Here is a 72,089-nt window from a genome sequence, read left to right as displayed (position 1 = left end):
CGGGTAAAGAACCCTGATCCAAGAAGTGCCATGACGGAGGTGAAGGCTGAATACAAGGCTTATACCCCACACACGAATTCAAATGCAGCCAATACAGGATTTAAGGTGGGATTCAGGTAATGTGAGTGCCTACTATAGGATGAAATGAATTATATGCTTATGTCACTGACTATATTGGCTATCATTCTAGTGAATACAAAAGGTTGCCTAAAGTTGTTTTTGCAGATATAGGCAGCTACACTGCAAATTGGTAAATCTACATTTCTTGAGGGGATTTCTAGTTATCTGACTCCGTGTACGAGAAAGATGCTAAGAAAGTCTGACACATTCTTGGACACCAATGTTAAGTGGGGATGAGACAAAAGACTGTAAAAAATCAGGCTGCATTAGTCCTAGCGCTTGCAAAATTATGATTGCTTTTTCAAGTGTTAATCTAACATTAACTTTGGGCATAGGCTGTTCAATACCTAATGGGAGTTAAGAAAATTATTTTATATCTGAATTATACTAAAAAAATAAGCATGAAAATGACGAAAAAATATCCCTGTGACCTTGTAGCCAGCCTTAATTAACTAGATCAGTTGTGCTGGTCTGTCATACCAGAGTATGTCCTTACTTTCCAGTTCTGTTTCTATTGAACTAAATGAGAGTTTGTCATTTACTTTAATGCTAGATAAAGTAGACTTCACTATAATACCTTTTTAAGCTGTTTTCTGATTAAATAGAACATACGATACTTTTTTATTACACTTTTAAGGACATGCTTCATTGAACAGTGGAAGCATAATTTTAGCTGTACTTTGGTTGACGTGGATGCATTATGGGAAGAAATGACAACATAGAAAACTTACCACGTTATTGTACTGTCCTTTTTTTGCTAAGGAAGCTTGCCATAACCAGGCATTCACATTCATACTCCTGTAAGTTTATTTTACGTTAAAGCATTCCTTAATATTACAGTAATCTGATTGGTTTGTATGGTTAAAGGAAGATAAAATTCTCATATTCATTAAGAGCTACTACTATAAATCTCCTTACTAAAATAAAAAGAAGCATTTATCCAATTCAAGAAGCATATGAACATTGTATTTGCCTTTCCTGATGATATCAGAATAGTGCTTCCAGCACTTCACATTGCCTTGAGAGTGTATATGGAGAAAAAAAAAAGCAAACCCAAAACACTTTGAGCCCAATTTTCTTCTCACTTACTGGAGTATAGTATAGCTGTGCTGTTTTAACTGATGAGTTAATTCATCCAAGACTGTTATGCAGTATTGTACAGTGAGGAGAGAATTGCCATCTAGGCTTGAGTCTCTGTGAGGAGAGTATTCACAATGCTTAATTTTTAGCTGTAATGTAGTGCTTAAGACACAAGGTTTGTTCCCCCATGCACAGCTAGAAATAGGGGCCAAGCCTCCAGGGGAACTAACCAGTAAGCTTGAGTTGGGCTCCTGTAAATCACAACCTGGAAGAATCTCCACGGATTATATAGGGAGCCTTGGGATCCTAGTCGCTTTATTATTTGCCATGAATCTATCAGATACATCATGAAGTCAGGCATTTTGCATTCTGTCATTTTATCTACGCTTACAAATGCTACTTATTATTACTAAAAGATTGATTTACCTTTCTTTAAGAAAATATTCCTATAATGTTTGACATGAAGGTTTTCTGAGGCAGGGAAATCCACTAAGTTAGGTATCACTGTTTTACCTTATTCAATACTAATTTCATATGTTGGCACTTCACTCTGCTGTTATAACTTCAAGACAAGAGCTTTAAAAAGTAGAGTGAATAAATAGTATCTTCTTGTCACACATCCTTCAATTATTCTGGAATTCTTCTTCAAAATATTTTCTAGGTTTCGCAGTTTGAAATTTCCATGTTTCCTTAAGTAGAATCCTTACTCTTCACTGTTAACCAGTCTATCTTACCATGGCTATGCAGGTAGACTCAGGTACAGCTGATGGGGATAAAGCAAGCTGGAATCAGTTATTCCAGTTGAAGGCAGCTATTCCCAACACTGTGCTGTGATATTTTCTATAAACTCTTCCTATCCCTTTTTTTGTTTTTACATCACCAAGAATCATATTTGCTTTTCCCGTGGCTGCCAAATAATGAACAGATATCTTAGTCAAACATTCCACAAGTTTCCAAATGTTTTAGATCCTCGGAGAATCCTGCAGCTTGAGAAACATATGAGAAGTTTAGAATACTTCTGTCTATGAGGATAACCTTACATTTATCCCAGTTGAATTCCATCTGTCATTAGGCAGCCATACCTCCACAAGATGCTTAAATCCACTGAAAAGTTCCACTGTCCTGCATCTTATTAATAATGCCATATAAAAGAAAACTATCATCATGCTAACTCTAGATGTTTGCTAAACCACAAGTATTTCCAATAACAAATACAGACTTTTTAGACTTCTTTATATACATGTGGAAAACACCATGTGAATGTTATACATAGGACAAAATATCTTTTGTCATGATTTAATGTAGTCTTTAAATATTAACCTGGGTTCATTCTGTTTTTTTTTTATAGTTTTTGATGAGCGCTTGTTTACAGAATAGAACTCTCTGGGAAATTTTTGTGGGAATTTTTTTTCCCCCCCAGAAAATACATTGTTCACAAAATTTTCTTTTTTCTCTGGTGAAAAGAAATAATGTGATTTTTTTGTCATTGAAAAAATGAAAATAAAAATAAATATGGGTTTGTTTAGCCTGAATATTTATTTTTTATCTAAAACAATTTTGTTTGTGTTTTGAAACAGTTCAGTAAAACATTAAACTGAATTTCAAGGGCAATATTAGAAAATGTTCAGCCATGTGTACTTCTCCTCCAATAGAATACTAATTTTTAGTGCCCTGAATATATGCTGTTGCTCTTCGGCAAGAAAACCCTATCATCAGAGAAGGACATTGCTACCAGCAGAAGGCACAAAGCGTACTAAACTCCCTTTTCACCCAGAAAAACATCTATTATTTTGTATTAGTTGGGCAAGATGATGTGAGATGCCAATAAGGAACCAAAAGTGCTCAGGGATCTCTTAGTAGCTCACAAAAATATCTGTTCTATCTAGAATTTCAATTAAATTTACATTTACATTTAATTGACTTTGTCTTATTCATTTCCCTCTCTGTTCACAGATGTATGTATAATTGCATTTATTCTAATTAATATTTACTGAATTTTAATCTACAATACTGTGCTGCCACTTAACATGTTTATTTTCCTGAATAGTTCGCAAAAAGGCTCTTATTAAAACTTTTTGAGGCTCCACATAGAGTGGGTTCCCTAAATCGTCTTGAGATCTTTCTTTTCTTTCTGTATTTTCAAAGAGTTTATGATTTAGGACTAACATTTCGCTTATGGAAATGTATGCGGTTTGATTCTATCAAGTTAGAGTTACCCAAGTCCCATGCTCTTTTTCTATCAGACTGTCTGCCCGGTTCCACAAGAACTGAGGTGATTACCATCGATTCGTTTTCCACTGGATATCCCCAAGTTGTCATTTCAGAAGAAACCCAAGATGGACACACTGATTAGTACTCAGGAATGTTGTTTTTTGTCCCTAAATTGACTCCGCTGGAATACATTGGTTATCTAGCTGTTGTCTGCACAAGGAGCTTTGACTGGTTATTTTCCTTAGGGAAACTGGTTTTACATAGCCTATCTTTATCTTTTCGTGCCCAAATATCTTCATAACTATAGTTCTTAGTTAGAGATCCTCAGAGGTTGTTAGGGATGAGATCTAATCATGGCTTAATTGGGTAACCACAGCAGCTGAGTTTCGGTAACTGTCTCTACATGCACTTGGCAAACAGGAGCAGTGTGATTTGTCTTAATCATCTTTGGTGATGCATTAAGCTATGTGAAATTACTTCATATTTTGCATAAAAGATTAAGCATTCAGCCATTTAGCCCAGATTACCTGTCACAGTGAATTCTTAACCCACAAACTTGTTCATATATCTGACCCAATGGACATTTATTTGCCTCTCCAAGAATCTACATCCAGCATGAAGAGCCATTACCATCCTGTAAGCAGTTTCCCAGTTAGCCATCAGACTCTTATAGATGCCTTTCTTTTTCTCTGGTGGCTTTGGACAAAACTGCTAATATGCTAGTGTTTGGCCAAAGATATTCTTCTAATTCTTAGACCTGATGGATTTGCAAACTATATGCTCCTATGTCTACCATGCCACCATGGATCCATCTCATTCTTAATCTGGATAGAGAAATGCAATCTGCTCAGCTGTTCACATTCAGGCCAGTATCAGCTGGGAACTTCTCTGTACTTGTAGGAAGGGGTTTCTTCATTCATGATATGAGTGAGGTTAGTCATTCTCCTGCACGGAGAACATTCCTATTCCAGATCACTGATGTCAGTTGTCAGTTTGCCAGTCTGGAAGATTGGAAGATGGCCTGTACTATAGGACTTCTGATTGGAAGGTAGCCTGTACTATAGGACTTTTGAATTAGGGTTGTTTTTTTTTTTTTTTTTGAGTCTGTGCATTAGTTAATACAGAGTAAAAAGAGGGTTTTCAGAATGTTACACATCTATATGTTATTGAATGTTATAGAATATATATGTTACAGACTGATTAGAATGTTATACAACTGTACCATGTTACAGGGGTGGCAGAATGACTTTTCCGCTTGAAAATTGTGGTTAATTATTACTTAAAAAAAAAAAAAGAGAAGAAAAGGCCTGAACCACAACCAAACAGTTTTAAGATCACTGAAACAAAATATGTTGATTGAGTCAATCTATATTCTTCGAGATTATCAGCACGAACATTTTCAGTATTTCAGTTTTGCTCCAAAAGCTGTTATGAGGTGGGAAAACTGCAGTGGTAACTTTCCAAGAACATATCACATCTATCCATCTTCTGGGCCTAAAAACCTCTGTGCTAGTTTTATGATATTTTAGGGTATGGTGAAATTACTTCATCTGAATTTGAAATAGTTCCCATACATGTGAGTTTATAAGCAGTGTTACTGGCAGGCTGAAAGCCTGAATATTTATAAATAGAGAACTGAAATGAGGATAAAAGTAGCCCTGTAATCATTACATGCTGCTTCCTTTGATTAAAGTAGCAAAGTAACTAATTTGTTATATTAAACAGTCCAAGACTGTTGAAAGTGAGCAAGGGTGACCCAAGTGCCAGAGTTGATAGCTATGTCCTGATAAGCAGACAGCTATTAGCAGATGAGAAGCTAATAGATAGCAACAGTGTTAGGTGTTAGAGATGGACACAAAGCAAACCCAAAGCTTTTGGTATAAATTACGGACATTACTGAGAGTCACATCTGGACTCTGCAGAGATGCCCGTTCCTTGGGACAGATCAGACTTCAGGACCTTGAGTCTGTTGTATCCTAACATGGAGGATGTCCCAATCTGCCTATCTCGTGTGATTACTTGTTAAAACCTCAACGTTATGCCTGGCTTCTATAAAACATAAATGATAAGAGAGCCCTGACCTGAAGAAGAGAAAATAAGTACCTGCACTTTACATTTTCTAGCTATTCTTTATAAAGCATACAAACACACAAGTACACACGTGTATAGTTGCTTGTCAGCCCTACTGCCAATGACATCTGGTTATCTACAATCTTCTTTACAAGAACCTTGCTCTCTGCAATGCACTGATGCCTCTGCTCTGTGCAAGATAAACATGGCAAACACAGATAGCAACACGAGAGTGGTATCACAAGCCCTGCTTGGCGGCAGCAGCRGCAGCGGCAGCAGGGGCTCAGCAAACCACCCCTACGTTTGTTTATGTGCTCTGACGATCTGGATAGGAAAGTTGCAGGAAACAAGAATTGGCATTGGGGGCTGGCTCCAAAGCTTCTCTCTCTCTCTCTTTATTTTAATGGCCATTTAAATTACTTCTGCAGACTTTGACAAAGCTTTCATTATCACACACAGGGATGATGCACAAATTCATACTGAATCTTTCATCTTAATAAATGTGAACCCAGATCCCCAATTGGATCATGGATGCTGCTTGTGGGCTCTCTCCAGATTTTCTGCCAAACACTGCCACCAAGTGTGAATCCTTGATTTTCTCTTGAACAGGACAGAAGGAAGGGACCCACCTGCAAGATTCTGCACCCAGTGATCTCAGCAGGGGGTTGTGAGTACCCAGAAATGCATTCATACAAAAATTTCTTTTTCCCATATTTGTAATAGAAATGTGAAAGCTGTCTGGTACTCAGCTAAAAATCTGTGTCCCCGTCCCATCTATCTAGCAACTTATCTGGTTGTTTGGTACAAATTATTACTTCCACCACAATAGTATCTAGAGACTCCCAAGACAAAATAAGAGATGTTGTAACAAACTTTGGTTCAAGCAAAAAAGTCTAAAGTCTAAAAGAATAAGAAGAAAAGGGGGGGCAGGGAGGGTGAGGGGAGGTGACTGATGCAACAAGAAAGTTTGCATAAGAATCCAGAGGGGGGAAAAAAAAAACAAAGGAAATTTGTAGCTGTAGCTGATATGAAGCCACAGTTCTCGAGTCCCACAATAATGCCTTAATAACATGATCATCTTTTGTCCTGTTAGTTTTGTACCAGAATAAGCAGTGTGGCATTCAACATTGATATGAGAAATAGTGTGTTATCCATTCTTGGAGAAGGAATATCTTTATTACCACCTAAAACAGGGCCACCGTAAGAGCTTGTCTACTGAAAGCATAGTAAGGTGCAAGTAAATATTTAAGTAATAATAAAAAAGTTGAAGTATTCCAAATTAGAGCTGATTAAAATTCCCAAAGACTGTGGTTCAGAAGTAAAGTGACATCAGATCAAACAGCCTAACGTTTTGGAGGATGAAATTTACTTCCAAATGAGAGTGTCCACACATCCATCTGATTAACTTTAAATTCTCATATTAACTTGAGATAATTCACTACACTTCTCAGCTGTTCCTCTCTACATGATCCCTAAGAAAGTCATCTAGGTGCCAAAGAATGTCAGTTGTCAAAAGTGATCTTGAAAGAGCACAGACAACTCTAGTTAAAAGCAAAGCGCTTGATTTACAGCCTGTTATTATTGCTTTTTAGATCGATGAGGCTGGTGGGTAGGGCTGTGGGATTCAGCAATGCTTCCTAGCTCTGGGTCCAGTAAGACTCAGGCAAGAACTGTTTCTATTAGCCTGATTTCAGAGAGAAGAAAAGGTCAGAGGAATGCCACTGTATATGACTTTTGTGCAGCCCAGGCATAAACGCAGTGTCCTCATTTAGGGCTCTGATCTTCAGCTGGTTTAAAGCAACAAGCATGTGAAGCACAGGGATGTCCTTCAAGTGGCTTATAAAATTGAGGATCCATAATCATGGCAGATGTGGAATTTAAAATGAGACTTGAAATAGCTGTAGACAGCTAAATCCCAGGCTGGCACTCTGAAACTCCACTCAGCTGGAGATACCCTCCTTAGCCCAGAAGATCTCGTTTTCTAAATCACTCCAAATTTTAAAAATTCTACTTGGTATGTTCAGATACTTCTGATTTCAGATGAACATGTGTGGTTTCTCTTCATTTAACAGATTCTGCCCATGCACATCAGAGAAGAGAACTCAGCCTTGGGCATTCACCAGCAGTTTTTGTAGCTGAACAACAAAGGATTAGTTAAATAATATACACTCTTCCTTAAGTAAATATGAGTACCTGTATAATTATTTCTCCTACAGGCCTTAACAGCACCAGAGGAGCTGTTATCCTTTATCAGGTAAATTAGACGCAGCTTTAAAATTGGTATGTGTGCCAGAGGAGTTCTTTGGATCTATTAAGTAAATAATCTCTCTCTCTTTTTTTTTTTTTTTTTTTTAGTCTAGGTGGTCTAGTCTGACATCATGATAGAGAGGATTTACACAGGCGACATGCATTAACATTATTTGGAAGCAGGTCCATAGATACCCATACTGATGAGAAATCAGACCCTTAAGTAGTAACTCTAATCCTAATAGAGAGCTGAATGTTTGCCTGTAATAAATCACAGTTTTCCGGAATGTAAAGAAGGTAAAACCTACATTAAAGGCACTTACAGGGTACTTCTTTCTGGGACACACTGCAAACTTTTCAGTTCTTCATCCAGTCTGGCTTTGAATGTTTCAAGCACCAGATCTTCTGTCAGTACCCTGAGGAAAATACTCCTACAGAGCTAGCACTGTTAATGGTTCTTTCTAGAGATTCAGCTCAATTATTCATTTATTCACTCCTAATTATGTTCACCTCAATAAAAAAAATGATCTCCTCAGAACTCCACTCAGTTGGAGATACCTCCTCATGCCCCCTGCTGTTATTTGGACAAACTTAGTGACTCCATTATCCATGTGCCTCAAGTGAAGCTTGTATGACTGCCTGTGTGGGATTTCTCTGTGTGCCAATTCCCCGGCCCTACAATAAGTCTCACTTTTTCATATCCTTTATATTTTCTACTAAAAGCTCTAGCTCAGAGTCAATCTTTATTTGTGCACGTAATCTACAAGCCATACCTGGGGAGTCGGAGCTCAGCTTCTAGAACACTCTGAGATATAAATGAAAAACTATATTAAAAAAAGGAAAACTTGCAGATTATTCTACTTAAGTATGACAGCAAATCACTACTAGAGAATGGTGAATGAAATTGGCATCCTTCTCTAAGTCTTTCTTGTCATCACTGGCCCAGAATAAATTTAATTCCAGAAATAGCTTAAGAAAATCTACCAAACAGAGGCATCATCCTGTGCATTGGAAAGTAGCTGAAGGAATGTCTACAATAATCCTATGAAAAAATCCATTGTGAAACAAATGTTGAAAAAAGGAGCCAGGTTGCAACTGAGGAAGGTGCAACTGAAGAAGGTTTTTTTAATTTTTTTTTATTTTTGATGACTTTTTTTCTTGAGTAACATGATTTGCCAGTGTACAAGCCAGACAACTTCAAATTTGAAATTGAGCAGTGTGAGGGGATCCAGAAAGAAATTATTTGGATAATTTCTCAAGGCTGGATATGAAAAACATCCATGGTCCCAAAATGGTTCGGATCTTATCCTTACCTAGATAGGGCTGCATATTTCTTGGCTCCAGCACATAACTAAAACATCCAGGGAACTGGAGAAGTAGTTAAGAGACCAAGACTGTGATTGCAGCTTGCCTGATCTGCTGTGTGGATTCAAGCAGGATATCTCACCTTCCTCTTTCTCCTCTCAGTTTCTGCTTGTGATGTTTATTTAACCAGTGGCAGAGAAGATGAATTTGTGGCAATACGCGTTTGCATGGTATCTTACAGTATGGAGCCCTGAACTCAGCTGGAGCCAGCAGACACGGTAGTGCAACCACAAGAACTACTTTCAGTTGAAAATGCACAAAAATTATTGTATATTTCTCCAGTTCTATGGCACTACAAAAGTATAGAGATCCAGATTCATTTCTTTAAGTGCTTAAATTGAAGCAACTAGGTTGCAGCCACATACCTTGGGATGCCTCTGTAGTCGATGGGAAGTAATCAGCACTTTCTGAGAGGCAGTCAGAGCACCTAAGTGATGAATTATCCTGGAGAGACCCTAGATCCCTCTATGATTAATAAGGAGATATAAGAACCTCTTGGCTCCTAATTCAGTCATCCTGCTTAATAATCCTAATATTAGATGGGATGAATCCAGGCTGAAAATTGCTAGACATTTTGTTTGAGGAGTTCAAAGTCTAATCAAGTTTTAACACAAAAATAAGACACACACCATATGGATAGCACAATAATCAAAGCTCATAGAATTGTATTTCTACAGTATATACAGCTTTGCATATACAAAGCAGGAAAGAAATCAACACAGGGAAGCTCTGCAGATGATGTGTTTCTTACAAATAGTTTTGGAGGAGGAAGAATTTGCATTGTGAGAGCATTGTGTTATCTCCATGACATGGAACCAGCACTCAAACATGCACACGTGTACTGCAGAGAAAAATCTGCCTTTAAATCGCTGAGCTGTTGTGAGAACACAGATTGCTCAAAGGACCTGTGGGAAGAACAGGAGTAATTTCCTTCACATTTCTGATCACCATCCATATGGGATTGTTGCAGAAGCGCTGTCAACCCCATGAGCTGAAATATCTTGAGCCATTGCCCATGTCGTATCCCTTGCTCCAATGCAATTTGTTAAAACCAGAAGCCTGAACAAAAAATAATCAAAGCTCATGGAACCTCATATACAAGGCAGGATTCTGCTTTGTAAAGGTTATAAAAGTACCCAAAGCTGGGTTATTTTATATGCAAATATGGGGTGGGGGCAGAGAGAAAGAAAAGAAATTGTCAGCACCAAACAAAACAGGTCTCTGCGTAAGAGTACGGCTCAAGAGGGTTTGTCTTCTCTTTCTGTTCTAGCACATATCTGTGCATGTATCTATTTATATCACCGACATTATGGAGAAAATCCTATGGGCGATGTGTGACTGTGCACTGTATTCTGAACAGTTACAGGATGAGGATCAGTGTGACCCTTACTGAGGACACATTCCTTAGCCAACAAAATCCCACTATCAAAGAGTGTTCTTGTAAACACTAATTACTGATACAGAGATTTAATCTCATGTTAGCACAGGACTTCCAACCATATGATGCTAAAGGCATTGAACAAAAGTCCTAGAACATTCCAAATTATTTCTCATCCTTTAAAAAAACAAGGCATTCCTCATTACTGTCATGTGAAATCTTGACCATATTTTACAGCATACTGAAGTAATAGGCTAGTGAGACAGCAATGAACATTGTTGCCTGGATTAGAACGTATCTGGGATGCTCTTTATGACCACTTTCAGTGTTTCCTCTGCCCTCACTAGTTTCTAACATTTAGTAAGTGTTCCTATAAAGACATTCATGTTAGGAATAGGATGTAAACATTTATAAAAGATAGAACCTGCCCAAAGAATTTATAATCCTACCAGATAAAATGAAGGAATGAAATATTATGATCTGGATGGGGAAGAACTTGTAGGATGCCATTAACTGCTGAAAAATCTTCATTYTTGTTGACTCACATGAAAATCATGGAACTTGTGCAATATTTGATTTCTAGTGGGGGAAGCATCCCATAGCAGTTTTCAGAGTCCATGAGAATTAGGTGTGAATCATACATATGCATTGAGAACATCATGAGCAACCACTGGTATTGCTACCAAGAGACAAGTGGACCATACCTTCATCAATCATCCTTTATAAGGATGATAGGGCAGTGTGTTTGGGTCTAGTGCAAAATAAATCTCCCTCACTTTCAAGGGAAATAGAGGTGCAATATTAATTTTCTATAATCCTATAAATAATCATGATATGAGAATACTTAGAATTGGGTGATATGTTTCCGTGTTAGCCGAGTGCCCATCTCAACTTTTCTCCTAAAATAGTTTTTCTTTGGCAGGAAGTAATTTGAAAACACGTTTGTGGTCCTAGTTGAAGTATCCAAAAACCAATAATTCAGTAACTTGTTTATTCTCAGAGTAAGAGCCTAGGTGCCTGAATTATCCCATACTGTCATCTGTTCCTGCTTCTTATTACTCATGCTCATCCTATTTTAAAGAATACATTTATACTCAGGGACGAAAAGGTTTTCATGAAGCTGTTCAGCTGAAACTTTGAGTTCTGGTTTGAACAATGACAATTATTTTCCAGCCTTATCTCCTGGTTGCAGATTCTGAACAGCTGATAAAAAGATAATAGAATTCTTCATATTGGTGGTACTTCATAGGTCCCAGTGTTTTCCAGGGTTCATGAAGAAAAAAATGGTTTGAAAAAGTGGAAGAAGACCTATTCCATATTCAGTCATTGGAACAGCTCCATTGTTTAGATTCTTGCTAGTGCCTCCTGATGCTTCACTTGAAATTAGCCTAGCAGGTGAGGGTTTGGGCACAGTGGTGGGTGGCATGCTGTGAAGAAAGGTTGGTTCCTTATATGCCATATATTAGATGATGTCTAGGACAATGAAGGACTATCAAACAAACATTTTTGTACCAACCTAAAACCTTTTCTGATGAGTTTTGGGTTTTTTGTTTTTTTTTAACCTTATGACAGAGTTACATTATATTTATGGTACCACAGTTATTTAGGACACAATACAAAAATGACAGCTTCAGACTGTGTGAACACAGACTACGGGTCCTTCATTTGATATTAGATCATATGTCAGGGTCCCCCTGGAAAACTTTATTTGCTGTTTCATAAACAACTGCTAGAGGATCAAAGATCTGTGTGTGATACACCATGGCAAAATCACCCTTGGACGGTTCAGAAAAAATGAATAAAGTCACATCAGGGATAATTTTGTTCTAATATGTTTACCCACAGATGATAACCACATACCATCATCATATCTATTATGGCTTGATACAAGAAATCACAGCTATTCATAATCTTCTTTATCAGCCACACACCCCATAGTTAATTTTGTATTAAATTGGAGAAAATAGCTACTAAATACCAGTACCATCTTTGGCATATTCAGCATGAGCCAGGGTCTGTCCTTGCACCTTAACCTAGTTTCATACATCCTAAGGTTGAGCCCTAAAAAAATAAACATGCAGAACATTTAAAATCTGATCTTAATAAATGTTGTATTTTTAGAAGTGGGGTCTGTTATTTTAAGCAGTGTTTGTCCTCATTTCCTAATAGTTTCTCCACACCATGATAGCATGATACAGTCTTAATTTTCTGAGAACTAGAATGCTCGAAGTGCAAGATATGCTCAGCATTGGGATACCAAGGGAATGGTTTCCCTGGCAACAGCAAGCACATAAAAAGTATTCAGAGCAGACCCTGTTTCTCCTCTGTTTTAAGCCTCCACTGATAGGGGAATCAAATCTAGTTCAGATTTTTTTTTATTATTATTTAAGGTGAATTGCAGGGCACAAATGCAGGGATGTGCTTTATTGCATTTTGCCACCTTGTGGAGCAAACCTGCAGCGACCGCTGCTGCTGGGCCCCCAGTTGTGCCCACGTGGAGAGGATGCATAATGAAAGCCGTAAAAAGAGAGAATAAACAATGATTAAGATAATGGTGCTTAATTTCAAATAATGAGTTTTCTAAGGTCAGTTTTAAAATGAGCCAGATGGATTGTGGGGTTCAGTCTAAGGCTCTGTGTGTGCTTGGCTCTGAATCAGCAAGACACTTAGACACGTGTCTACCTTTAATCTGGGAAGCAGACACTTTGATTTCAAATGCAGATCCCTTGTGTTTTAGGCATTTGGACTGTCCCGCAGAAATTGGATGCACGCAGCAATAGCTCACTGAATCACAGCTTATATGGTGTCACTTTAGGGTCATTCAGATATTGCTGCATTTCCTTCTTTCCTAAAAGAGGCTCGATTGGGCTCCCACTGCAAAGCTCCCTTTGATAGAGTGCAATAAAACTGAAATTTGTCTTCAATAWACCTTTGTTTTGCTTGTGCTGACATTTTCAAGTAAGGACATGTGTGTTTAATTTGCCTGCAGTTTGACATGTTGCTCTAGCAGTGGTCATAGTTGTGGTTTTGCACACACGGAAAGAGATTTAAACCCTAGACCGAAAGAGTTGGGGGTCCAACCTGTCTGTCATGAATGTTTGATACACCAATAGTCTTCAACAGAGGAGGAATCAGAGCTGAATTTTACTGATGATGTTAATGCCTAATTTTTCATGGACCAGCATAAAAATATGAGTATTCCCCTTCCCTTGAAGAATTTACTGTTTGACCCCTTTGATACAACAGACCCACCTCAGTTCGAGAGTGTTTGTAATTTCCTTACTCTCCTCCTTTGTATGTTTGCCCAATATTAATATTCCCCCACTGCATTAGCTTTCCTTTATCCTAACTGAATCTTTTCAAAATGTCCTTTTTTTTCCCACCATTTCTCAGCAATTCTTAGTACTGTCCTGTAATTTCTTACTCTTCTCCTCAACCTCCCTCCAGGCTCCTGTATTAGCTTTCTTCAGGTTTTGTAACAGGACTAAGACAGGGAAGGGTGACTTTTATCACTCAAGCAGTATAGAAATCACCCAGAAATGTTTGACCTGGAATATCCTTTGTGAACAAAATCAAATTTCCTTCCTCCCCAAAAACATAAAAATCGGATGCGTAGACAGCCAAAAAAAAAAAAAAAAAAGGTAATAACATGAAATCGTGTCCAGATTTTTCAAGTCTCTCCTATAACGTACTAACCAGCACCTGAGGTAAGCAACCCCATGAAGGAAGTCAGGGCATGTGTAGTGACACAAGCACTCATGAAGAAAACAAATACACTGACTCCAGCAAGTTGCAGGCTAAGTCAACTCTGTGAGACGAAAGCAGAGCGTAACTCAGCACAGCTCATGGCAGGAGGAGCACGATGCACTCTGTACAGTGGGCACCTGTTGCTGAGGAAGAGCACGAGCAGCAACAAGAAGACTTCCTGCAAATCAGCCAGAATAAGTGATCAAAAGGCTGTGTTTGCAACTTTTTGCTAGGCTTTGATTCTCGACAAGAATGGTCAGGTTTCACTGTTCCAGCTTCCAGGGAAGCTAGCTGCTCTCCATCTCCTGTAGAAACTCCCGGTTGGTGCTGTCGGGTCCCAGGGCTGTGTCACCTACCCTGCTGGGCAGCAAGGCTGTCGAGCTTCGGTCACTCACTGGCCTTGTGCTCTCAAAGCCGTTCATGCTTATCCTTCTGGCTTTAAATGCTGCTCCTGTGCTTCAGAAATTTATGCTTTTTAGCGTTAGGGGTAGCCAAATTGATGGACTTCAGCTATCATCTTTAACATCCAGGAAGATTAGCTGTAGTGTGCAAAACCACCTAAAATCTTTGCTGTCCAAATAAAATTCCTCAAGCAGAGCTACCTCCACTTTTTTTCCCCCTTGAAGACTTTTGCACCCCAAGACTACAAGCTACTGACTTAGGTTAGGGTTACCAGGCACCCCAGAGACTTTTAGACATTGGTAGTTATCCCCAGCTTTTTACCTCATTGAAGCTCTACTCCCGCTGTATTTTAGGATTCTGCTGATTGCTTTCTTTTAAAAGTATTGCCCCTAAAATATGATAAAAAGAACAAAGGTGAAGCGTCCCCAATTCAAGCCACCCCCTGGGTTCCTTCCTTTCAGCTCTTTTCCCTCGGCTAGATTCTGGGAGGGCGTCCGCCCATCTGGGTTACTTCTCGCCCTCTCTCCATCTCCCCAGGCACATCTGCTCTTAGCTTTTAGGCCTCAGCTGGCAGGCTCTATCTATTTGTTCTACAAAAGCAACAGAACTACGCCGCAATTTTATTTTATGCCTTCTAATAGCACCTAATCGATTGTCTATTTGCAGATTAGAGAATTAATCCACTGATGTTTTTTTGGTTTCAGCACTGCAAAAAAATTACTGTCTGCACAGCTCTTTGCAATGCAATCTGCCTCCTGCCCTACAGAGGCTTCTCCCGTCAACCGTTTCCACAGCTTTTGGTCCCCAAGCTTGATATCCTGCTTTTGGAACAAAAGCTAGGGAGGGTTTGGTATTTAAACAAAATTACTGCATCTACCACATCCACATGTATAGAATATGCTTACTCTGCCATCTGCTTCAGCTTATACACACACTCTTACTTCTGCCCTTGGGAAGACGAGCGAGCAAACACCTGACAGATGCTTAGTCACATTGCTTAATACTTCTGGAAAACATTCAGGTGCTGAGTTTGGAAAATAAGAGAAAGACGATGCAGAATTAAAGCAAATTCCCTACAAATCTGTTAGAATAGTCTATCTCAAATCTGTTAGAATAGTCTATCTGGAAATATTCTTGTAAAGATTAGATGTGAGAAGGAAACACTCTCTCTTTCCCCCTTTTTCCCACCACTCAGTTACAACAGCATCACTGACAGCCAGTCTAGGTTTTATTCAAGTCCAGAGTTATTGCATAATAAGGTCTAAACCTACTGTATTTATACATCCATTCCCATCTCTTTGGTATCTGAGCACCTTCTAGTATAACTCTAAGTGATATAATTAACATCTGTCAAGTGAGGCTCGCTCTGTCTCCACAGGAGGGAAAGATTGCCTGTGGATTTTATTTCCTTCAAGTATGCCCAGTGCTATGTGTCTGTATTAGCTAAGGCATTAAAAAAAAAGAAGAAAAAAAATGTACTTTGCATGTGGAACAAAGGAGAGAGGTGAGTGCTAAATCCATCGGCAGCTTGTCTGTGAAGCTGTACCTCTCCAGGTGCTATGTCTGCTCTCGACACGATGTGGCAGCTCCTCCACTTGGTATTCCGATAGTCCATCAAACTTGGGGAACCTTATGACCTTAAAATGATTTCATCTATCCTTGAGGGAGCTTTCACAGGTAGAGCTTTATGTGCTTGAGTCGGGAGTTTGAGGCTTCAGGACGCACAGTGGTACTCTTCAGCTCTTTATCTTTCCAGGCGCAACAATATTCCTTTCAGATACCAGACTGTCTTCCCACCCCTTTCCCAGAAAGCTGCCATCTCAGCTTGGCTCTGCTTTCTTTCCTCCTTCTCGTGTGTGAGGCCAGCTATGCCCACGATGTCCATTTACTTCTTTGGGATAGATACACAGCATAATTCTGAACTGGCTCCCGAAATACCTCAGGTTCATTCAGAGATCCTTTTTATCTTGACCTAAACAGTTCCCCTGTGACAGCTGAGTAYAGTCATTATTTACTGAGGAGTTCAGACAGTCATTCAGGTCTCCTGTGTCCTGATATATGAGCACTTTGAAAATAGCCACTGAAGTCTTGAATATTCAGCATGATGGAATTTGTTTAGTCTAGAGGAGSGAAGAGTGAGGAAAGACATAAGTATCTTCAGATATGTAAAAAATGACTGCAGAAAGGAAAGCAATAAAGTGTTTTTCACGTCCACTGGGACTAGGACAGGCAGTAATGAGTTTAGTTGCAGTAAAGGAGATTTAGGTGGAACATTAGGGAAAAATTCCTAACTCTAAGTATTGTTGAGAATGGGAACATATATTGCACAGAGACAGCGTAGGTTCCCTCATTACTGGAGGTTTTTAAAAATGACTTAGATGAATATCTGTCAGAAACTGTTTAGGAAGGTTGTGGTAAGAACAAGATCACATGACTTCTGAAGTCCCTTCTAGCCCTGCTAGCTGTGTTGTTATGGGAAGCCAGAGAAGTGAGCAAGGGCCCAACCTGACRTCACTGAGAATGTATTTGTCTGTATTTCATCCTGATGGTAGCTACCTGGGGATCTGATTCCATTCCCCATGTATTTTCCTTTAAAGAAATGTCATTGCTTTTTATATTCTTCCTCCAGATTATGGTTTTGATCAGCTTTTAAACAGGCCCACATGTGGGATATTTATTTTTTGACAGTTCATGGTCATTTCCTGTAAGGTCAGTGGAACTTCTTTCTCATTTTCTAAAAATTGTGATGACATTTCACTCCTAAAAATATTTCAAAGGGATCCTGTGGGCAAATAGTTTTGGCTTAAGACATTCTGCTTGCTGTCCTATCTACTCTGCAATGCATGTTTTAAAAACTCATCTTGCCCTCAGCAATGCTATTTGTTTTTCAAAACTATTCAAATTGCATTCAGAAAGGATTTGATTAGCAGAAAGGTGAGATGACTCTGCTCTCTGTTCTATGTAATAAGCAGTTGCTCTAACCTTGATTATCCCAGCAACAGAACATAACGTGCTGATCAAATGATTCTTGCATTGACATCCATTTCTGAGAAGTCAAAGTATATGAATTTCAAATGCTCCCACTCAGGAAGCTTAAGTAGGGGACAAAAATATCTTCTTTTATTTTTCCAGAATCCCATAAAGCTGCAGTTCCAAATGGAGAATAGATCCACAACATCTTGGGGTGAAGTTGCATTGGGTGGATTACAGGTGCCATTYCCCATCTCTCACCCTGGCTAGGTCTGCTGTGGAAATCTCCCATCCCACCATAAAGTGGGATGGACTTCATCATGAAGAATTATAGAAGTGAGTAAAGCTGATTTTCAGCTTTGGAGAGGTCTAGGTGGGTTTAGAGAAAGGAGCTTGATCCTAACTAAACACTAAAAATTAAAGAGGAGATGATACACTGAAAGGTTGAATTTTGTATTTTGGCAACACCAGCAGAGGTTGTAGTACATAATAATGAAGAAAAAGTGACAAGTTAACCACAGAACTTGAATTTTAGCAGAGCCTAGTCTGACACAAGAACCGCAGCAACKTAGAAAGTTGTAGAAGGCGTTTGTCCATTTTAGGTCTTATTTTTGCAGACCCAAGTAAAATTTTGTGGAGTAAAAGAGTGCATTAAAAGGTTGGCCAAACATTTTCCCCAAATATGCTCACTGTTTAGCTGTATTCCCTGCTGGGGAGGGAAGAGAGTGAATCCTAGGCTATGGCCCCAATGCCTCATGGGGGAACAATCTGGCCTAAAAAGCACAACCTTTTTTAAGTTTTCAGATAAAGTATTGTTCTGAGGAATTGACATTTTTATTCTTTATAGTATGATATATTTTCAAGTGAGATCCAGTTCTCTGCTCAGAATTGTTTTGTTTTTCCATAAGATCATATTCCTTCCTGTTACACATATGAGTCTTCTCTCTGTACTATATCATCTGGCTAAATGTCATTCGGATTGCTGGCTAACTTTAAAAAGCAGAGGTTGGGACAGTGATCAAGGAATTCACTGGATTTAAGGTCCCAGCTCTGCTACTAGTTTCCTGTCTCRCTTAAGAAAATCAGTTACTTCTTATGACCAGCTTTCCAAAAAAAAGAGACAAGCACTATGCTTTTTGTGTTATTCTGTCCATTCTTTGTCCATCTTGTCCATACAGCTATCTGGGCAAGGATTGTTTTTTTCCTATGGATGTGCATATTTAAAAACCTTCTTTGGCAGCAGTCACAAGAAGAGACCAAGGAAATGTCTTTCTCCTAAAGGAAGAATTCATGTAGGTTCATCTAAGAGACTGAGTGAAGAGATCACTCCTTCCTACCAGAGTGAGACAGAGTTTTAAGGTTTTTGCTGGCTTACACTTGTACATTAGTTTCACTTGTGTCTGAAAGTCAAAAAGCCAAAAATGTATCATCCTTTGATAAAGGAAAGCTCTCCCTTTAACATAGTCTTGCATCTTTAGGATAGGACTTCATCTGAAACCTTTAGCACTCAAGCTAAAATTTTTTGTGATTGCTCTTCTTGGCATGGTATCTCAGAGATTTTCCAACACATTACTAATGGTTCCTCACCTCTTTAAAATATCTCTTACCACCCTTTCTATGATGGTCCTATTGTCCAGGTGAAAGCACAAAGACCATAAAATTTATAAATGTCCATGTGCAATCTCTTTTCAGTGTGGCACTGTGAAATATCACACAACATATTGGTAAATGAATGGAAAAAGTAAGTGTGGATGACTGCACTATTGCTATTAGAAGACACGAAAAAGCAATAGCAACTGTATAGCTTTGTCAAAAATGAAATGGTGCCTGCTAAAGTGTGTTTCTCTAATGCTTGCCTTGCTAAGTAATAGAGGTGTAATCATCTGTCTGGGTGCTGGGGTAGGTAAGCAGGACATAGACTGCTCAACAATAATTTAGCAATGTTCTGCTTTTTAAAGAAAAAAAAACAAACTTTGAAGTCACTGTTTGCGATATCGCCTCACTTTTTGAGTGTGTGACATGACATCTGGGTGAGCAATAATCAAGTAATCTGAGGGCAATCACGTTAAAGGATCTGATGGAGAATGGCTTGATTGATGCATCTGTTGCATTCGGTCTTTTTCTTTTCCCTGCCAGTTCTCAGGAAATCCCTCCCCAATATCATTTGAGTTCTGACAAGAAAAAAAAGACTTGGAATAATTCTGTAGAGAAGTTTTCCGTTTACACTGTCTCTATGATCATGTTAGGAGTTTCCTAAAGACRATCAACATATGTAAGACTTGGAGACTGGAGTGTGACCAGAGGTTTTTCTTAGTTGTTATGTTTATGCATTTGCTTGAACATCTTTATCTGGGTTTCTATTTTTCCCTTAGTCCACAATCATAATTTAATTACAGAACATGCAGGAGGAAGCCTTGGTCTGCTTTCCCTGCCCACATCTATGGCAGATGGTGGTTTGGTCCTTCGTGTTACAGGAGCTGGATCAGCTGAGAGGTTTTCAGACTTCAACCACTGTGCATAGCTTCAGAGAAATAAACACAACTTCCTGTGTGATTTTTTCTTTTTCATTTTCGCGTGAAAGGCTTGAGGGGTAGGATTCTGCTCCAGATTAAATGACCTGAAATGAGTTGTGTGCACATGAGGTAGGTGTCTTAGCTCCCTCCATAGTCAGTGACTACAGTTATTGCAGGGTCTGATTCGTTGTTCAAATATAAGACATATTTGACATATATATAAGACACTTCAGCATATCCCCCAGTGCTTCCATCTGCCACTCCAGAAGGATATGGGTCATCTCTAAGCCCTGTGTCATATYTGTCAAACCTACATGGATGTCTTGGCTGCCCAGGGTCTCTCATATGGCACCAGCAGCTGAAATGACTCCCAGTTGACTGAWTATTATCTATATTAGGGTAAGCTGAAAATTTCAATAGAGTCCACTAACTGTATTTAATACAGGAGAGATTCAGATGCCTAAACAGAAGTGTCTTTTGCCACCTGAGATGGCTTGAGGCATCTGAGATCTACACTGGGCTGAAAAATATGACGCTGAATACACAGCTATGTCTTTTTGGTGAAAGAGCTAAACAGGATACCCCACAGAGCCTACACTGTCACTGCAAAACAACCTTAGGGCCACTGAATCACACCATAGCTGCCCTCAGGTGCAACAGAGGCTGAAACAGTTAATTYGACTGCTGGTAGTTACCTCCTTCACATGTGGACACCTAAATGTCAGTGTCTTAGTCCAGAGCTGCAACTCCTGTTGGCACTGCAAAGCAGGATCAAACTTTTATGTATCTCCATTATAGCTTTCCATGGTAAAGGGCAATAGTTATTTTTCTGCTGTCTCTATTAAAAAACAAAAAACAAAGCAAACTTTTGAATCACAATAATAAATTTTCTGTTAGATTTTTATCACAACTTCTTATTTCTTCCTATAATGTTCAGAATATGCATTTCTCCAGTGTGATATGTCTTCCTGTAAGTTACGTGCCCCTTTGGCCACAACCATAACTTTTGATGATCCCATACTTCTTATGCTGTGCTCCTGGCAGAAGAAAAACATACCAGTTTTGTCTCAGCATTTGAACTGTGCTGGAAACTGAGGGAAAAACCTGGTCCCAGCAGTTAACCCCAGTTTCTTTGCCAGGAAACCTTCAGAGTAAGATCAGTAAACACCAAATTTCAGCTGAGGTAGTCRATGGCTATGTCCTCTTCCCTGCTGTCTCCAGAGACACGTTAACTCTCCAACGTTAACAGTGCRTTAGACCACAGCATTAATTTTTATTAGATGAAGTTATGGTCAGACTCTGCAGTGATTTCTACACGAGCAGATACATGAGATGCAAGGATTGCCCTCATGTAGACAATTATAGCATCAATGACTTCCTGTTCATTAAAAAAAAAAAATCTGATTATTTTCTCCTCATCAGTATAATACTGAATGAATTTAAACACTACTACCTGAAGGCATGAAATATTTAACTTTCTAAAAAGCGAAGTATTTGTCTTATTTCTGTTCTTCATCCAGCTAATTAATTTTGCTTTCTAGTATAATCCTTCTTTTAATCACTGTCTTTCCAGTTTCTTCATTTCACTCAGATCTTCTTTTGACTTCTGCCCTGACGCTGTAATTCCTTACCATGGAGCTCAGTGACTATTTGACTTGCTAAATCTTTATAAGAATTTTTAACCCAAACCTATTAACCTCATACAAAGTGTTTGGGAGCTTTTCATTTGTATGCAGTGAGGATGCACTTGGGGCGGAGGGGAGAACAACTCCCAAAGAAATACAAATCAATATCTTAAATTACTCAAATGTTCAATATGGCATCACTAGCTGTTACAGATTTTTTTTTCTTCTTCTGAGATTCAAATACATATGCTCAGCAATTACTGTTACATTTGCATAATAGGACATTTTTGATTAGCATTTCTTGGACTTCTGTTTGCATTTTTTAAGTGTGGTTACTTTTAGTCTCTAATTTTTCCTTATTCTCTCCTTCACGTTCTTTAATACTTACCCATGTTTTCCTATGCTCTGTTTTGCTTTCCTGAGGGCTTGCTGTCTCCAAAGCTTGGTCRCATATTTGGTTTTGTCATTAACATCACAAGGTAAAAGGATATCAGGAAAGCAAGGCATATGACATATTAAAGTTTAATAAATAAATTGTGAAACCATGTGATACACACCATGCTTTCACAGGAGCCAGCCAGGCAATAGTGATACCACRCAAGAATCTATCATAGCTATAAACACTAAAATATACTTTATATCTACTCATCCTTTCATGCTATTTCAAGTTTGTGTACTCTGAGGGAAAGAACTTGTGTTTTCATGAATTTGCTCATTTTGTGGAATTTAAACACTCTAATTGCAACTATAGCCATCAAGAACTTCACCAGAACAGGTTGGACCAGATTCTTAACATAATGAGGTTAGATAGGCTGTTTTGACTGGACATTCTCTTTATATGTTTTCCAGGGTTTAGATGTAAGACAGTCCTTAGGTAGCTATGGAAATGTAAAAAAAAAAAAATCCTTTAATATGATCAATTAGACTTTCAGTTGTCTAGAAGTCTATAATACTTTTATACCAGAGCATCTAAGTGCACTTTATTTTCTTGCAATATTATTTCTAAAATATTGTAAATACTTTGATATCACAGTGAAAATCTGTATAATTTTGTTATCATTGTTTCATTTGTTCACACACTCAAAATTTAATAGGTTCCTGAGACAATCTTACTTGTAATATCTTGAGATCTCAGATGAAATGTTGGTCAGGTCGGGTTCATTTTYCTGTTCATGGCTTTGCTCTCTGAATTCATTGATTTCTGTAATTAAATGAGTTGGAAGTAAATCCCAACCCTTTGCTGCATGTTACTCATCAGAGCTGATGGCTGAATCTTAATAAGCTGTTTAGTGTGATCTTGTGCCAGAGCGGCTAGGTGTTAACAATTTCCCTAGTGCTACAATTCCATGTAGCAATCTGTGGTTATAATTGACTCTGCCAGGACAAAAGAAAGAGGAGGTGGAATGGCATTATATTAAAAAGAAACAGCATAGTGCAGGGTGCTTAGATCAATGAATACAAAATTCTCTCCTTTTTTTGTGTAAACTGAACTCAATGGCTACAGTTTTCTTCCTTCTTTCAGATAGATTGCAGTGATTCACACTCACATATAAGTCTGGAGAGAGAGATCTGATCCTTATTTGGGGGAGAAAAAGAAGAACAACCTTGAAATGCAAACATTAAGACATTTAATTATCAAGCATAATGGCAATGCCTGCACAGTGTTCTTTATAATCTTCACCGCGCTGGTGCCAACGTTGCGTCGTCAACATGCATTACAAGAATTCAAAAACAATGCTACTGTGGTAGTCCTTGAATTGCATAAAATCAAGACGGGATGTTTGCTGTAAAGAGAAGGCAGAATTTGATGAAAAGACACCGTATCACCCCATGTTATGGGAAACTATGACAATTTGTAGAATAATAAAGCAGGGGTCATATAAGGGAAAAAGCTGCAGAAGACAAGGAATAATGTACAGAGCTAAGAAGGATTTTGTGTCTGTCACATGTAGGTGGTCACTCTCTGATTTTATCTAATCTCTGCTCATGGATACAAATTTTTAAATCAATTTGGAGGAAAAAAAAATCTGAAAAAGTTTCAGCTGGCCGTGGTGAAAAATCTTCTTTTCCTTAGAATATAAAGGATTTTATGATGTATTTTCCCCGGCATCAAAGRAAGGGATATAGCATGCAAAATGCTTGCATGTCCTGAGGGAAGGGTTTCGGAAATGATGATTTTTCTCTCCCAGGGGAATACTGCAAACCTCTTCATAACAGGGCTGAGACAATTAACAGCCTTCTCCATTACTGCATCCAGGGGAAACAGACCTCTTTTCCAAAGGTACAAATGACACTGTGAGTTTACATAGTAATATTAGGCATGAATACCTGGGTGTAGCAGTTTGCTTGACCTGGGTATGGATTAGACCATCTCCTTATTTCCTGATATTCACACCAATTTCCATGAAATTAAACACTCAGGTTGCGAGAGGGGAATCCAAGCCAGGGAGTTTGGTTGGGTTTGTAATGCTGTTCAGCCGAGCGCCCTCTCCCCACACGCACCGCTCTCGCACTGTATCTCGACTCCCCTGTTGTCTGTGTGTACGTTAAAGCTAATCAGCTTTCAGTATGTTTCTCCACAGGCTCGTATCAAGAAACATAAGCTGTTTGTTGCTTCCAAATGGCAACTCTTTAAAAGCGACTATCAGCATGCAACTTTGCTCTTGCTTACGAAGTAACTGTATTGCACTAGCGGTAGACACAGAAACAATTTCCTTGACCCTCATGACTCTGTCCCACTTCGCGCTTACTTTTCTATATATATTTTTTAACCTACATCATGCATTCCTGGTGTTGGTCTTTTATGTGTGACAGACCCTAATCTCTAGCTCAAGAGGAGGCTTTTCCAACTGGTAGGTAGCTACCTGGGTTATTTTTCTCACTGCTGAGGAGATTGCCTGTGCCCACAGCCTGGTTAAAATATATGAAGGGAAGCTGCGAGTGCCCCATCCGTAAGTCACCCACTTTGGGGAAATTTTGGCATGGTTCAGTCTCAAGGTGTTTGTATACAAGTAAAAGAGCTCAAACACTATTTGTGGTTAGATAAGATAGTAAAACTGAGCAGCAAAATTTAGTTGCAAGTCCCTCGTTGACCCAACATACAACACAGGTGAATAGGAGCTATAAACRGGAAGTTTAAGAGACTGCTTCCTTCTGTTTTGTGCTGGACTTTGCAGCTGGCAGCCAGTGCAAACAGTGAGGGGAAAATTGCTGTGATCCACTGCAGATACATAATGTTTTCTTCTCTGCTGCAAGCCAGAGGAGATCTATAAGGCACAAAGCAAAAAATCTAGCAGTCACGCTGGGGAGAAATTRTGTGGCCTGGAAACACAAGTTGCAACACCATGAAGGTTCTGAGTAAAACAAGTCTCTTTGGAAAGTTACTTCAAGAAATCATTGCCAAAGATGCTTTGAACAGAAGGATCAAAGCGGATAAGAGAACAGCAGACAAGAAAATGTAACCGAAAACAACAATCTGAGAAGGGCAGATTGCTTTCAGTCTGACTCAAAGTTCTGCATTTTTCTTAACTACTTGGTCATCCTCTCTCGACGGGCAGAGCAAGAACCTGTGGGCCATGCTGGGACATCCTGAGACTAYGAAGCAATGAGTTACCAAGAGGTTTTTCATCCCTTATCATCTGCCAAGGAATCATAATTGTAATTGTGTGTTTTAATTGGAAATTAAAGAACTCCAGAAGGTAAAAAAGGTAGAAAGCCTGGGATACTTTTTCCCTGTAGTGGAAATACAACATGTAATTGGAAGACTGAATAATGTCTTTTTTGTTTGTTTTTTTTTTAATGGAATTTGGTAAATCCTCTGATGATGATACACACTGTAATCAATAATCTTGCACTGTGAATATCCACACATCACAGTAGGCTTGGGGGACATTGGAAGAGATGGGAAAATCCAACTAGCCTTCTAAGGATTGCTTAATCCTGTGGTAAGAGTAAGGACTGGGTAAGACAGAAAATATTACAGCTGAACTACTCCCTATGAGAAATGATGGTGAACATTTTGAACTTGACAACCACTCCAGCACAAATGGGATGAGTTGCATCCACAGCTTGTTTCCAGGCAGGCAGGTTGTTCTATCTATATGAAGACATAAGAAGGGTGCTAAACCAAGAATATGAAAGAAGAGTACCAGCAAAATGAAATTCAGTAGAACAACCAACARGCTGAGTAAATAAAAGTAAATAAGCACGAGCCACAAAGTGGTGCAAAGAGGATTCTCAGTAGCCTTTGTGTCAAAGCTCTGGGGTAGAAAGCTTATYGAAGAGACTATAATGACAAAATTGGCATTGCTGACCTGTTGGGACAGACTGTCTGAGTGAGATGTTGCACGCGGGGGTTGTAACCAGCTTAGAAGGGATAAAGCTGGTAAAAGGTGTGGGAATGACATCTTAAAGGAACCCGATGCTTGTCTGAGTTGTTTCTGAGAGATTTGGGGTATTAATTTCCCACAGATGAGTGATCTGATTAAACGTAAAAGAGGCTTTCAGTAAGGATCTGGGTTTAGGCCATAGTGTTAAACTGGAGAACAAGAGGAGATTCTGTTTAAAACACAGGTTAAATTGAGTTGCAGGTTACTCAGCATAAGAGATAAAGACTGAGGATTTCAGTTATCAATAAAGCAATTGTTTCCCAAAGTCTTCGACTATAATGTTCTAATACAAAGGCACTGCAGTAAATACACAAGCACTTTTCTTTTTCAGATAAAAATGAACGTGTAAGTTGGTTGTTTTCTAAGGACTTCAGGCAGGGACAAACAGATACAAACTAGTAACTTATACAAGTTCTTTCAAATAGGCAGATTCAGAGACAAATTATGAATATAATTGATAGGTAACGTTACTGGCTAAAAAATTTAATTTTCATTTTTCTCTCTTTTTTTCCCCCTCTTAATGAATTTCATATAAAATTGTGAATGAAACTAAGAGCTTTCAGAATTCTAGTTGTTTAAAAAAAAGCCAAATTTGACTAGCAAGGATAACAACAACTTTGCTAAAAACACTTCACACATCTGAGTTCTGTGGTGAAGAAAGCAACAAATAGAAGTAAAAGATAACAAATGGCAACAAAGAGRGAAAAAGGAAAACAGCCATAGCTTCTAAGTTATATTGATTTTTGAAGTGCAGAAAATGGATTAGGTAATTTAAAACACCACAGGAAAACCTTGGAGTGCATGCTGGTAAGGAAATGTAAAAAGAATATAAAGTGTATTTGGGAAATACCATCATAATGATGTATAACTCCTACAAAATACAGAAAGTGAAAGTGCTAATTGATGCAGAAGTGTTTAGTACCTGTGCCTATTCTGTAATTAAAAATAAGTAAAATTTTATTCTCTATCATATAAGGATGATAAAATGCATTAAATTTGTCTGTTAGTGAGAAGAGGATATTAATACCCTCTAAGAATATATATTTTAAAACCAAAAAAGATCAGAAAACTTGTCCTTAAGAATGCTGAAAGAGCTGGCTGAGCTCTTCGGCCTGTTGATGCAACTTCTTTATAACATTTGGAATACCAGGGACATTGCAGGTACCAAAATGCCAGGCCCTGTGATATACAGAACACAGATTGTCAGGCCTGATTTCATTCTTTGAGAATTCAAGTTAACTTGGGAAATTGATTACATAAATACACTAATTTCTATGGAACTTTACTAAATACCTTGCAAAATTCCAGTTGTGTAGCTTGACTATGTAACTGTAATTTATACAGTAACAATAGAAAATATGTCGGATAGATGAAGAACTAGCCAAATTGTAACTATTAAGTTAGTTGCAAACTGGTAACTAACACTAAAAGAAGGTATTTCTAATATAGATCTATGGGGACTGAAAGTAGGCCTCTATTAGTTACTTAAATCAATGGCAAAGAAAACCAATGACTGGTATTCTTCTAACCCAATTATAGAAATCCAAAATCAAACTTGCATTCCATGAAGTTWCATAGTCTGTCTTTACAGTCAATTGAGTTTATTCAGTGTGTGCTTGTATATTTTGGGTGTGMATATGTATATACACACAGAGTAGCRCAGAGGTAGAGTCATGGCACGAGCCTTTAAATTTCCTTATGGAATCAAACCTCCTGTGGAGTATTCATCACTTTATTGGGTCAATTTATTAGATAAAGCTCCTATCTGAAAATCTCCCAAGCCCCAAAGTACTTGATATTCAAGTAACTGAGCTCCAAGAATTTAAAAAACACTGAACCAAATTTCATTCAGGAATGTGCAAAGCTTTCAGGGATAGACCTTATGCTATGAAGGCATCTGGCTTTAATATAACCATTTTGGCCCAATTAGTGGCTGATGGGTTCTCCTTTCTGGACAAACACCACGCCCTTGGGAAAAAAAAGGCTCTTGGGGCAGTATGCAAGGCTCTCACAGACAACTTCTTATGCAACAAATAGGCTATACAAAACCAAAAGCAATCACTTTGGATGTGGAAGATGGACTAGCTAACACAGGTGGATCTGAGCACCAGACCTGGGGGATGGAGCTGCCACGATGATGAAGCTCAGAAAGGGAGGAGAGCTAGGGATGGGGTCAGAAAACCTGAAGTTGAGCTGTGCAGCTGCTGAGGTTGGACCACCATGTAAGCAGACACTTCACGAGGAGAGAGTCATCCTAGCCCAGGAGCTTCACTGGTTGCTGTTCATAAATTCATAGAGCTTATGGTCAGAAAAAGCCATTAGCTCATCTGGTCTCATCTTCAGGCTATTATATTTCATTGAGTTACCCCTATATTGAACTATGGCTACCCGTATAACTAACCTTTGACTAAAGCATAATTTATACTTATCGAAAACATCCTGATCTGAAGGTATCAAGGGACAAAACAGCCACAAGGGCCCTTGATCTAACAGCTATCACTTCAACGAGGTTTAAAAGGCCAGTATCCCAGATGCAGTTTTCAGAAGGACAAAGTGTCCTGTAGAGAACAAAGGCTCACCAAGACCTGCTGTTACTTCTCCACTGCAACAGTTTTATCTTTCCATGTGAGTCTAGACTGTTGCATTAATTTGTGGGAGGAGGAAGAAAGGAAGAGGGAAGAATGTAAAACTGTGAAATGCAAAAGTCAAACAAACAAAAGATTTTAAAAGAAAGATATGATTTCCTTTTTGACTTGGAAGACTTCTTCCCTATCTCTGAACTTGCACCTTTGCAACATCCCAAAAGGGTCATGAATATGTAATTGTTACCTGGAAAGCAAGCCAGGAAAGCAAAATAACAGAAAAAAAAAGTGATTTTATTWAACTGTATGAGAAACCCACTTATCTGATCTGGAAAATTAAATATGATTTATAATATAATGCATCAGAAAAATCAATAACAGAATATGTTAACATAAAAAAAATGTAGCAAGTTAATGTAGATTTTTAAGTAAAAGTATTGACTGAAGATTCTAATCAGCAAAATGCATGAAGGTTAATCCAGAACATGCTTAGGAATAAATGAATTCAATTTGAATGTATCACTAAAATTATTTTTTGATCTAATGGAGTGATAATTGAATTCTTTTTCTAATCTGAAGCAGGGGAGATAGTAGCACCACAACATAATTACTTGTCTGGTTAAATACATCGTCCTTTTTTGTGGAAATAATTTGCTTTCAGATTCATGCTGAGAAGCTACCAGCTCCTCTTTATCATAATATAATTTAACAAAATGTAGCATTCCTTCTTCATCAAATTAAACCAATTTGGAAAATTGAAGAGTCTTTGGGTCTCAGCTCTTCAATCATCCTCCATTGTTACACTCAGATGAAAAAACAGGGCATTAAAAATAAAAGCTTCAAAAAGGGACTGACTGTCTTTTCTTATAAGTAGGATTGGGGGGGGGAGAGGAGGGAGAGAGGGAGGATGTCCTTTAAGATGGAAATGACTCAAAAGATTCTGCGAGAGGTACGCAGACTACATCCTTGGATTGCTGGAGCTCTGCTAAGGCCAGCTCAGGGATGCCCACAGTCAGAGCAGCTTATCTCAGCAGGGCAAAGCCTCGGGCTGAGGAGCTATAAGGACTCAGGGATACTGACCACGTCCACCCCACCCCACTCCCCCATCATGAAAGGCAGTATTAGTGCAGGATAACTGGGACTTGTTCTGTTTTTGCTGTTCTCTGCAGCGAGTCCTGCRGTGACGAAGGGCAGGCGCTTTGCTCAACAGGTCCCTGGTTACAGGCAAAAGGAAACTCATAGGGCCTGGTCAAATGCTGGATTCTGTAGACAGCTGAAGCTGAAATAATCCTCTGTGAAGTGTCATGGTCTCTCAGATTTGTTAATGCTGGAAAACAATATGTCTCTCTGGTTTTTTAAAGGATTCCTGAAGTGTCTAGGCCTCATAATTGTCGGCCTTATAATAACATCTCAAAGTTTGTAACTTCTGGCATTAAACATTGCTTTAATCCCCCAGTATTTATGGTTGTCTCCCAGGCTTTGAATTGACAACCAACCCCTATTCAACACACCTCAATGAATAAATAGGTGCTGAGGCCCACATACAGCTAATGTTTTCTCTGGCATGTCCTTAATTAGATCTTCTCTTGTTTATAACAGCTCCCATAGAAATCAGTTGCACTTGATGTGATTTTAGGGGACCACAGTGACTAGATCCACATCAGCAAGTAGTGGAGATCTATAGAGCAAAGCACCTGGTGCTGCAGAGCTGACATCCATGCCAAGACACTTCAAGGGTTTTACTTGTGTGACCTGGTCCTGTGGCTTTTGCATCCATCAGAGCATTAGGGAATTGGTGTGCATTTTGGGTACTTCTGGAGCACRTTTTCTAAAATGCATCTTCTGGTTTGGTTTCACTTGAAAGAAACCCCATTTGTGCACTCCAAGATGGCTCTGTGAAGTGGTAACCAAATGAAAGGTGGCTATCTAAGCATGGTGAGTGGAAAGAACTGGGAGATTTCCTTCAAAAAAGGCACCTTTGATCTCAACTGAAAGTTTCTTTCATAAGTCATTCAAGTTCCATCTTTATAAGGATTTTTAAGGTGTTCCAAACAAACTGTGTTGTTTGAAATGCTGGTCTCTGGGACCTGTTATGGTTAAAGCAGTTGGGCACAGACTTTCAAAGTTTTTCAGTCTCTCACAGAGGCACAGGAGAGCTCATTACTCCTATGCCTTTAGAGCATGCCAGATTCTTGTTCATCGTCTCTGCTTTAAAGTCCTTACCTGTAAGTAGCATATTGGGGAAAGCATCCTACTTTTCTTTCCTCTCAAAGCTCTACTTTAACTTCTCTAGATGTACCATTTTTCTAGGGATGAGATGTTCGACAGTAAAACAGTGAAGAAATCCCCACTGACTTTCAAGGAGAGTCTCACTCCTGCAACCTGATGGTGTTTCCTAAAAATCAGCATCTAAATCTGGACTCCAACATTACCCAAGTTAATTTCCAAACTTGCAATATTTCAGCAGAGGTGCTGTTTGTTATATGATTATAGTTCGTGGTTATAGTCTCATTGAGATCTCTGGGACTGTCTGAGAGTGACCTTGATTGTGGCACTGGGTGCATCAGACAATGTTGGCCAGGTCTGAGYCACCTTCAAGAACAAGCACTTCTTTCCCTGTGCAGTTGGTTATGAGGAGAGTTCTCCAATCAGAATATGTGAATTTAACCTCAATTCTATGAAGTCCATGAACAAGTGGAAATAAATACTGTCCTAAGTAGCTGAGCCACAAGTAATTAACTTGTTAAAGATCTTAGTTTCTGTGATGGTCTGGGCACTACAATGTCATATTTTTAGGTGAACAAGAATCTTTCATCATCTCAAATTCATCTGAGTAGGCTGAACAGGAAAACAGGACTATCTCTGTAAAGATTCTATTTTCATTTTTCTGCCAAAAAATATTTACCTGTTCTCTCAYTGTTTAGCTCCAACTATAGTAGAGGAACAGTTTATATATATTTACTTGAGCTGAGAAGTCCTCTACTCCATGAGCAAAATCATTGTTCAGCTATTGAGTTTGCCGCTGCAAAGCCCAGCACGCATCTACCTTTTACCCTGTCTCCATGAGGTCTGGTCAGAGGGAAGAAAGTAGAAATATGGCAACTGGTTAATGTACCACTCAGACAACTGGTATATTCATCTAGCAAGGCAGTTAAAGGCAAATGAAAATTTATAAAATTAAAGTCAAGGATGGATATTCTAGCTACACACTTTATTGCTATAAGTAATTACCTTCCATCTCTGTTCCCCCCATTTCCCCCACTCTGTGCTCACTGTTTAAAATAGATTGATGGAATGCTAAAGAATCCTCTCTAAGCTCCAGTGAGATTATATCAATTATTTAGAAGTGCTAAAATTTTGGCAGGGACATAATCCACCTTCTCACTTTGAAGACAATCTGGAGATTAATACAAACATGCATTAAGGAAAGAAATTCAGGCAGGGTAAAGCTAGTGTAACAAAATGAACACTTGTACTCCACTATTGCAGCATGAGGAGAAGGGAATTAGCTGTCAGATAATAAACAGGATGAATTGCCTGCTTGTCATATCAAAAGCTTTTAGCTTTAATCTGAAGATAATGGATATATCGCAAGTTTTACAGTGATAAAGTTGAATTTTGGCTCATAGAGAGGAATTTAAAAATGAAGTGTCCTGCACTTTGATAGCAGAATTACCTAACAGTTACTAATATTTCATAAGTTGTTTATTCTCTATAAACYATGCAGACAGGCAGCGTATGCCAGTAATCTGGAAGTGGGAGGATATCATTTTGGCCATATTATGAGTCTTATAAAATGTTGTGTATAAACACACACATATATGTTAATTGATGTGATGTTTGTAATAGCAAATGATAGATGCTAAAGACAGAAATAAACCTATCCTGAGACACATTAAGAATGTATTCAACACCAGGAGATTAGGGCATAAAAACACAATCTCTGCAAAAACAACTGTTGGGGTTTAAGACTGCTGTTGACCACCATTAGTTCATTACCATCTTCCTAGCTGAGTCACAGTAACAGATCAGATGATTGCTTCTAATCGATTTCAGTGCAGTTAGTTGGCTTAATAGACCTTTAAATCAGAGAGGTTGGTGATTTAAACCAGTCTATCTGACTATTTGCACTATACGTTACCACGGTTCAACTCTGAGAACAGTAACTAACAGCTTTACGCAATAACGAACAAGTTGGACAGAAACTTCACAACCTGCTCCAGCTACATTTACAAAAGCAGGAGCTTCTATGTCCATCCTTRGATTGGTCATTAAAAATCAAATTAGAAAGGATATTTGTGAACGTAATTTGATTAAAGACAAACTATTGTGATTCTGAAAAGTAAATCTGGCCTCTCCAGTTTATCATATAWGAAATGATGCAGGTGAACCAAACATAAAGAATTAGTAATTGACTCAGGTAATTTTTCCCTAAGTRTAGTTCTGATTTTTTTTTTCTAGTATTTGTAGTATTGGAGAACCTCCTCTGCATTCATTCCCAGAGGAGACCTGTGGGGAAGGAGTACCAAGACAGACCAGCCTAGGACAGCATCAAGTCTTTTCTAACTTCCTAACATGCCTTGTGACCTTGCATCAATCTGTGATGGCCAGGAAGGGKGAACTCTTGTATGTATAAGGTAACACGCATTGGGGCAGACAAACACCTCGTTCGTATATGCTTATGCCATGCAGTCACAAAAAGAAAAGACAAGAGCTTTACTCCAAAACCTACTCAGTTCTTGGATCTCAGCTGGAAGTCAGTAGCTAAGAGCAGGGTGGTGGTAAGTAGCAGCAACTCAAACCTGTGATTATGGGATCAGTGAAGGTGGTTTCAGCTCCAAAGTGACAGAAGTCGGTGGTGCTCACCATCAGGGACACTGAACCATGTTGGAGACTTCTTCCTACAGCAACTCTGGTAACCAACTGACTCCCAACAGAGACYAGGAACTGCTACTGAGAACATACCCAACTCTTTTCAGGCCAAGGTCATGCAGATTAAACTATCTTCAGCTGCYCACAGGACCCATCTCTGCTGAAAGGAGACTTTAGGAAGCTGCAGCCTCTCTGGTGCTCACTATTACTCAGTACCATGCCTTCAGTAAGAAGCAGGAAACATGTGGCTAGTTTTAGCTAACATCAACATATCAGTTGTAAGAGGAAGCTGTAGAAGCAAATCACCYTTTTTTCTTCATTTAAATACAGTTTAAAACACTTTATTCAGCTTGTCTTAAAGTAAATCTTGTCGAASCTATTGTATACTCTTCAAAGACTTTCACATTTCCTTCCAATTCCATGTCATTTGCTGCTGAAACATCTGTGTACTTTTTTCTTTAGTAATACTTCTTTAATCCTTCACAAATGTATGCAAGTAGTAGAGCAAATGCTTCAATGATGCCTTTGTATTCATTTTTAGAGACTGTAGAATTAGAAGGCATATCACGCTCAGTTCATATTACTCTATAGTATAATCCTAGTCACACATCCCACGTTGGGACTTTGGAAATAGAGCTTGTTGCAAATCTTCCATCAGAACTCTGATGAAACATAGTTTTGCTGTGAATTATAAAGCTTCTGTAGGAAGGTTCAGCTTCCAGCAGAAAACTAGCGAAGTTCTGTTGGAAGCTGAATTTAACTGACAAAAGTCCCCACAATAAAAATTTTCTGGTTTGCAGGTAACCAAATAGTCTATTTAAGAAATTATGTACATGCCTTGTAGAGAAAAGGGAAAAATATATACRCCAGGTCTTCTGGTTTGTTTGTGGTGACAACTGAAGCCCTGTGCAGGGGAGATTAGCTACACATCAGTGGTGCTGGCTTTATAGATCTAGGGACAAAGGTTGCACCATTACGTTCCATAAGGGACTTGCAGATGTCCTCCTTCTGGCTTGTCAAGAGAAAAGACTTCCAAACTGTAATATTATTACTTATTATCAATCCTTTATTAGACTGACTGTTGTTCTCTCTTCCTTTCAAAGAAAGTACAATTTYGAAGGATTTTTTCAATAATTTGCCAATTAAGTTGAAAATCACATTGTATTTGTCAATATTCTTTTCAACTGAACAATAGCTATGTTGATTAGTTTTGAGAAAGCAATTTGTTTTGAGAACCTCTTAAAGACAATTTATATACTAGAAATGTCTTTTGGAAATGAATGATGTTTTATMTTTTCATTGAAACATTAAAAAAATTAGAGAGAAAACTATTAATTGYTTAATTTTTTTATTTGAATTTTCTTTCCACTTTTTTATTCAGCTGTTTGTTATTTTTTTTAGTTCAACTGGATAGCATTAATCCTTAGTAATATTTGTCTTCCTTTTATTCTAAAGATCCTGGAAATTCTTGTCATAAATATAGTCCTTTAATCATTTARGTGAGCAATAATGGTTTGGTTATCAAAATAAGATGCTAAAACTTTTTTTCCTAAATKAACCTATGTTGTATCTTCTTTTCAAACTAAATTGTGCAGTGTAGTATTATTTCTTCATATTTCTTAATAAGAAGAAACTAAATGMTATATTTTAATAACAAATAAAGAAACGTTTACATTCCTAGAAAAGTTTAGYGATCTTAGACTTCTATGGAAATAAACAGAGGGAAGTTCATTAAACTGATTACATATCTTGACCTCTTATATAAAATTTCTTTTAGCTATATTATAGGGAACTTTGAACTCCTTYGGTATCTGTGTGGTACTTGATTAATACTGTGCTTAAAACTCGGAATTTAAAACTAAAGGCCAACTTTTTCCACACTAGATTTAGTCTGCAGTTATGAGAGAATGAATTTTAATCCTCAAAGATTACAGTTTTTCATCTCTTTCCTTGATATTTTTTCCCTTATTCGCTTTTCGAAAAAAAAGTCATTTTTAAACTGTAGGAAGCAGATGGCACAATTGTTGTTATTTGTTTCTTGTTCTGAAATTACATAAACATTTAAAAACAAGTCTTTTTTTTGTTGTTGATTTTAGCATTCTAAACTTGTCAGTCAAGATGGTCGTATCAGGAATCAACCCCCCAACTCCCAAATCTAATTCATACACTCCTAAAGTTAGAATTAAGATTTGTTTGCCTAATAGGGAGCTGGCTATAAGTCTAACTCTCTGAGATAAGACTAGGGAGGGATCCGTAGCAGGGTGCAGCTAATCACACAGCGTATGGATTCCCCCATTGAGGAGTAAAGCAGTTGTATCAGTGAAAAGAACAACAGARATTTACAGAGACTAATTAATGTGACAGATTAACCACAAGAAATGCCAAAATATTGGTGAAAAAAGAAATGTAAGTAGAAATGCAATAACATGATTAGATTCCAGATTTCTGGTCTGACAGCTGTGATACATATACTTAAAATTTCCTCATATTTACCAACATCGCCAACCAGGTTATTTGCATGAATAAAAACTCATTTTAATGTAAATTTTATTACTGAATTTAAGCCATTAACTGATGGTTGTGCCACTGGATACAGATTATTACAACCACCTCATCTCCTTTAGCCATGTTACCTAGTGATCTGTTGCAACCAGAAGTTTGATGCAGCTCTGCTTCACTGAGCATCTGTCTTCTAAATCATAGATGGTGCATAAAAGGAAATTCCACAGCAAAATAGTAGCTGATTTTTACAGGCTAATGCTTAGACATGAAAAAGACATTAAAAAATATATATGGATTGTGAGGATACAGTTACTCACCATAGATTAGCTTACAGAAAGGTTTTCTGTCAAAACTTCCTCTTTACACATCACATAACTGTATAAAGTAATGGTTTTCTGATATAAAATGGTGCTTGTTTCTCTTTTATAGTAATTTTGATAGTTTGAATTTCATTCGATTGCTTTAAGGGAAAGGAAAAGGAAAGATTAAAAGAGAACCTCCAGGTTGCAAATGAGGTGTTTAATGGTGATTCTGCTTTAAACTTCTGGTTAAAAGAGTCCTTATTGTATGTGAATTTTAGAGCAACTCAGCAGGAAATCCCATAAATATTATTTAACAGTGAGAACTTAGAATCAAATCATAAGACCTGGATTGACAATGATTTCAAAGGACTCCCAAGTGTCTTTGTGAATCACACATGTCAAGAATTATCTCAGGGGAGCACAGAAATGCATGAGTAACTTCGCAAAATTGTCAGTATGGAATGGGATCTAGCTGATTTCCCCTTGGAAAATTCCAACCACAAAACAGTAAGGATGAAGCAATATTTCAGTGACGCATGTTTTGTTTACAACTAACATGATTGTTTTTTCTTTATTGAGGATCAAAGTAATAGATTAACACAGATATCAGCACCAATTTATGCATACTGTTAATCAAAACAGAAGTCCAGAGATGCCAACCCTACTTGTGATTCTTGTATTGTTTGTGATGTGAAGAAGTCTTCATATGTCCATTGTTTTTTTCTGATTTATTGAGACTGCAGACTGATTAAAAAGAGGGGCTCCCTTGCAGTGCATATGCCCAGTCAAACTGTGAGTTCAGTCGGCACCTACACTCACTCCCATTTTTCAGCCATAATATTAAAAAAATATACTGCTAAAGGTGTGCATATCCAAATCAAGAACCAATACTATAACTGTTTAGAAATGTCACCGAAAATTACCAGGGAAAGTTAAAAAAACCCGAACACCTACCCCAAATAGAAAAGAACTAATAATAACAATAGTTTTATTAATAATAATAAAAATGAGAATAAACATCTCCAAGTTTCAAGTATTACAAAGCAGGACATGTAGAAGAACATACGCCATAAAAAATGATAATTGCTTGTATCTCTTTAAGGCTGACATTAATCTGACAACTCCAATGTTATCCTCCATCAGGCGAGTAAAGTAATTAGATCTCATACCTGCCCCCTCAGACTCGATGCATATTACAGTGCATATTAGATTCACTAACACTGGAATGGATTGATGTAGATTTAAGTGGGGATGGTGGGAAGAGAAAAATACTTGAGGAGATTAGGCCATAAATCACATGTTATGGCATTCATTCAACTTGATATTCCCTTGTTAGGGTGCAGGTCAACTGTATCTTTTTAACTGTGTGTTATCTGATCTGTCAGTTAATTCAATTCCAAACTTCATTTGAATGAAAGAGTCTTTGGATGCTATTTTCCTTGTGTCCTGCCATCCATATTCACTCATCTCATTGTGACATGATTACAGTATCTGGGATGGTGCAGAGGAGGGGGGAGGTGGAATACATCATCTACCAGACCTAGTTTTGAATGAACGTAGACAGTTTGCCTTACCTAGCAGCTTTCTTCCAGGCATCTGGGGGCTTTGCAAATATTAGTAATTAAAGGCCGTGTTTGGGAGCTGGAGATAGGATGAGAAAAAATAACACATTTCCATGGAAATGTCTTTTCCTGTGTACATTTTTATGATCTGCTCAAAGAGGAGGAAAGAGAGGTGGCTCTCAGGTTAGTTGTTGGACCAGCAGTTTGGAAGAGTTCCAGTTTAGAAAATGTTTATAGGGCAGCTTCCCTCATGGGGTAGAGCTATGGGGTAGAGGAAAACCCACAGCCCCATTAGTTCTTATTTAAATCCTCACAGCTTTTTTTTAATGACCTTTTAGGTCATTATTGGATAAAAATAAATCATCAGAACAGCAAGCAGAACTTTTTTGAGGAAACTCTTGCAATCAGCTTGAGTTTAATGAGCTTCCTCGGATCAAAGAGCAAACATGGGAGGTTTTCCCTTTGCAATTCACAGAATCTTCTGAAATTCACTTTTCGGGGTTCATGGGACACAAAAACTGCTGCAAATGTCTATTGGCTAGTTAGGGAGCACATCATGATTCCTGGGAGTGACTGACAGAAGCTGCACACGTCCTTTAACCTTTTTTTTTTTTAATTGAAGATATCCAGTCTAATTGTTTTACAACTCATGAGCTCTGTGGGACAAGGAAAGTCCATTTGTTCTGTTGGTTCTTCACCTTCTGTAACAGTGCCTAAACTTACTGGCTGTAACAACACGTTAGGGATGTGGCAGAAATCATATTGTCCCATCAGATCATTACTTCTCTTTCTTGTGCAGGTGAGTGTGTGAGTATATATATCTACCGAGCCCAAGAAGCTTATGTCTTGAAATACCTTCCTCCCCTTTAAATTTCCAAACAGTTAAATTATATGGGTTATATTTAAGGCTCCAATTTCCTGGAAGGATAGATTTTCTCTTTTGATGGCTGCCTAATTAGTATGCTTTAAATTTAGATAGCTTGAATTAATTGCAGCAAGAATTTCTTGAGAGAACTGGTGCTAAAATAAAGTGCACTAAATAGTCAGGTTTTCATGCGAATGCTGGAGGTGTTCCGCCAAGCCCCTCACACATCTGTCTGACAGAAGGAGTGTAATGTATTATTTTCTTATTAATTTCCCATTTAAGAAAGTCTTATGAATAATAATACTATGGAACAAAAATGCCTAAATATAGCAAGAGATGAAGGGCAGGGGGGGGGAGGGTGTTGCTGCTTTTTGTGTGCTGCTAGCTACCAGATACAAAAGAAAACCTGTAGTATGTTTGTTTCCTGGGCAGTGCAATGAAAAATGAAGTTCTCTCGGCCAGCTCAGAAAGGTATTTTGGTCAATTCGGAGTGCTCAGAAATGAGCACTGGGAAGCAGATTCATCCCCTCTACATACGGGAGGAATTTGGTCATTCTGGACACCTCCTACTCTTCACAGACTGAAGAGGTGCTTCAAGAAGTGAATCAGATCTTTGATTGAATAAATTGTCCTGTGTATATCTTTCTTTATCCACTGAGGAGAGATGAAGCCTATGACAACCACATGCTTTAATTAATCCTGAAAGTGAAGTGAGATGAGTCCAGGGCTTGTATAGTTAACCCAAGTTACGTTTCTTTAAAAGATACAGCACATGTTAAAGAGCAGTTCAAGTCCTGGGAGATGGAGTCCAGGATTTGTTCCTTCAAAGGCAGATGTTTTTTGGGGAAAGAAGATCCATCCTCCTCTATTTCAGCGTTTAGCAAAACCATTATTATATTAAAAGACAAGCCAGCTCATTTTGAAAAAGAAGTCCCTTTCTCAAATTAGAATAGTTGGGAGGAAAAGAGCTGTAGGGATGCTGGAGAGGAAAATGAGTGATGGAGAGGCAGGGACTTTAGGTAAAAAAAATTGGGGGCAAGCAAAAGAAGATCGAAAACCTGCTGGAGTGAAAGAAGAAAAGATGAAGGGATTCTTCTACAGTGTCCAATATATCCAGGGTTATCCCTGTAGGTAGCTGCTCTATAAATAAAACATCACTATTAAAACGAGAATCTTGTGGTCTGTAAAGGCAGATGAGCCAAAAAGCCTTTGTCTTCTGTCTGACTCGCTCGGAGCCACACTGAGCTTATCTAAGACCTGGAGGTCACTCTTTACATAGTTTGCACACTGCAGAGTTATTGAAAAGCTTTCCTGGCCTTGTCAGCATTTTGGTCTTTTAAGAAAACATTAGGCATATTAGCAGAGTAGCCAGTGTCTAACTTGCTCAGAAAAGTACAGATCGGCCCTTTAGTAATTCATTACCTGATTTATAATGCATGGTAAAAGGATAGGAACTCCAGGAAGATGCTGGGGCTTCCCAGCATCGCGGCCTTCATCTACTGATGCTGGGAGTAATGAAAGATAATAAAGCAAATTATACTGTAAATAATAAATAACTTCATCATCATATATTTAAAAACAGAAAGCTTGAAAGGGAAAATTCCCAACAGCTGAAAAGCTTTAATAGCTCTTCTCAGTGCTTGTGGCACCAACTTGTTGCAAGGGGCTCCAGTTAGTATAGATTCATCTATTGAAAGAGGGAAAAAAAAAAAAGTTGTCAAAAGAAAAGACTAAGGAGTAAGCTAATAAAACCTGCATTTGATGGGGGACAATGATTCACAGCATGTGGGAACCTTAAGGGAATATGAGCCAAGAGCACAGAGGAAAGAAAATTGCAAGGAAACAGGCAAAATCAGAAGGAAAATAAAAGTATTTAATAATAGTTTGAAATGTTTTTCCAGCTGGAACACCAAGATAGGGTCTCAACTACTTGTCACTATGGACTATGTGTCCTTTTTCACAGGAAAGTATTTAATCTTTAGGAGGTTTTTTTTTTTTTTTTTTTTTTTTCAGGACTGGGTAGAGGTTTTTGAAGTGTACTGCCAAAGCTAAATTGCCCCAGAATTTTCCAAAGGGGACAATGACGCAATAATTCACTTCCTGCCCCTCCTTCACTTCCTATCGTTATGGCTGCAGTGTTAAGATATCTTCCATGCTTCATACCAGTGGAGCTTCCTTTCATTGGGTGGACGTATGATGTATTTTACAAAGAGACCGGGCAAATCTTGTGCCAAACAGGAGAGTTTGTAGCAGCAGAGATTCAAAATGCATAGCCCATACAACAATTTCTTAGCTGAAGCCTGTCCTCATCTCAGCTGGGTTTATTAATCTCAGTCTATTAAGCTGCCGTGATAAGGCACTGTTACTCCAGCAGAGTCAGCAGAGGAAGCAGGCAGAAGTCTCACCTGACGATGCTGCCTTAACCAAATAATCAGAAAAAGCCTGTTTGAAGTGTGGTGCAGGACTGGAGAACCAACAGGATGGGTTCATATTCTGTTCCACAGACCCTGCTGCATGGCATTAACTTTCTATAAGGATTATGAGTGTAATAGCAATTTAATTGGTATAAAAAGATTTTTCACAGGTTTTGTCTAGTTACCATGGTGCCTTCCTTTAAGGAAACTCCAGTCACCTTTTGCCACATTTAAGAGAAATGATTATTGGATAGATTTCTAGAGTTATTTTGAAATCCATCAGCCTTTTACTTCAAGTGAAATCCATATGAGTAATATGCCACACCTTTGAAAATGTGAGTTATTATGCCCAAACATAATTTCATTTGCCTTGGTTTCAAAATTCCCATATGGAATGAGCAAAACATCTTAACTGTATTTGCAACCTTCCCTCTTACCCCACCGATCTAAGTAACTCTAGGGACTAGTGAAGTGGTCATTACTTTTTCATGATACCTTCCTTATTGCCTAATTAGCTGTGCTAGTAAGAAGTGGTTCTGTATTTCACTGGAGGAAATAATATATCAGTTCTTGTCTAATTACAACTGAACTACTGCCACACACAGCATTATAAGATATAGCCTCCCTGAAATAAAAAAGGATCAGATGTAGGATTCTCTCTGGGCTCTATTTATTAGCCTTGGTTCAACATTGTCTCAAAGGGAAATGGGTTCATCGCTCAGCTGGCTTATCAACTCTGTACTGAAGTTTGCTAAAGGTTTAGTGTAAACTGCTGTATAGCAATGACAATTGTTATTTCAAAATAGTTATCAGCATCATACATGTTACCATGAGTCATTGCTTCCAGCTGGAATTGTTTCTTATATGAACAGTAGCTTCATATGGCTTTGGAGCTGACATAAGGAGCAGTGGGAAACTGTCTTGCACTGGTTGTGCAAAGATGCAAGTGTGTCTTTGACAAAAATATAAGCAGATAGCAGATCAGGATTGTCTTGAACCAAACCCATTTTCTGACCCTGAAGCGTCTGGTGTTCTTCCTTATTCCACTCATCTTTTTTTCATGATGGACTCTGTCCTGCGCCTCTCTAGCTGGTAAAAAGCTGGTCAGATATGGGTGCTCTGTGTTAGCAAAGTATCAGGGATAACTGGGCTGGACACCAGTGGTGGAATTCAGCTCCAGATTGTGCCCCCGTCATTGCCAGAGGAAAACTAAACAATACACTCAGTGGTGCCTTAAGAGCTAGTTGGTCCACTCAAGGGTAGACAGCTGTATGGACCCTCTCCATTGACTAGAGCCTGATCTTTCACACCACAATCAAATGTAGACATTTAGGTGTTAAAGCCTAAATTTAATTGTCTTACTTTGTGAATTAACCCACCCCTACTTTCTATTCATGTTGTCTCAATCTTATCAAAATTATTTGCCTTCCTGGTGCCCAGGGAATAGTTGGGGAGGCCCTCCAAAGAGGTATGCATATGCCAGATTAACTAGTTTTGCTCTTGGCCTTCAGCTTTTCAGAAGAGGTTAAATCTCTCTGATCACTGGATAAGTCTTGGATTATAAATCAGGCTGTGGAAGAAAGTATCTTATACCAAAGACCTTATGTAAAATACTTGGGAAAAAACAAACACTTAAAGAACTGTTAGCCTCTGTATTTTTCTTTTCGGTTTAAGGAATCCTTCTCTTCTCACTCCCTAAAATATATTTTCCCAAAAGAAAGTGTAGAGCTTGGTTCTGCTGAAACAATGGTAAATTATCTCCCATCTCTTATTTAAGTGCCCTCTTGGCCGTCAGCCCACAGGAGAAAATGGAACCCAGGGGTGAGGACATTAGTTTGATAGGAAGGTATATATACTTTTCCAACAGAAAAGTGAGTTTCAACATGAGATATTTCTCAAAATTTCTGTCATTAGGATTTGGACAGAAATGCAGTCACCTAAGGGGCCATCAGCGAGGATGAAGCCTTGGTTTTCTGATACAGAATGTATGGATTTTGAAAGTTGAGAAACAGGAAGAAATATTTCAGTTCTGCCAACAGTAGTGGATTTTTATCCTCTTATGTGGACCTGTCCAGGGAGAAAGAGAAAAACAACTAAAAACTCATGGGATTTAAAGGCCACACTTGAACTGCAAATTCTTCCGAAGCCTCGTTAATCTCAGTGCCAAAGTGGGATCCACCAAGTTGTTGGAGAGCCTCTATTCTCAGAACGAAAAGTGTATCCCTATACCATTTAATCTGCCAAGGGTCCGTATTAGTTACGATAACGGTATACAACATCAGTATTTGATGTTCTACTGTGATTATGAAAGTAACTAAATTTGTACCCAAATTTATCTGTATGTAACCGTATCAGCAGTTTTCTATTGTACTTTATTAACGTTGTGTTTTTTAATGGCTGGTTCTACTAATGAGATTTGAAAATTTTATATTAAGGGCACACAAAACAGGAATCATTAACTAGAAGGGTTTTTTTTTTCTGCCATATTCATAAAATTACATGCTAATAAAATAGGAATATGATTTTAGCAATTGCTAATACAAATTGATTTTCATATTAATGACTCCAGCATTTAAATCTGGGAACACAAGTTAAGAGCCACAGTATCCATACTGAGAAGACAGTACAAATTATTGGTATTCCTGCTCAAAGATAGGAATAAATAAGGGCAGCGGTCCATGATGGTGACCTTACCTTTCTACATGTTGGTCCGCTTTCCTACATTTTACACTTTGTTCAATAAATATCACCTCATGTGAGGAGGTAAAGCTGAAATTCTAACCATTTGTGGCTGTTGCCTTCACAAGATGCTTTACAGAAAGAGTGAAGGAGATGATAGTATTGATGTGCTGACCACTTCCTTAAAGAGGTGACAAATCTAGTATGCAATTTCATGATGTTTCAGTTGAATGACTTATTTCATCGTTTCTCTTTGGAAAGTAATCAGTGTTGGTACATGTTTCTGAAGAATTGCTGTAATCCAATACTGGCAAAAGTCCTTTCATATTAATGTAACAGGTACTTGAATAATTTCTGACAGGGGAATATTTCCACCAGAAATTGTTGATGCAATTAAATCAAAATGTTTTGAGGGAATATGTTGGACTTGTCAACATTTTTGATAGGGAGTTATTATCTAAATAGATCATTTTATAATGGTAGAGGCTAACTGGAATTTAATAGTTCAGAATGTATCAGATCACACAGGCCTGACATTTCTACTTTTTGTCTGTATTTAGAAATTCCAATTTTTAGTCAATATTAACTAAATAAGTGACCTTGAAGCACTCCAAAACATTTCAGCAAAATAATTCAAACCATTCCTAAAATATGCTTTGCTGTATTCTTTATAAATTTACCAATCAGGATTATATCCTTGCGGCCCAAGGCCATCATACTGATTATCTGAGGTGCCTAAGGTAGTTGTGCAGCTGTCTCTGTGAGCTAATGGAGAAAAACAGGCACCATAGGACAGTGTTTCAGATTTTAGGACAGCTCTGTTGGAAATTACTTTCCTTCTCTCCAATGACAATGGATAGAAGTTGATGTGACTAGTCTCCTGACCCAAAATTCAAAAGTAGGACAGATGAATCTATGTAAATACATTGAAAGCTATGGGATTCAACACTGTGGCTAGCCAAAACATCTATTTATCTTTAATGATGCATCGGTGCTTTAGACCAGTCTTTTCCTCAGTAGTAATAGAAACTATTTATAACCATATAGTTCCCCCAAGCTTCATTTGGACAAGACAGTAAGCATTATAGTCAAAGATATGTACCAGCGAATGTATTCACCTGAAAATATGACAAATGGTAGATTTTGCTATCTTCAGAAGCTTTTAACTCAAGATCACTTCCTTTTAGATCATTGTTAGATGACAAACCAGATGACCTTGATGGCTCTTCTATGCCTCATAAGCTATGAATGACCTTTTCTATCAGAGGTGTAGACTTCTGAGTTTTCTTCCTCCTAAACACTGGTTTATATGATGATTAGGGAATAGGTGATATCATGGCATATGGGACAGGATTCAGGAGGCTTAGGTAAAAAAAAATGATACAATTGATCATACATATGAGGTATCGTTCTGTTAATTGTGCTCCCTCTGCCTGATATCTGCCTTCCCCACATTTATGAAAATGATAAAACACTCTTTATTTTCTTCCCTTTTCCCCATCTTGCCTCTTTAGATTTGACTGCTCTTAGGAACAATGTCTGCTTTTTTACTATGTCCCAAAACTCGGTTGGGTCCTTACTGAAAATCTACTAAAAAACATTAATAACACATTTCAAAAAAAAAAAAAAAAGTCCCATATTGTGAACTATATATATATACAGGCTGTTAAGAATTTGGTAAGGAAATGTCTCCTTCACATCCTGAAGATATTATTTTATCATATTTCTGTGGTTCTGTGAAGCATGTCTTAGTGCCCTGGAAATTGTGCTAACACCAGAAGTTCAGAATTTCTTTGAATCTACTTCCATCTGTTGGCAAAAGTGTAAATAGCACTTGGGAAAACTGCTGAATTCTCCTAATATAAATATTTGGTTTGAGTTTCCTGAGAAAATAGACAAAGAGTAGAAATCCTGAACACCTGGCATGTTTCAGATTTTTCTCATAACCTGGTAAATGACTTTATGGTAAGCTCTTAAACCTTTTAAAATTCTTTATTTAACTATTAAAGCAAAACAAGCAAACTATCATACAGATTCCACGAGCATAAAGAAGGTCTTGTGCAATTAAATCTTGCCTTTTTTTTTTCCCCCTAAGTACATCAGCTGGTCTAATAAAAAGCTATTATCTTTTTCCAGAAGCCTTACATCCCTTTTTTCTTCAAGGTACCATGGCTACAGCAGCACGACTGCTGTATAGCTGTTACACAACAACATTCCTATCGGCTGGTTTCAGAGTTTTAGGCAAGCAACGTTCATATCTTAAAGCAGAGCATATCTTATGTGCAGCTCTCTAGGTTTTACAGTATCAAAATACGTTACATATTTTTCATATTTTGGTGCTCGTCCAACGAAGAATAAACCCCACTGCACATTAAACAGTCCGCAACGGTAAAAACGGTCTGATGAAACAAGCTAAATACTAGTGGGGAGCAACAGCAGTGTCTGAGGCTTGAATGAGACTCGAGGCTTTTAACTGCCATGCTATTTATGGTTGCAGAGAGCATAGCTGCACTCCCTCCAGGAGCCCAGGTCAGACTTCAGGCTCTTCATTCCATCTTTATCTGTTTCAGTGCTGCTTTTGATGTTGGCAGTTATATTCCATCTGATTTCTGCATCCCTTGCCTTATTGTGACGCCTGCTTTGCCTGGTTAGTCTCTAAACTATTTTTTCCCTTGACATTCCTCCTCTCATTCTCTGTAAATCTCCCCCAGATGTCTATAGAAATCTGTCTCCTTTTTTTACTTTTGCACCTTCCTGTGCAGGTGATATCATCTCCTCACATGATTTTCGTTAGCTTTATGACAATAACTGCTCCCACAAAATGTAATTTTCCCATTCTGACTCTCAGTACACCTAGGATGCCAAGTCTCCTGTTCAATTTCAGGATATATATCCTAAATATAATACATGAAATATTGACTTTCTTCATTTTCCTCCCAACCTATCTGAATTCTCGGTAACCATTGACAACAGCAAGGGATGCCATTAAGGGCACTCAAGACCTGTGGGGTCTTGGGCAAACGCCAAATGCTCTCTTCACCTGTCACAGGGCAGTAGGTACAATTACACGTAATTTATTTTAGCAGGGGCTTCTGCTTCCTGCAGTCTCATTTATTACCTAGATTGTTCAACCTTAAACATATCTACAGTGACACACAGTCTGTTTCTGGTCCTTTACTCTCATAGATATAACCAAAACACTTTCAAAATCCTGCTGTTTCTGTCTGCAATATTTTAGGGCTAGACCTTTTCCTCTTACTCTCAATATTGCTAAAACTCTCTCGCCCAAGTATCTTCCGTGCAAATGTCTTCCTTTCCTGCTGCTTTCAGTATTTATTTGTCTTCTGATAGTGCTTGGCTGCTCACTGACATTGGCCCTAAGTGCTTGAATAGTAAGGTCCTCCATGCTTTAAACGGATTATGACTTAAGCAGTGAAAGAGAAGGAAAGAGAAAAACAGATGAGGTGACTAGAATAAGATCACCAACAGAGTGACAGAAAGACACATTACTCACTAATGATTTTGATAAGCGGTTTGGGTTTGTTTTTTTTTTGAATCCTTGTTCTGCCATATTGAGTTTCAAACATTTCAAAATCTACTTAATGTCTACTGTTTAAACGTAATGCTTACCCTGCCATGGCTAGGTTGAACAAGGCAGAGTTTTTCCAGGGGAGCTAATAACCTGCAGCTAGATGTCTATCCTAGTCTATGGACTCTGATACTTTATCCTTCCACTAATGTGATACCAAGGAAGAAAAATATTCTCTTCTGCTTTTTTAAATCAGTTTTCCTTTGAACACAAGGAAGAAGACAGCCTTGGAACTGTATATATGCCCTTGTCTAGTGGCATGAAATTTTCTTCAAACTTCATCAAGTCCTAAGTCATTTCATATTTCCTACAAAAAAAAATCAAAATTATTTTCTGTGCAATTTAAGAAACATAAGATGTGATCATTCTGAAGCACAGTACACAGCATCTTCTGTCATCAGACTTGTAAATACTCTGTCATTTAAAAAGCAAACAAACCTGCTGACAAAGACTCAGTGTATTTACAAATTGTATTGGAAAAATTAGAGAGCATTGATCTATGGGTCACATTTCAAAGCATCTTTCTTACTAGATTTGTATGTGATTATTTCTTAGAGAACTGGCTGTTGTCTGGTGGTGACAGTTATTTTACTTTTTTTGAAGAGAATAAAATAATAAAAGCTGAGAGATGCTTTTTGTTTTTTTTTCCCCTGAAATTAAGGCACACCTTAAAAAAATCTTTTTGTAGGATTCTGAGCTCACACCTGCTCTAACTGAGGTTTAACCATCACTGATAACTGCCAGCTGTCCAATGTGGAATAAAACTATTCAGCAAGTCTGCCATAAGAAAGAAAAGTTCTGTTTTGTGAGATGATGACATGAAAATTTGCAGAATTTGCTTTTGCTCTTCACTGAAGAGAATTTTCATATTCTACAGTTCTTCACTGGACAGCTGAGGAGGGGAATAGAAACATCTCAGGCCTCACTAAAAAGGTTCTGTTCTTTCTGATTTGAAACAGTGACTTGAATCTCAGTCTTCTTCCTTTCAGATGAATGCTCTAAGGAATTTTGTTGCAAAGATAACTTTTGGTTTTGACAGAACAGAGTTTTCCACTGATGGACGTTTTGGGATTTGTATTGATATTTCATGAATGAATACATCTGAAATTAACTGGCATCTCCAACATTCATCCCCTCAGAGGACTAGCCACAGAAAGACTGCTGTATTCTGACGTTTGAGAAGATTTCTGCAGGTCAGGGTTCATTCCCAGGATAAGATATAGTGGGAGAAGACTGCAGCTGTGATAAAACTGTTATTTTCAAAGAGGATTTCAATCTCCTCAATTTGAACTCTTAGTCAGTTCAGATTAAATGGTCTATAAATGCCCAGTGGCAAAGTGGTCCTAACCTTAATCCATCTTTTGTATCCACATGTAGCGACTATGGCTGATAGCTAGCACACAGGAGACAACCTTTCTAAAACACATTTGTTTTTTATCTTGGACTCTTTTTATTCCCCAGAGTTCTATGTTCTCAATATGTTTTACCCTATGTATGTAAGCTTTACAGACAAAATATAACCTCCCTTTGCTATCTGCTTACATTCCTGGTCCAAATTATTAGCAGACCTTACAACCAGAGAAGCAATGTTGCTAAACAGACCCAGATGGAGTCTTCTTAGAGTCAAAAGTTTATAGGTATGGAGAGCTGTTATTTATCATAACTGAGCAATGGTTTAAAGAAGGCAAGGGAATGTAGGTAATCAAAAGATAAGAGGGCTAAAGAGCTCAAGTTGACCTCTGTGCGTCTTACTATTGAAGATGCATTATGAGAAAAAATGATAGGCCATGAATTACAAAGACAGGTTGGTGCTACTGGTGTACAATGAATGGAAAGAGTGAACACCTGATTCTAGTTTATGCACGAGTGCAAAAAAATCCCCAAACCCTATCTCAGCCCTTTGTCCAATCTCTAAATCAAAGCCATCCTTCATATCCAAGAACCCCTCTCTCTCAACACAACAGTAATTTGAAGATAATCTTTTCTTTGTGTACCTTCTACCAGGCTGATACTTATAGTCATTTTGATAAGGTGGCCCCTAAACGCAATATCATTTCAACGTTTTGAACATTTTTGCATAGTGAAGACAAGGACAGCTCCTTCACTGTGATGGATGCAGACTCTAGCTTCAAGGTCAGCCTTTGGTTCATGGATTGCAGCAGTCCTTTTCCACTTTCCACTTTTTCACTCCCATGTGAGGAAGTGAAATCCAGCCTTTATTCATCACCATTATGAATGCTGATTTAACTCTTTCACCAATTTCTTGAGGAGGGTCTGAGATAACCTATTGCCTGAACACTGAGCTAGAGATAGGCCACGCTGCTAAGTTTCTCATGTGTTTCCCTGCACTATAGATTTCCATTAGGACCCCAACCTCCTTGGTTACCTGTCATGACAAAACCTCAATAAAAATAGAATCAAAACGTGTGGAGATCTTCTCAGTTTATTTATACTTGGAGGTTATTGGTGCATCACAGTTTTTATCAAAGACAAACGCATTTCAGTTTCCCCTCCAGCAACTTGACTCAGAGGATAATGACTTCACCTAACATCTATGTCCTTGTTCAGCTCCCCAGTACGCTTCACTAGTGTTTGTTATCATCACTTATTCCTTCACTCTTTCTTTCTACAAGACAGTCCTGTCTTTCCCTTCCCCTTGCTCTCTTTCCCTCACTGAGAGATCCCTAAGGTGTGCTGGTGACAGCTCCTGTTCTTCATGACAAGGAAATTCTACTGCAAAGATAGTCATCTTCCCACTCCCACTCCCCAGAAATGGTTCTAAATTAAAAATTAAAAACTAAAGCAAAAAAAACCCCACAGAAATTCCCTCCTAAATGAATTGCTTTCCAATCAAAATATGTCTACGCATAACATACATTTCACCAAGCAGCAGCCCTTTCGCCCACTTCTTCTGTTTTTGACATCTTCTGAATTTTCCTTTCTTCTTTTCTCATTGAGGAAAAAAAATGCCCTGAAATCCTCAAAAAGAGCAAAAAATGAAATCACATTTGGGGTTCAAACTTACTTATCTTGTTTCAAGACCACAGTTGTTTCAATTAAGTGTTTGAAACAGTGGTAGAAAGAGTTCAAAGTAAGGGAAAATACCCTTCCATGTCTCATTAAATCACTTTTATTTATTTGAGTTTTAAATTACTAAGTTACTTTTTCTTAGCTCTCATGGGTAGTTATTGGTGGTCTGTTAAAATGAAAACTGATTTTAAGCATTTTAAAGAATTAAGATCACAATTCCACTACTAAAGCAGAAACAGGGAGACACAATAAGTGTAGGAAGTGCCAGAGATACTTGTATTTCAGATGGGATTCGCCTTCTCATTCCCACCACTCTTCCCTGCATAACCATTACTTGCTTTGGGTGAACCCCACACCACACTTTATGTCACTCCATAGATTCAAAAGGTCTGTGCAAAGCTGGTTGCCTCCTGGTTCAGAGGACAAGGAGAAAGAAAAACAAAAAAAAGAGACAGGATTGCAAGTCCCTGTTAGTCCTCTAGTCCCTATTAGTACTCTTGGCAGAAACTTTAAGCAGGTCATAAAATATATGAGTAAGTTCTCATGAAAAGAGAAAACAGCAGGCCAAACCAGACTATTCTCAGCTGAGCTAGTCATGGCCAACCCTCTGCCTAGAACAGAGGTGTCTCTTGGGACCACCTTGGAGGATTTCACCTGCAACTCCAGTACAGACAGTGTACTGAAGCTCTGAAAAGTCAGAGCTCGGTTTTTGCTGGGGGTGAGGACAGGGTATCTGCATGGAAACTGATGCTGAAGGGAGCGTTCTGCTCATGTTAGTGCCATTCTCTTGTGCCACACAGAGCCTGGCTCCATTCAGCCCACAGGTGGAACCACCACAAGGAATTGACAGCTGTACATCTAGTATTGGCTCATTTCTGAAAGTTTAAAGTTGCCACCAACATATTTCAATTACTGTATTATCTTCACATACAGTAGATACATATATTAAAAAGTGCTCTTCTAAGACCATGCTCCAGAGTTGGAGAAGTAAAAGCTAAGACCTCCTTTGACTTCAGGCCCCAAAGGAAGAAACATAATTGAAGGCAGCAGCTGCTACAGAAGCTTTCTATATCATGTGCTATCATGGAGATTTTTGAAGCATATGCGATGGATTTATTTTTATGAAAACGCACAGTATCAGAAGCCCTGATAAGTATGGCACAGTTAGAACAGGATTGAATGTTCCTAGAAAATGCCTGAATGTTATTTTTTCAAACTTGCAGGATGAAAAGATCTTCTGTGCCTAGGAGGTTGTGTGGGTGGCAGGACAGAACCAGATGTTTGCCAAACCCTCATTGATGTTTTTCCTCTAAATTTTTATTAAAATGGAGACTGAAACTGCAAACAGTCTAAAAGGTTGAATGTGGAGCTTCTACTGTATGTTTTGTGGATAGGTTGGGCAGCAGTTGTCTGACATATTATATTGTGAAGGTATGTAAAGCTTTAATTCATTGTAATAAATGGATTCTCTGAGGGCTGCTGATGCTTCAGAAGAAAACAAGTTAATAGTGCTCTTGGAGCTCATTCTTCTCTTATCTTGTAAACCTTTCTACCCACTGACAAAAAATAAAAATCATTTACAATGAGATTTGTATATGTGGGGATTTATTCCTTCTCTGTCTTTCAAAGATGATCTTTGAGAGCTTGGTCTATCTTCTAAACCTCATCCTCTATGATCTTCCCAAAAGCATTATTCTGTATCACATTGATACATACATAATAAAGTGTTCAAGATGTTAGAAATGTATCCTGTTCATTTTGCTGATTAGCTAATAGCTCAGCAGCTCTAAAGCTTCTCATTTTACTGTCCATCTTGTACATGCACAAGCCACTGCCTACCACCATTAGAATCAAATTCTCATCTATTTTTTTCCCAAGCACTACACTGTTAGAAACCACAAGCAAGCCTTTTAGCAGAGTTTTATATTTACTTTCTTCACAATATTGAAACCACCATCTTAATCTGCTGCAAGAAAAGGTTTACTGTGATCTAGAGGTAACCATAGGCTCTGCTGCTGTCACAGAATCATTGAGGTTGGTCAGGACCTCTGGAGGTCATTTGGTTCAGCCCTCTTTCTCAGGCAGGGTCACCTTGAGCAGATTTCCCAGGATCATGTCCAGTTGGGTTTGAATTTCTCCAGGGATGGAGACTCCACAACTTCTCTGGGCAACTTTCTCCAGTGTTTGACCACCCTCACCATGAAAAAGTGTTCTTATGTTCAGATGAAATTTCCTGACTTTCAGTTTGTGCCCATTGACTCTCATCCTGTCACTGGACACCACTGAGGAGAGTCCAGCTCTGTCTTCTTTACACCCTCCCATCAGATATTTATAAACATAAATCCCCCCAAGCCATCTCTTCTCCCAGCTAAACAGTCCCAGGTCTCTCAGGCTGTGTGAAGAAGGATGTCTGAACAGCATGAACTACAAGCTAATGAGCTCAATGCAATAAGCCTATGGGTGGGAAAATTATTCTCTTTGTTGTAGGAATCACAAGGAGAAAGTCTATGGCCTAAATTACATGTGAATTCAGATACAGTATACATGTGGCCTCTGCACTTAAATGTTTGGGGCTTACTATGCATCTCATAGCTAAGTCTGAAAGCGAAAAGTGGTGTTTTTTTTTTTCCCTGAGAGTGTAAAGATGTGCATTAAGATAGTACACAGCAAGTTATATACTCAGTAAGAGATGATACCAAAGGCAAAGCAGAATTTTGATTAATTCATTATTTTTGGTTAAAAAAAAAATCAATTACTATAGATGACCTGATTTTTTTTTATGTTTTAGGCTGAACTAAAAACTTAAATTCACTTGGGGCTGTTGTGTCTTGTTTCTTTTTCAACTTTTTTGGAAATAAAATCTACCAATAAAATATAATTTAAATTTGTATAGCCACAATTTGAACAGAGAATTAGAATTTTTCACTTAGATAAACATGTCAAAGCAAAATTTTTTTCTTTAAATACCTTTTGTCTGAAATAATTCAGCAGAACAAATTTTTATTTCCTAAATATTTCAATCAAATTCAGTATGCATTTCTATGTTTTGCTTTGTTGGTCATAATGTTTTGGATCAAAAAAAAAAAAAAAAGTGTCTGCCTTCAGTAATAAAACTTTTGTCTTCCTTTGTGGACAGATAGCAGATTTCATGCATGCTTAATACCTCTCTATAACTCTCTTTTGTAGGAATTGTCTTAAGTTTTCTTCTCCTACAGAGTTCAGTAAGTAACAGTATTCATCTTAGATTTTCCTTCTGCTCTGATTAGGGTATAACCCCTTAGGAAAGACTGCAGGTGTCTGAGTTCTGAGGAAAACACCTGCAGACTTCGGTGAGGCATGCAGCCACCTGCAGACAAAGTTGACACATGCATGGAAGGCTTTTTCCTTTCCTTTTTAATCACAGCATCATTTGCAATGTCTTCTGCCGCGTTGGCTGTCCTTGTCTTTCATGTGCACCTTCCTTTATTTATAAGATCAGAGATGAAAGCACCTGCCTTAGCGGTAGCCCTCACCATTGTCGTCAATGTGAACAGGAGTGAATTTTCTCTTTGCACTTTGGTTCTTTTCATAGGCTAGCCAGGGATGCCGTCCTGAAAATGTCACAGGATCCTAGACAGCTGCAGATTTGTGAAGAGAGCTACTATGTAATGCTTTATTATAAAGTATACAGGACAATGACGAACGGTTATAATTCTCACACATCGCATTATTACACTGAAAACTATGCACCCTGCTCGGACCAGGCGGTCATTCAGCACCTCTGATAGGCGCCATACAGGCAAGCGTGGGACTCAGGATGGTGCAGCCCATAGAAGAGGGCTTTGCTCTGGGGTGCTCCCCAAGAGTTAAGGGACCCTGGATGTACCATAGCCAGAGTCACCACACTGTGGGGTTGCTGTAGCCCAATGACCCCATGAGGGCTGAGCAAACCTAGTCATCAAAGGAGAAGTGACACTGCCGACTCGCACCGTGAGAACAATCTGGGGAAAACTACGCTGGAGGGGTGGCCCATAAGGACAAGGAAAGGGCGAGAACAGTCATTGTACCGTGCATCCATGGCTTAACCATAGAGCTCCGATATATGTATACTTTTTAGCTTTGTTATCGTTGTAGATTGTCTGGTGTTAATTGTTTAGTGTTGTCCAGTGTCCGTCATATATGTAGAACTGCTTAGCTCTAATAAATTCTGATACTTGACAAATGACAATTTCTCAGGGTCAGTGCAACTAATCCTGGAATCCGAAAGAATCCCGGATGCCCCTCTAGTGGCGCGTCACAACCTCCAAATGCAACTAAACTTTCAAAGGATACATCAGGCTTTCAGAAATCTTTCCTGATATCTGTGGAGCTATTTTCAAAGGAAATCAGCTTTCAAACTGTTGAATCTACTCTGAAAATCAGACAAGAAATTTCCTGAAAAGTGACACTCAGCAGAGCCTTTTTATAAAATTTCTAGTCCAGAATACCCTTTTCAAAACACTTACAAAAATAACATAACTTTCTAAAGATTCTTAAGATCTATCTGTATTATAGACATACCACTGCCCTCTTAAACCACCCAAACATTTCCAAAAAACTATACCCGTGCTAAACAACTATTTAATAATGTTACTTTCTTACACTTGTTCTGGTTTGCTTTATCTATTTCATCTGCATGCTGTCTAAAAGCTCTGAAAGTCCTACATTTAGTGACATTTAAATTCATCCAGGTTCACCATTTCAGCCTCAATGAGAGTCCTCTCATATATTACTCCAAGAAAGTCTGGTTGAATGCATCTCCCCTTCTGGAAAGAGGATGAGGGAAAAACTTCTAGGAACTGCCATATTGGCCTGTATTTTGAAAACCTGCTCTCAGTTTGGTGTATCTTATAGACCTTGAGCTTTTTGAAAATCTTGCCTCCAGGGTCAAATTATATGATGTTTAAGGAGGACTTACGGCCAAGATTCACAGAGATTTAGAGGCTTAAGTTTTGCTTGAGGCAGAGCTGACATTCCTCACTTTAACCAGGTCATTCACAAAGCTTTGCCTCTTCCCTACCTCCCTCCTTCCCAAAGGTGTCTTTGAACATCTTTTGTTTTCACTGCAGAATTTGCACAGGCTCCTCAAGCTTTGCTACTGCAGGTGCCCAAGGGGTACTGCTGTGTTGGCCAAGGTGAGCAGAGCAGCTAGTCCTTCACCTGGGATTTGTGAAGCTGGCAACTCTCTTTGTCCTATAACTCTCTGTGTCTCTCTGCCCTATAGTTATCATCAGAGTATGGCGAATACAGAGTGGATGGGGAGGTATAACAAAACACTGCTATTTTTTCAGAGCATTTTAGTGCATTTGGCTGGAAACAAGTGTTAAAATCTGTATTCAAATCGAGGGTCAGACCTGCAGGTTCCACTGCCTAAGATTATGTCTTACCCATCAACCAACAGGTTGTTGAAGCTCTCCATCTTCTGCTTAAGTGAAACAAATGCCTTATGGTCAAAGAATGAGCAAAACGGAGTACAATCCTGATTCTCACTGACTTATCAAGGAAAGGAATCCCTGGCTTTTATATTCACTTACTGATTAAAAAGTCCTCAAAGGAAATATATAAGCATGACAGGCTGAAGGAACTGGAATTCAGATCTCTCTCTTCCTATCCCAAGGCTCACACTGCTATTCTGGAGAAGATTCATGCAGTCCTTCCTGATCCTTCTGTTGAGATAAACCCCTTAATTTCTGATACACCAAGAAGGTGAGATACATAACAACAAAATTGATGATGCACAGGCAGCTGAGCAGAGAGGCCTATGTCAGTCAGCAGGAGCTGTCAAAGGGAGACCTGGCACCTAGGTCAGAGGTATCTCAGTCAGAATGGGTCACTACACCCACGTTTGACCATCTAAGCTACTCATTTGAGTACAAACAGATAGTTGTTTTTTTCTTAAAAAAATCAGCTGCTGCCCTTAAATACTTAGCTTTACTCTAAGCCCTGGAATAGTTCCATTTGTTTTGGCAGGTGACTGCATTTTTGAAGTGCCTTTGGCTAACTTTCAGTTCCTTGCACATCTTTTTTTTTTTTGAGAGAGAGAGCCATCCCTTCTGAGGAATGAACAAACCTTTTAGATTTCTAAGGCACATAAAGAAACACAATAGGCTACTTGCAGAAACTCAGCGAGTATTGTCAGAGGTTTTATACCAACTCTGTTGACATGGTTSCACTTTTTTGAAATGCTAATGGAAAAAACAAACATCTTGGCATGGCTTTTTGAGCATCTTGGCCAATACAACAGGTTGCCCCTAATTTTCAGTCTATCTGGTATGTTTTTGCTGAATTAGTTTTCTGCCCAATTAGTGAGCTGAATTGGCTCAGAAATGGGGTCCCAACAGAGCAAGCAGTGAATAAGAGGGATATAGTGGAAGGAAGCAGGACATATGCCTTTTAGGGTCAGCTCATGCTACCGGGAACAAGTATGATGAATAGAAATGAATTGCATTTAGGAATGCAGATACACTTTTCTCTTACTAGAAAAGTTATAGTAACCTTATTATTGATTTAAGAAGGAAAAGAAAGGCAAAATATTTGATAAAGTGCAACAGCTTAGCTTGTTTCTAGCATTGTCTTTAGTTCATAAGGAAATGCAAGGTGAAGTTGTAATCCTAATATAACCATGGCTCATGTAAGTTTGGTGAAAATAAGTTATTCTAAAACTTACTAAAAATATTATAATGAGACACTTAGAAAAACAGTGCATAAAATTCATAACAGGTGGTGCGAGAAGAATGTTTTAAAAAGTGTTTTGCTATTGTTTTCCCTAAGGTGACATTTCTGGAGTTGACACTTGTTCTGTTTCTACCGGGTGAGGTTCAGATAAATGTGGTAAAAACCTGCTTTGATTTTAGAAAGAAGACATGTTAACTCTGCCTCTTTTGCTTAATTAAATCTGTGACTTTCTATAATAACTTCAGCAACCAGTCAGAAGGGGCCACAGATAGCACCAGGCTGACCTGATGGCCAGCAGAATATGGAGGAGATGTGTTCAGTCTTCCACGGGTCTTTAACAACTATATCAGCTCACAGTGTTCCTGGTTTCCTCTAGGTTTAATCTGTCACCAGCTAAAATGCTGCAAAGATTAGAGCCACTGCTTCTTCAGTGCTTTATGTGTGAGCAAACTACAGTAGCTGAGCTCATTAGAGAGAAAATTAGGAGGGGAAGAGGCCTGGGCTTGTTAATTACTAGTCAGACACCAAGTAATGTTTTTCTCTCCTGGCAATTACAGGCTACGAAGTCTGTTGCAACTACTTTTAGCTGCAAGAACAGTTTCATTCTCTTTTATTCTTTCTTTTTTAATCTTAGCTCCCAGAAAATAGGAAAGACATAACAGACAGAAAGCCTTGCTGCTCGCCAATCCTCCCCGTTGCAGAAACAGATACGTTGGAGCTGGAGCTACACGATGAGGCGCTGGATGTGCTCCGTGAGAAAAACAGCTCTGCCAGCGCTATCCTTTCCTGAGCTGATGTGCATGTTATGAGTATGCATTTATGCATCCAGGAGCATGGCTCTGCTCCCTGCAGAACAGTGTAAGTCACAGGGTGCGGAGGTCCATGAAATAGCCCCTGTGATTAGGCACTTTTTGCAAAGCTCTCGCTGGCGCCCTGGTGCACTCGATGCCTTTCCCCACTAGATGGCACCGAGCATCTGCTACATCGCACAGCGATGGGCTCCAGCATGTTTCTGCCGCACCGGTCTGGCGTGTTCTTCACCCCTTGAGGGCTGTGTAGGAACACACACGACCCTAGCCTGCAAATTCACCCTGCATAAGTGAAAGCCATCCCACCTCACTCCATTCCCCCCCCTCTTCCCATGCGCAGGACCCAGCTCAATGCATGGGCTGAGCAGAGCAGACCCACAAGCAATAGAACTGCATTATTACGGTGCTCAAAATAACGTTTACTTTCCGATTTTTTACGTGGGCACAGTATCTCGCGGAGCAGGTGGTGTTGCTGGTCCTGAGCTAACTCACGTGCAGTGTCAGGGCCAAAAAATTGCTGTGGCTTCCCAATAGCTTTCAGTGGCTCTCATAGAGCCATCCGATAGCTTTTACACACAGATGCCCAGAGGATGCGCTGAATGTATATCCCTGTCCAAATCTCTTCCAGAACCTACATGACCAGATTTTCAAACACACTTCATTTCTCACCTGCAAAGGAAAGGCTTTTGCTCTTCTCATCAATAGACTGCAAATCTGCCCCTCTGCCTCTGCAGCGATGTGAGGATGGTGGTTCTTTGAAGTCCTGCTCCCTGGGTAGAGAGCACATCTGTTTTGCAGAGACTTTGTAAGACCGAGATTGCTCCAGCAGGGTATTTCCATTACAAGTCCCCTAAGGGATAAGGGATGCTACTGATCCTGCCCAAGTGAAGGGAATGGGAGTTTTGCCACTGTTTGTGGACAGGTATAATCATTGCCGATGAGACCGCCGAAAAGGAAAAGAGGTTAAAGCAAGGCAGAACGGTGCAGATTCTTTGCCATCCAGATTTGCAAATACGGCATTTAAAAACAGAAGGCATATGCACTCTGTGTGCACATTAAAGCTGTCGGTGTTCCCTTCGAGAGGAATCCTAGTACAGAGCTAAAGAGGAAGAAAAATGCTGTAGATGGAAAAAGAGGCAGAAACATTCTGGGCCAGGGTAGATTTTTCCTCAGTTCAAAGTTTTGTACTACATGGTCACAGCTTCCCTTTTTCTCAGAGATTATGCTATGAAAACACCAGCTGCCAATGTTGCACCTGCAAAATAGGCTGAAAACACTTTACTGCAAAATGTGAATGGTCAGTGATACTAAAGATAGATAGCATCAGGTGTCCTAAGAGGTTCAGTGAATAAAATACATAAATAACATCTTGCTTTCACAGGAAGGTTGGACTCCATTTTTAAACACTAGCTTATAGCACAAAGTTACATTTGTTGCTGAGAATCCAGTTTTGTTTCCCCCACAACCCCCCAGCTAAAACAACTGCAGACTGCTAATTACCAGAGAAAACCCTAATTGGGACCAATTTCTGTCAAGAAGTATGCTAGGGCTAATTTTGCAGTGGATGAGTCTATTTATCCTACAAAAAAAACCCCACTCCTTCATTATATCTGCTAGGTCATGTGAATCAGTATTTTAGAAGTTCCTTTATGCAAAATATTTAATGAGAATGTGTTGATTTCACCAAAAAAAACAAAAAACACAAAAACCTTATTTCACATGCCCTTTTCCCTCATTTTTGGAGCTGAACACCCTAGTTTGTTCCTCAAAGGTTTTTATACTAATCTGCTCATGACAGCAGCTGAGTTCCTTCCAATAGTGCATTTACACTGTCACATATTGCTTCCCTTTCATCCTCTCCCCAGAGGCAATAACATATGCAATAGAGAGTCTCATTTTGCTCCAGTATTCTGTACTAATTGGCTTTTCCTAAACAGCGAAGGCATCATGCCCAGGAAAATCACATTGCTGTAGACCAGCTGAGAAGTGACATGAAATACCTGAGGCCAGATCATTGTTCGTCAGGAGGAAGCAGAGTCTCCAGGCATTTTCAGTTTTTCTCCTTCATCTCGTGGTGTAATTTTCTATTATTATAGTCAAAAACAAGCACAATATTTTGATTACTTTTAAATTGTTCTTTTTCCTTTATGGATTTTTTTGTTTTGAATGCTCAAAGCCAGATTCAGAAGTCCTTTCTGAAATGCAATTTCCATGCAACTGAATTTGTTACACAGCACTTTAGTTCTACTATGCTTGGCAGATGATCTTTTGCTCACTTTTATCTGTAAATTCCTCAGGAGTTTTATAGACAGTGCTTGAAATGGTAATTCAGAAGCTCTGAAATGAAGCCGGTAGACAAATTTAAAGAACTAGAATGTTGCATCGTTGTATACGGACCATTTCAACAACAATTCATGAGAATAAAAGCACAAAAGTGTCGTGTCAACAAAGTGGTATTGAAAAACAGCCAACGTATGCCAGACAAACAGAATGATCTTGATGCAGTTCAGTATTATGTTGTATTACTTTTGGCAATCCGCTCTGGTTAAACAATTCTGCGTAGGTTCCAGTGATACTGTACCCTGATCTGTTACTTAGATTTTACCTCCTAAATTAGAGAAACTCAATTCTGTTTTCTCTGCCCCCTTCTTTGAAATTTGCCATCAACTCCCTGTGAATTTTCTGGATTATTTGACTCTGATGTTGCTCTGAAGAGTAAATGATGCCTATTCTTTCTTTCCTCCTATTCAGATCAAGAAACTAACTCCTTGTCAACTCTGCAAGACGATGGACCATTCCCCCATAATAGTTTGAAATGGCAGCAGAGGAATTAAATATTTAATGCCAACAGAGTGGACTCAAGGCCTCTCAATAACATAAGCAAATTGAATTTCACTTGTCCAGTCGGGGGTCTGCCAAACTCTTCCTGCTGCAGGAAAGGAAACAAAAATTGCAAAATAATGGGGATATAAAGCCAGGGAAAGAACCTGGAGTATCAGCAGCGCAGCAGCAAGCTTGATTTTTCCAAAGCTCTGGCACATATAAGGCAGCTCAGCGGTCAGTTTGCTGCCCTGCAGTCTGTTGTCCTAAGCCTTACGCCTGTGATTCCCTTAGACCTAAGCCATAGATGTCAGGAGCTGTGAAGGACAAGCTAGTATGAGACCATGGTTAAAGACAACATGCTTTGTAGTGAAAGCAGACATCCTCATACCCTGTCCCAGCAAAAGTTTTACTGGCAAGGTGGTAAGAAAAACATCAACTTCAATATAAATCTGCACAGTGTAAGGTGCAAAATGACTTCTCTTCTTTCATGTTTAGGATGATTTTCCTTCCCTATAAAATTTCCTTTACATTCCTTTGCTTGTGTCACGGACATTGGACATGGACAAATTGCCCTTAAAACCTTTTATTAAATGAAATATTAAATGAAGTATTGAAAGAAACCAGTACACTGTAAGAAGCCAAATGATCTTAAATCTTTTCCCTTAAAAGGTCTTTAGCTTGTTAATTGCTATAGGTTGACTACAACAACTTGTCAAAAGGTGCTAGACCGCAATCGTGTGGCAGACGTAGCCTGTTCACTTTTGCAGATTCCTTAAATCATTTCTCCTCCCTTACAGAATGAGAACCTCATGTATGCAAGGGAGCATCAGGAGATGTGCCCAGAAGCAAATGAACTATTAGTCCTGGCCGTAACCCCTCTGAAGAGGAGCTGAGAACTTATTGGGAGCTCTTCTCTTTGTGTCTGTCTAAATTGCACCAAACTTGGGTGCCCTCAGGTTTCCTACTGGGGCAGAGTTCATGCTTTTGAAAACAACAGGGCTGAGATTCACCAGACTAAACACAGATATCTACAGCTCACTTAGTCACCCTAGACTCCCTTTTTTAGTCATTGGAAATCTCAACATAGTCAATGGAGACTAGGTGTGATTCACTTCTCTCTAAAGCAAAAGATAAAAATAGATCAAATGAGTCACTCCCCGGAGCTCCTATTTCTCTACACAGTCTAGAAAGGAGCCTTGGTGGACCAGCTCAGATGGACTTTGTAGCTGTTTAATGTTAGATGGGATTACTCTTGCCTTGAGTGACTGTCATTACCCTCAAGGTAAGTAACCATCTGTATTTACCCATCTTTCAGTGAGCTCATCTCAGCCATAGCTTTATACAGCAAGTTCCAAACTTATTGCTGGAGGCCGCACACAAAAAGGTACCAGAAATGTTGACCCTAGGGAGGGATGAAATAAGTCTGGAATTTCTGTCCCCCAGAGATGTTGATATCCTGACATTTTGTAGACTTCTGGCAACATCTAGGAGCCCAAGTCATCGATGGAGGTTCTATATTCAACATATACACAATAAAAATCTGCTACCATAAGGAATTAGTATGAAATACAGACAAAGAATACTAGAGATAATGTAAGTACAATGGTTGTAGAGTAGAAGCTATACAAGGAATACTCTTCATTTCCACAGCTAGAGGTGGTCACAGATCAAAATCATATTGGCTTAGGTCTGTGAAGGCCATACAAATTAAGAGTTAGCAAATGAAATACATTCACTTGCCACATTTTTTTTTTTTAATAATGCAGCCTTATATTAGTGATCAGACAACAAAAGTCTTTGCCTTGAAGCAGTGTTCCTGTGTCATTTCACTCATGTTCACCCTGATGTTCTCCCTTCTTGGTACAAAAAGTCATTTAATTCCCCAAAATTTAAAATCTTAAACTCGGGCAAGATTTATCACTTGATAAATCAAGGCACTATTCTGTTAGTGTTTCTTAATATCTTTATATTTGTATTTCAGTATTAATTCTTCTCTTTTTGTTAATTTTATAAAATTATACTCTTTAGATATTTCATGAAATGTTTGAATTACAATTTTTTTTTAAAAAAAGATGCATTCCTAAAATTACTGGTTTTAGTAAAGTTGTTTTAAAGTAGCAGATCACTGCAGTACTTTGTTTCTTCTGCAACTGCTTCCCTGAAGTCTCTCATTTTTTATTTGAAGGAAAACAGCTTGTCTCCATCCCAGACAGATGAAAAACTGATGTTCAAAATTTCAGACAAAATGACTAAATAGTTGAATAGTTACAAAAATGATGAAGTATTTCATTTTTTTATGGCTCAGCTTGACAGGTAGTTTTTGCAGAGCTTGAACCTCCATTGTACTTTGTGAAAGCAATAATTTAATACCTCGTCGATAAGGTGGATTGGGTTGGTTGGTATAGTCTACTTGGATTTCCGAAGAGGCTTTTGTCAAAATCCCTCACAATAAAAGTGTTAAAGGAAACCGGGTTACTATGAGATAGTTAGTGCAGTCCTCGCACTGATTAAAAGATGATTGAAAGATAGGAAGCAGAATGCAGGAGTGAATAATATTCACAGTAGAGGAATGTCACCTTTGGAGTTCCGCAAAGATCTGTACAAGGACCCATCTCTTTCAACACATTCATAAATAACCTGGAAAAGTTGATGAATAGTGTTGTAACAGCTTTTGGTAGAGGTACTAAGCTTTACTTGGAGTAAAGACAGGAGCTTCTTACAATAAGTGGTAGAATTTTAAGAGAACATGAATTTTGTTATAGACAAACGTAAAGGGATGAATATGGAGAAAAAGAATCCCAATAACCTAAGTTTTATATATAAAAAAAATGTGTTCTGCACTAATTATTATAACTCAGAAATGAGATTTGGAGTTTATAATAGATAGTCGATGAAAGTACTGTATCAGCCTAATGTTCAACAATGGTCAAAAAAGCATGTTAAGAAGAAGAAAGCAAGAAGAAAAGGAACAGCAAATAAAATCTGGAAAATCATTATGCCACTGTTTGCCATGGTGTAAACCATGTGTTCTTGTTTCTGGATTTACTCTGTTAAGTTCTCATCCCCCCCATCTCAAATTGATGTAGAAATGGAAAAGGGTCTGGGAAAGGTGACAAGAGTGATAAAAGATGTAAAACAACTTCCACAGAAGGAATGGCCTACCTAAGCAGATAGGATTCGCAGTAGACAAGTATCTGAAATACTCAGGTAGTCTGGAGAAGAGATAGGTGAGAGAAGAGACATGAGATGATAGGAGAGAAGTCAAAAAATGAGTGGCCTGGAGAGCGTGACCAAGACTAACTTTTAGCTGCCCTTCCAGGAAAAGAACTAAGGGCATCAGATGAACTTAATACGCAGGCAGTCCAAAACAAAAAAAAAGGAGGTGGTAGTTCACACAGTTTGCATCCAGGTGTGCAGCACCTTCCCACGAGACGTTGCAGAAGCTAAAAGTTTGCCTGGGTTCCAAGGCAGGCTGGACAGGTTAAACGGAGGAGAAACTCACTGTGGGCTCTTAAAATGACTTTTGTCTCTGGAAGTTCCCAAGTCACAAACAGAAGAGTATTCAGCAAAATTATAACTTGTCCTATCCATACTTTTCCTTACTCATCTGCTTTTGACTCCTTTCAGAAACAGAGAGAGAAGCTGAATCTTTGGTCCATTTTCATGTTATTTCTGTGCAGCTCGGACCATCTGCTTCTATACTCACTATCCATCTCCAGCTAAAAAGAGGCAGTGGGACTCTCAGACTACACTGTGGCAGCCTGTGATGTAATTACAGAAACATTTTCTTCAGCAACAAACACAGATGGCACTGGCACAAGTGAGAGGGCAGCAGACTGTGGCATGGAGACTAGGACAAGCAGCTGGGGTCAGGGGAAGAAAATTTCTTAAACCTGCTTTGCTGCCAAAAATAATGTTTGTGTAACTGACCTCTTCAGTAACACAGTCTAATGTTAGGACTGGTAGACCACAACCAGTTTTTGGTTGAACCATGCCATTTAAAACCACCTGCAAAGGTAAAAGTACTGTTTTACTGGTGCAAACTTCACAAGGTTTAACTATACAATCTGTATTATAATTTTCAAATACCAGTTAATTTCCCAGGCTAGATAAATGCCTTTGCATAGCAAATGATTCTTCATAGTAAACTGGCAAGAAAACAGGTAAAGCCTTTCAAACACTCATATGCAAGTAAATGATAATTAATATTAAGTAATCTCTTGTGAAGACATTTCATCAGGCTAACATTTTTCCTATCCCAGATTTGGCTGGAACTTAATAAGAATCAATTCCAGAGCATTTAAGGAGGATTTACATTTGGAACTAACTTAGTGTGCAAAAGGGTTTAGAGAAGATCTGCAGGTAATAAAACTTGGCATCAATATAATGAAAGAACTAAACAAAAGAACACCTAGTGTTCCTCACCCCTCCAAAGTCGTCCCTCCGGAATCACACAAATTTCAGTAAGAAAGACATAAATGAGTGTGAAAATATCCAGACAAAGGGCAGAAAAGAAGCTCAGCCTTCTGAGTGGAATGAGAAATTAATATAAACTGCTAGAGGCAGTTGGCCTACTGAGGCCAACCCTACCAGATTTTATTCCAGTATGGACCTCTTAATCACAGTGGTATTTATTCTGAGAATAACCCAAAGAGACAAGCAAGTAAAGACTATTCTGGAGAGCTGGAGTTCTGGAGTGTTGCAGGACTGAGATCCCCAAGGCAATAATCTGTTGCCATTTGCAATTAAAGATGTGTTTCGGAAGACCTTTGTTTCTCCGCCGATAGAGTAAGACGCAAAGGAAGAGCGAGCTTTAAGTACCGTTTAGCAGGTTTTCGGTACTGTAAAGCTGATGCCTGAGGGAGGGTTAATGTTCAGTGACAGATGGAAGGTTCCTCTAGCAGTATTAGCAAGCAGAGAGGTAGACTGAAAGTACAGAGTTCGAGTGACTGGAGCTGTCAGAGGCACTATAGCAAAAAATTTGTCACTGAATGCAAAATGTTTACCATTTTTAGAAATGCAGAAAGCTGGTTTTCATTGCTGATGTTAAATCAAATACAGAAAAGTTTGTCTGATGCTGTTTTAAATTGTTTTGAATAGTAAAGTACCCTGGGACTTTTGCTGCATGAAAGATAGTACCTCAAAGTGCTTTATTGTTGTAATTTCCATGGAAATTAACATTTACATGCGTGGTTATCACACTTTCCTTGTAATGTAAAGTATTACCATCTAAATCCCTTTGAAATACAGTCATTGAGGTATCATCAATCTGACTTAAGATTTGATCTACATTTCTGCTGGAGTTTGCTGAATACTTTTGTTTTTCCTCTTGTTTTGAGCTATAGAAAGTAATAGTGACCTGAATTTTAAAATTCAGCTGCCATTTCATTCCATTTTCTGTTTTATTTTTCTCTCTTGTTTAAGTTCTTGCCCTTCCTTCCTCCTGTGTCCACTGAAGGCACTTAATAGGGATTTGTATGCTATCAACAGCACCAGTCAGAAACACACATAATGCAAATCCATAAGGAATTGGATCCATGACCTGCGCTCAGACAAGCCTCATAAAATGGTGTGGAGAAGAGCATCCAAAACCTCCACTACAGTCCTCCCCACATTGAAGATGTTTGCTAACGACTTGAGTGAATCAGGGGTTCCCAGGAGCCAGAGTTCCACAACCACTTTCCTCATCACTGGTGCAGGAGCCTCATTCTCTGATGTGGCAGTCATTGCCTAGTTCACATCTCAGTGCCTTAAAGTTGCTCTTCACCAAACCTTGATAGTGATTTCCCATTCTGACTGGTCAATTTGTGTTTATCACCCTCAGCTGCCCACCAAACCTCTCACCATGCTCCACTGATGGCCCAGTGCTCTAACAAGCTGGCATCCATTCACTTATGTGCATTATGCCGTTTTCCACAATCTTGTTGCAATTATTTTTAGGATGATTCTTGATACATTCTACCAAAATGTGCTCCTGGGGCCATGATACAGTAACCACAGATCTCTAGATGTCTGTTGCCACAGAAAAACTCTTAACATCTTCAGACAATCATAGGAGTTCATGGTTGTGACACTAAACTTTGGTCTTACCAACAAGCTGTAAGAAATCCGACTTAGTTCTGGTGCAGTGTCAGACACCTGGAAGACTTCTGAACAACACAACCTTTTTATAATGGTTAATAAGAAAGCGATTATTCAATTTCACAATAGCAAGAGGAGTGTGGACAAATAAAACAACAAGGAAGCCCCTTGTAGAGTGGCCTAATTCAAAGACAGCTGACCTTTCATCTAGGCCTTCTGGGACAGATGTGCAGCTGTGCAGTAGGGATGCAAGGGCCAGGACGTCATGCCTCTGCTGGCATCCACCTAAGTGCAAGAAAAAGTGGACTGACCACCTAGTCCTTGGACCAAGGAGGATCACACTAAATTATTTTACAGTCCTTCCCTTACTGTGCTGCACCGCTGGCATATGCAGACATACTCTATGTGGAGCTCTCAGGATACTGACTGTTATAATTCTAATAAAATGTTTGTATAAAGTTATGCTTTAAGGTACATGACTTGTAAAATCTATTGCCAGGTAGCTCATTAGCTAGTGCAGACACAAGAAATGTGCAAATTAAGGCGTATGTTGGGTATGTGACTCAACAAAGACTATATACAGTGAAGTTCAAAATTTTCTGTTAGGAGACATTATAAGTGACCTTATCTAAAGCTGCTTTATCTATCTATCAAAGCACCAGAGAAAGCAGAGAAAACGATAGTTGAATTTTCTGCTAATTTTCTTTGATAGTCTACTTTAAGTTAGTGCTGATGTCAGTTAAATATATTCAGAAGCTTTGACGTGTTATGCTTGACAAATTGATGATGGTTTAGTGATGCAGTACAGTTTTCATTATCAAAAGCCTTTTTTTTGGGGGGGGGGAAGACTTTTAATTACTACCCATCTTAGCCAACATGGGCTTTACTTTTGATTAAAGTAGTCATTGAGATCTTGACAATGCTTGACACACTCCATCTGAATTTAATTAACTTTTTCTTTTCTTTTTTATTAGCTGCTTTAAAGTAGGAGAGAATGGAGTAGAAAGAAATTTCAGTTTTATACATAGTAACAGATGCTTTTGGTAGCATAGCAAAATTCTGACTTTATTAACTCAATGAGAATATTCTAATTAATCAACACAGTATTAAAATTAGAATATTTCTTCTGGAGTTTATGGAATATGTTCTGAATCAACTTAATGATTCTGTGCTTGGCAAAAGGACTGAGTTATGAAGCCACAAATTAATTGATCTATGTTGGGCTTTTACCAATGGCGAATTTCTCTAGATAATAATGCCCCAGTAGCTTTGTTTTGCAACAAAAATTTTATTTTCCTTATAAAAAAACAACAGCAAACAAAGAAATGGATAATAATGTATGCAGTAATTTCTCCATAAATTCTACATCCCATCCACTTAATTTACTACTAAAAAGATTATTTTAATGTTAAAACCTTATCGCTATTCAGTGTGGCAAGTATCTTATTAAATGTGGATTTGATGATCAGGGGTTCAGGAAACTTATTGTTGTTAGCATCTGCTGGTAGGAGAAGTAAGATTGTGGATAAGGTCCTCATAAGTCAGAGGATCTAGAATTAGAAATCAGCTGAAAATTTTGAGGAAGATTCATGAACAAAAGTAAAACAAGTTATTAATTCTAGACTTTTGTTACTTTTCAGGCTAATGTCATGCAATAATTCAGGTTGGAAGGGACTTCAGGAGGTCTCTAATCCAACCTTCTGCTCAAAGCAGGGTCCCCCTGTTTCAGATCAGGTTGTTGAGGGCTTGAAAACTTCCAAGGACAGAGATTGCACAACCTCCCTGGGCAACCTGTTCTAATGCCCGACTGTCCTCATGCTGAGAGATATGTCATGTTGTAACCTCCCCATTTCAGTTTATGACCACCATCTTTCATCCTCCTGCCATGCACCTCAGTAAAGAGGCTCCATCTTCTCAGGAATCTCCTCACAGGTATGGGAAGGCTGCTGTAAGGTCCCTTTTAGGCTGTCTGTTCTCCAGGCTGAACAAGCCCTGTTCCCTCAGCCTCTCCTCATAAGGCATGGGCATGGCCCACCAACTATCATGCTGGCCCTTGCTAGGCTTGCTGCAGTTCATCAGTGTCTTTCTTTTCATAAAAAATACAGAAAAGGGAATATCTGCATCTATTTCTGAGGCAAGACACTTTTATCTACAACCTTACTATCCTTCTAAAATTCGTCACTTTGATGACTTTTAGAAACTCTGAACTTCAGGGTCATCTGAAGAAGATCTGCCAGCTTCCAGTATCCAGGATTTGGATCAAGCCTGTCAGATGGACAGTACTATATAGTGGAGTGGCTAATCAAAGAAAGTGCTTTAAGACCACCCAGGACATACCTCTGATTCAGAGCAACCTAATGGCTAATCCTTTGTACAGTGAGTTGAAGTGAAGCATTAATGAACAAGAAGCCATATGAAGAACCATAATGCCTCCATTTCCAGAAGGCATGGAAAATTAGGCAACATCACTTTTATCAACATAATCTGCGCTAACAAACAGGTTATGTCCTGAGCAACTTCCTGAAATTTTCGAGACTAAGTGATTATTACACATCAATCTGTGCACCCTCCAAAATGGAACCACCTTCTTTTTCACTTTTTCTGAACATTGCAATCTTCTTCCAGAATATACCTTCTTTGATGGAAGATACAAACCACCATGAGTCTCCTGAACCTTCCAACCTGTTTTAGCGCTATCTTCTTCCATCCTCATCTTACCTTTGTTCTTCTGGACAGTATGCCTCTTTGATATGTGGTCTGTACAGCATGAACAAAAGTTATAATCTCACATGAACCAAAATATATCCTGATCAGCTGTGCTGCATAATGGGAGTTCTGTTGTTTCTTTACTGAGAATAGCTAGTACTTTCTGACCCTGCAGTTTAGTAATTCTAATGAGCCTAGGAGGGCAGAGGTTAAATTCAGTTACCTTTACATATACTCCAATGAACCCATGAAGCCAGACTCTGTGCATAATTTTATAACTACTGCTATATGTATAAATATATATATATGCACATAACTTTTATTCCACAAGCATACAAAGCTTTTCCAGTGAACTGGTTCCAGCAATGTGATGAATGAAAATGTTTTTCTAACATGCATCTGTTTAATATGTTGTTGCAAGTGTTCTCTGATTAAAGTCAGTGAGTTTCATATCATCCAGGAATTAAATTTCACACGATAAAATTGTACCAAAACCACAGTACATCAACATTTGTAGCAAACTAAACCCACTAAGATATCTCTAGATATAGTATCAGCTCAGTCATAAGACTATGCATATGTTACATGATTACATATTGTTATAAAGATACGTGGAAACAATTCCTTTTTAAATCTTCCATCCATATGAAAGGTGAAACCTTGCTTCCTACTGACATCTGTAGGAGATTTTCCATGAACTTCAACAGGACTTGTAATTCATCCAGACTGTACGTGTAGTGCCTCTGTCTGAATATGGATCCAAGCACCAAAATATAAATAATAAATGTGGATTTTGAATTGAAAACTAGGCAAATGTTTTACAAAATGTGATGCCTGGATTAATTCCTAGACTCTGAATGAGAAACACAGCTCAGGGTGACTTAAACAGCCGTGGGCTTCTTTTGGAGCTTCCTTTTTTCTGTAGGAAGTGCTGCGTGCCATGCCGTGAACCCAGCCATCCCATCACCATCCTCTTGTTTGATGGAATTTTTTAAATCAGCTGTAGTAACTTTCCTGAAATTTGGAAGCAGGAGGTATATGATTAACAGTGCTTCTGATTTGTGCATTATTTCTCATTCCATAAAACCACTGAGCGCTGCTGGTGTTGCTGAGAGCAAAGACACTGAGCGAAACCTCTGCAAATGAAGATCAAACGGCAGACTTGTTAGAGACCTGAAAAACTTGCAAAAGCGCATTACAAGGAAACTAGACTGCAATGCCAATGAGTTCCTAGAAACAAAAAGCTTACGTTTTGGTGGAAGGAACAAAACTAGCCATACTCAGCTCTTATATTTCAGGCCATCCCTATTAATGAATAGATGTACCTGCTTTGCTTCAGCACTGTGCTGTGTGTTGAATTTCTGAGTATCAGCTACCAAGGTTTATTATTATTATTTCAGATTAGGAGAAGATAAAGCAAAAAGGTAGTTTTCTTTGGCTACTCAGTGCTGCTAGGACAAGAATTCTCCAGCACCGGAGCTCAGGCTCTGCTTCGTCCAGTTGCATCCGTGCACTGAATTTTGTATTCCTACATTTTGTGTGGGTGCCTATGGGACTTTGTTTTTGCATTTTTCTTCTCTCTTGACTTTTTCCAACCCAGATCCTTCCTCAACACATCACTTGAGGATTGCTGAAATCCACCCAGAGATGACAGTTGCTCGTCCAAGAGCAGGTCTCTCTTTGGCCCTTGTCCATCCTTGAAATCAACATACCTATAACTGCAAACATAACATTGCCAGTGCAGTGTTGCCAGCCAAAACCACACTTCTGATGTTGAAAATCTTGTGGGTTTTTTTTTTCATAAAATTAAAAATAAAGCTCAATTAAAACTTTCCAACCAAATCTACTTTTCCTGAGGGGACCAGTGTGAGTGTCTCAGCTCAATTCCCAAATAACGGAGGCCACATAACTACATCACCACACAGGATTATCTCTGCCTCAGAGGACATGGCAAAACACTTGGCTCTGCAATTCCCTGGTGCTGTAAGACTCCCCGCTACCCTATAAAAGCAGAACAAAATTGTACATTATTGCATGCTGCTGCTGGACTATAGTTCAAAGGAAAAACCCAACTTTAAATATACACAGACTATCTCTTCCATAGGCACCTTAACTTTTTCCTATATGAAGATAGAATTATCCCTTAGCAGTTAAACACCTTGCTGCTTCACACCATAGAAATTTCTTTCCTGTAGGAGCAAGGGACCTTCTCTCCATTTAAAGGCACAAAACAGACAAGATTTAACTGGTAAGTGTAATAGACTCTTTGCAAGCATGATGGAGTAAAAACATCGGGGTAATGGGTAATAATGAAAAGCAAAATCAGCAAGCAAGTCTCTATGGTCATATAGACTAAACCGACTGTGTGACATTCCAATCTTGAGTGAATGCCATAAACTGTATAAAATACAGGTTTAATGAATATGTCTACATAAAAGCATAAACAAGACAAACCTTTTCAGTG

Source organism: Apteryx rowi, unplaced genomic scaffold, assembly GCF_003343035.1.
Source record: "Apteryx rowi isolate R43461 unplaced genomic scaffold, aptRow1 scaffold_87, whole genome shotgun sequence".
Taxonomy (NCBI): Eukaryota; Metazoa; Chordata; class Aves; order Apterygiformes; family Apterygidae; genus Apteryx; species Apteryx rowi.
This window is presented reverse-complemented; position numbering follows the sequence as displayed.